We start from the raw sequence: 67,716 nt of genomic DNA on the forward strand, positions 1-67,716 counted from the left end.
GATTACCTGAAAATACGAGTTACAACATCCTTGATTCGTTTAACTTCTAATATTGGTTAATCACCCTTATACACTCTTGTATCACTTAAGACCAATAGGATTGACTTCTTATCATCTCAAAGATAATTCCTTCTTGGATTTATGTTAACTAATATATGGCATGAACTAACACATGTGGATATGGGTTGTAACACCCTCCCCCCTTAGGAACATTCGTCCTCGAATGTAAGGGTTTATGGGGAGTTTAAATCACCGTGGATTCCAATGGAAATTTCCGATCAATTTTCCCCTATAAAATGGTCACTAGCAAAACTTGCATGTAATTAAGCCCAACATATGGCTTCACAAGGCTACACAAAGCATTATGCGTATTTACATTATCTACATATCACCATTTTGTATTAAGGAGGAGTATTCTCAAATTATTGCTTACCTCATAAAGCCGTTTCTTCTTCCAATGTATCCTGTCTTCCACCAGCATCCTTGTTATCTTCATTCTGGAATAAGTAAGGGTATTTAGACTTCATCTCCTCTTCTACTTCCCATGTCATTTCTTCCATATTTTTGTTCCTCCACAATACTTTGACGGAAGCTACATCTTTTGTTCTCAGCTTGCGGACTTGCCGATCTAATATCGCCACTGGCACTTCTTCATATGATAGGTCCTCTGTAACTTGTACATCTTTGATAGGGACGACTCGAGAAGGGTCTCCAATACATTTTCTCAACATAGATACATGGAATACCGGGTGGACAAATTCCAATTCGGATGGCAATTCTAACTCATAAGCAACCTGTCCAATCCGTCGAAGAATTTTATACGGCCCGATATACCTTGGACTCAGCTTACCTTTCTTCCCAAAACGCATAATACCCTTCATTGGTGAGATCCTCAGGAAAACCCAATCACCAACCTCAAACTCTAGATCACGACGTCGGACATCAGAATAAGATTTTTGCCTGCTTTGTGCCGTCCTCAATCGCTCCTGTATCACTTTCACCTTCTCAATAGCTTGGTGAATCAAATCTGGCCCATATAATTCTGTTTCACCGACTTCGAACCATCCAACTGGTGATCTACATCTCCTCCCGTATAGTGCCTCGTATGGGGCCATTTTAATACTGGAATGGTAGCTATTGTTATAGGCGAATTCTATGAGTGGAAGATGATCATCCCAATTCCCCTTAAAATCTAGAACACATGCTCGTAGCATATCTTCCAGTGTCTGAATGGTACGTTCAGCCTGTCCGTCAGTCTGCGGATGAAATGCAGTGCTGAGATTTACCTGTGTGCCTAAACCCTTCTGGAAAGACCTCCAAAAGTTAGCCGTAAATTGAGCTCCTCGGTCTGATATAATAGATATGGGCACACCATGAAGCCTAACAATCTCCTTGATATACAACTTTGCATAATCTTCAGCCGTGTAAGTTGTCTTCACTGGCAGAAAATGGGCACATTTTGTAAGTCGATCAATTATCACCCAGATGGAGTCAAACTTATGATAAGAGCGAGGTAATCCAATAATGAAGTCCATATTAATCACCTCCCACTTCCAGGTCGGAATCTCTATATTTTGAAGCAATCCACCGGGTTTCTGATGTTCTATCTTTACTTGTTGACAATTGGGACACTGGGCTACAAATTCAGCAATAGACTTCTTCATATTATCCCACCAATACTGCTCCTTGACATCATGATACATCTTTGTCGAGCCGGGATGGATGGAATATCGGGATTGATGAATCTCATTCATAATCTTCTCTCGCAACCCTGCCACATTAGGCACACACAATCGGCTCTGGTATCTCAGTGCCCCATCTTTTCCGATCCTAAAAGCCATACTTTTACACTGTTGAATGCTTTCTCTTAATCGTACTAAGATAGGATCTTCATATTGTCGTGCTTTTACCTCGGCTACCAAAGATGATTCTGATGTATTCTGTACAGTAACACCTCCGTCATCAGAGTCTAACAATCTGATTCTCATATTGGCTAGCTGATGAAGCTCTTTAATCAACCCCCATCTACCTGCCTCAATATGTACTAAGCTTCCCATTGATTTACGGCTGAGAGCATCTGCCACAACATTGGCTTTACCGGGATGATACAATATCTCAACGTCGTAGTCTTTCAATAATTCAAGCCACCTACGCTGCCTCAAATTCAACTCTTTCTGCTTGAAGATGTATTGTAAACTCTTGTGATCTGTGTAGATGTCAACATGGACGCCTTATAAGTAGTGCCGCCATATCTTCAAAGCATATATTACTGCAGCCAATTCCAAATCATGGGTTGGATAATTCTTTTCATGCTTCTTCAATTGTCTTGATGCATAAGCAATCACATTCCCACGCTGCATCAATACGCACCCTAAACCTATACCTGAGGCATCACAATATACCACATAACCTTCTGTTCCTTCAGGAAGAGTGAGCACTGGTGCAGATGTCAATCGATTCTTCAGCTCCTGAAAACTACGTTCACAAGTGTCAGACCACTGGAATTTGGTAGCTTTTTGTGTTAACTTAGTCAATGGTGATGATATAGAGGAAAATCCTTCTACAAACCGCCTATAATATCCTGCTAGCCCTAGGAAGCTGCGGACTTCTGATGGTGTTGTAGGTCTCGGCCAATTCTTTACTGCATCGATCTTCTGAGTGTCGACACTAATACCCTCATCAGATATCACATGGCCAAGGAATGCTACTGAGTTCAGCCAGAATTCACATTTGGAGAGCTTAGCATATAACTTACGATCCTGAAGCGTCTGTAATACTATCCGCAAGTGGCCCGCATGTTCCACCTCCGAACGAGAATACACTAGAATGTCATCAATGAATACAATCACGAACACATCAAGATAGGGCCTGAATATAGTATTCATGAGATCCATAAAAGTTGCTGGGGCATTTGTTAGCCCGAACGACATCACCAAGAACTCAAAGTGCCCATATCTTGTCCGGAAGGCCGTCTTTGGAATATCCTTCTCCCTAACCCTCACTTGATGATACCCTGAACGTAAATCAATCTTAGAGAAATACTTGGCACCCTGGAGTTGGTCAAACAGGTCATCAATTCTTGGAAGTGGATACTTGTTCTTTATAGTAGACTTATTCAACTGTCGATAGTCGATACACATCCGTAACGACCCGTCTTTCTTCCGCACGAATAGGACTGGTGCACCCCAAGGTGAAGTGCTAGGCCTAATAAAGCCCTTATCCAGCAAGTCCTTCAACTGCACCTTCAACTCTCGCAACTCTGCCGGGGCCATTCTGTATGGAGGAATAGAGATCGGTTGAGTGTCAGGCAACACATCAATGCTAAACTCAATCTCCCTTTCAGGAGGAAGGCCTGGGAGTTCATCTGGGAAAACATCTGGGAATTCGTTGACCACAGGGATTGATTGTAAAGTAGGCGGTTTCGCCTCCGCATCCCTAACGCGAACGAGATGATAAATGTAACCTTTTGAGATCATTTTCCTTGCCTTAAGATAGGAAATAAACCTACCTTTCGGTGTAGCAATGTTCCCTTTCCATTCAATGACGGGTTCACCCGGAAATTGGAACCTAACCATCTTCGTACGACAGTCAACATTTGCATAGCATGAGGCCAACCAGTCCATTCCCATTATCACATCAAAATCAACCATTTCTAACTCAAATAAATTTGCCGAGGTTTGACGACTACAAATCATCACAGTGCAACCTCTATATACCCTTCTAGCAATCACAGAATCTCCTATCGGAGTAGATACCGCGAGGGGTTTACTTATCAATTCAGGTTCAATGCCAAACTTATTAGCCACAAAGGGTGTAACATATGATAATGTAGATCCCGGATCAATCAACGCATATACATCATAAGAAAACACAGATATAATACCTGTAACAACATCTGGAGACGACTCGAGATCCTGTCGACCTACTAGAGCATAGGTTCGATTTTGAGCACCACTCGAACTCGGCACTGCACCTCTACCCCTACCACGACCTGTCGACTGCTGAAAACCCCGTGCTGGAGGTCGAACTGATGAGGAAGAACCAGACACAGATCCAGTCGGCTGAGCCATACCATCACCTCCTCTATTAGGACAATCCCGCATCATATGGCCAGGCTGCCCGCACGAATAGCATGCATCAGAACCTCGACGACACAGTCCAAAGTGGGCCTTGCCGCACTGATCACAATGTGGTGTTGGGGGTCTCATCTGACTAGTATCCCTGTGATGTTGCGAGCCAGATGCCCGCGAACTCTGACCTGGACCAGAATAGGATCGATCATATCGAGGCCTCTGAAACTGTGGAGGAGCACTAGCTACAGGTGGCGCCGAACTCCTCGAAAACTGTGGCCTGATGCGGCCTCTGAAGTCATCAGAATACCCTGCAAATCTCGCCCTCTTATGCTGGCCCCTATCCTGCTCCCTAACTGCCCTCTGCTGGCGCTTACGATCCTCTAGGGTCTGGGCATAAGCTTGAATACGGGAAATATCCATGCCCTCCACCAAGGAGGCTGTCGTACACTCATTTATCAGATGTGGTCCCAACCCATTCACGAACATATGCACCCTATCACTCATCTCGGCCACCATATGGGGAGCATACCTTGCCAAAGAATCAAACTGCATACTGTACTCTCGCACACTCATATTACCTTGTCTAAGGTTCAAGAACTTATCAGCTCTAGCTCGTCGTATCTCAACTGGCAAGTAGTGACGAAGAAAGGCCTCAGAAAATTCCTTCCACATAGCTGGAGGAGGGTTCGGACCCCTGGATCTCTCCCAACTATCATACCAGAGAACCGCTAAATCCCGTAGCCGATAAGAAGCCAACTCTACTGCCTCTGTATCACTAACATGCATAACCCGAAGTGTACGATGAACCTGGTCAATAAAAGTCTGTGGGTCCTCCTTGGGGTCTGATCCGGTAAACACTGGAGGGTCTAAATTAATAAAATCACGAACTCTTGTACTAACTGGTTTCTCAGCAGCACCTGTATTCTGCCTCTGATCCTGAGCAGCTACCAAGCTAGTCAATAACTGCAAAGCACTCCGCATATCCTGGTCTGGAGTGCCAGACGGAGGAACTGGAGGCGCTGGGTGCCTTCTAATATCCTCTGGAGGAGATGGAGTAGATGAGGTATGAGAGGGCATCTCACTTTGAGCCTCACTTTGTCCTGCTCTGACTTGGGGCACCTGACTGGTACCCTCTCCCGCTGCTGTATCAAGCCGTCTACTAATCGTTTGCTTCCTAGTCGAAGGCATCACTGAAAAAAACAAGGTGAATATTAGAGACAAACACTTACGACTCAACTCTACGCACGATCTAGATTCAGGAAGAAGGTAACAACCCTAGATGTCATGTAGCCTCCTGATTATAAATGTGGCGCGCTACACATCCATAATCAAGACTCTACTAGACACGGCTCATAGACAACCCCTAGGACAGACTTGCTCTGATACCAAGTTTGTCACGACCCAAACTGAAGGGCCATGACTAGCACCCGACCACACTTGCCGAGCACCAACGTACATTTCATCTAACCTTCATTATTATCTTTTAAGGCTAAAGAGATCAATATAAATGGTAGACCTAGATCATGGACAACCAGCAATAAAATATGATGGCATGAATATACATAGCAGGGGATGACCAGACAATCAAGAAACTACATATAAGGTATGAGCTACCACGCTACTATGAAAGACTATACAACAAAAACTAGCCTACAAGGCATACCAAACTATACATGAGCCGACACCTGTCTATGAGCCTCTAAAAGAACATAAGTGTTGCAACATAGCCGGAACAGGGCCCCGACATACCCATAATGTCTATAACAAAAATTGCATACCAAGACCAAGGCAAGTCCGGAGAAGGGATCTCGCCAATCACCGCTGAACTGGACAGTCTACTGTGGTGGGGGAGCTGCACCTGCCTGTCTATCAGGACCTGCAGCACGACATGCAGCGTCCACAAATAAAAGGACGTCAGTACGAATAAAGTACTGAGTATGTAAGGCAAGGAACCATAAATACGATCAGTAATGTAAGCAAGGATAGAGAATATACAACCTGTAACATCTTAGTACCTCTGAGGGCTACTTACATGAAATGCATGATACATATGTATAAATACATAAACCTTTAAAGCATTTGCCTCTGTGGGCATCATCATCATCATATCGTACCCGGCCATAATAGGCTCGGTAGAATCGTACCCGGCCACGTGGAGCTCGGTAAAACCCAACTGATCAGTGGTTGCACAATAGGTGCCGTACCCGGCCAACTATAGCGTGGCTCGGTAGAGTAAAATAGATACATATATATAATGCATGCTCGACTCATGGAATCACATTCTAAACCTTTCGGAGTGACGTAAGGTCGGTATCCTCTGTACACGTTATTAGGACTAAGTCTTCACTATGAACCTTATAAGATTCAGGAAGTATGAACAACATTGATAACATAAGAATAAGAGAAGCAACATTAACATCAATCGTTCCATAAGAGGGAAAACAATGTAAGTACTGCTAGCTTCTAAGAGTAGAGTATCTTTGGAAGCTCGTTCATTACATTATGTACAATCGGAGTCGTGCAAAAGAAGGAAAGGGATAGCCTCACATACCTTGTATATACTGCCCCAATCTCAAGCTATGCAATTGTCAAAACTCCTTAGTCTACAATAAGAGAAACGATACTATCGTTATCATTTAAGCGTCATAACTATTATGTATCGACCACAACCTATTTTACGATGAAACGGACAGCACCTCCCCTATATATATGACCTCACACCATTCAAAACAGTCACCAAACAGCCCAAACAACATCAATAATAAACGTATTGAGCCTCCCAAAATAGTCCACACACAGCCTAATCACTCCATACATACGACGACCACCGTAGTCGTGTCAAACAACCTGGAAATGTTACGAATAACTATCAGCCCATAACCCTACATATATATGGTGTTTCTCCACACCCTTCCTCCTCCAAAACTCCACAAGATAGTAGTAAAATACGCAGCCCAACAACAACGCAAAACAGTCCACAAAACAATAACATTACTACCAAACCTTTCGATATATATCTCACAAGTTCTAGCTTCAATGGCTTAGCCGCAACTTGGATAATCTTAAATACATATAGAGTAAGAGGTTCCTTACCTTTATACAGAAAGAACAACTCCAATTTGACCTTAAATTTCCATGAAATATCCCTCCAATGCTGCCACAACAACAAAAGAGCGAAACTAGCGATCAATTAGTGTTTTTCGGCACTAGAATCACTTTAGAAGGCTTGAAATCACCTAGGATTGATATTAAGAACATGAGGGAGTATTTACAGAACATAAACCCTTTAAAACAACCTCCCACACGAGCTGGAACGACACAAAAATGAGCAACAACAAGAAGAACAAGAGACTTACTAGCACCACGGAATTCCCGACACTTGATTTGTGTTGTTTGCCCTTTTTTTGGGTCTTGAATCTTGAGAGAACCTTGAGAGGATGTTCCTAGGGTTCTAAGGTCTGAAAATAGTGAGAATAAATGACTTAAAATGGGTTGGAGGCATCCTATATAGGTCCAAATATCTTAAACCGCCTTAGTGGGCCCCATAGAGAGGTGCTTGGCGCAGTCTCGCGAAAACACGAATATCTCTCTACTCCGAGATCGTATCGATGAACGGTTTAATGCGTTGGAAACTAGACTCCTATATCTTTAATTTTGTTGGTAAATAACCCCGTAATTCCTTGTAAATTATGAGAAAAGATTAGAAACATTTGACCCAATGTTTAAGTAAAATTATGAACCTAAGTTGCGACAACTTTTGTCGACTTTTGTTTCATAACTCGTTTGACTTCAAGACTTATGATACGGATATTATATGATTAAAATACCTTAATAAATGACCTCTTGAGTGTATTAAGCACCGCTAGATTACCTGAAAATACGAGTTACAACATCCTTGATTCGTTTAACTTCTAATATTGGTTAATCACCCTTATACACTCTTGTATCACTTAAGACCAATAGGATTGACTTCTTATCATCTCAAAGATAATTCCTTCTTGGATTTATGTTAACTAATATATGGCATGAACTAACACATGTGGATATGGGTTGTAACAATGATATAGCCATTGCACATAACTACTCACTTTATACCGCTCGGTAGTTTGAGTGACTTTGCCCTAATTGGCTTTCTCAAGCCCAATTGGGTGTTCAAACAATGCAAGCAAAATTGGCTCAAGTCGAGTATTACTTTCTCTAGGTTTAACCCTTTAATTTGGGCTATCAATCTCTTGAATGTACCCTAATTCCTTGTTGGCCTGAATTTCCTGGACTTAATCTCTCTTTCTCAAGAATAACCTAAGCGAAAAAGGCATAAATAAGTGTTTGCAACCACCAATACAACATTTAAAGCATAAATCAAGCCAAATATTATTCATCCATAAACATTTAGGACCTAAAATTGAAGACTCATTAAATACCCACACTAGGGTTGAGCCACAACCCTAGCTAATGGGTTTAGCTACTCATAATCAAAGAAGAAATCCAAGATTTAGATGAAATATAACCCATAAAAAGTAATTACAAGAGAAAAATCTAAGATTAATGGTTAACCAAGCTCTAAAATCAAAAAAGCTAAAAACGATTATTCACGTGCTCTTCTAAACAACAGATAACCTAAAAAATCTAAAAATGAACTATTTATACACAGCTAAATTTTTCGGACAAAAATGCCCCTATGGAGGTTCCGCTGATAGCGGAAAATGGACTGATGCAGCGCTATAACTACCGCGGACGTGCAAAAGCGAGAGCGGGCCGCGGTCTTCAGTTTTAGCTCCACTTTTGTTTCTCTGAATCTGGTTTCCGCTAAGGGCGGTAACTTCACGCGGCCGTGCAAAAGCTACTGATGTCGTGCAATTTCACCGTGGGCAACGGTAACTTGTTAGGCCCAAAATACGGCTCTCTGAACTTTGCCACCGTTGAGAGCGTAAACAAGACTGCCTCAGCGGTGGACCCTCCGCGTTCGCGCCTATTTTTCTGATGTCAGCGCCCCTTGTGACTCAGCTTTGAACTTGTGCAGGTTTCACTTCTTTATGAGCTGGTTTTGACTTTCTTATCTCTTTTTGACCGAACACTACAAACAAGCACAATAAGTTAGCTTTCGAAAATACTTGTACACACTTTTAATCCAAAACATAAGCGAAAAGGAGCATAAAATAGACTAGCATCCCTAGTTATCACGCTTCCAAACTTGGTTATGAGGGTTCGAAACCCTGAACTATGTGTTATATGATTAAATATTAAGGTGACGTAAATGCCAAGTGATGGGCGTGTTGGTATGCACCGTGAGAAATTGTGACATAGTTTATTCTATGGCACCGGTTAATGACTATTTCTTGCTGATATCTATATTGTGATTATATGATTAAGTTAATGAGCTATAAATCATGCTAATTACCATGTTAGGGCTTCACGCTGATACTGTTGAGACCCGGGTAGTCGTTTCTTACTGTCATCTCATTAGTTTCATTGTTATTCTATACTCAGTTTTGTTCATGCATATTATATCATATCTCAGTCGATTGTTGTTATCTGACACATCATATTATTGTTTCGGGCTAGTTTCATGGCATTGTGAGCCCGTGTGTGTGAGACTAGAGAGTGATGATTGAGTGAGGCCAAGAGCCTGATTATGAGTGACAGTTATGGGATTGGGCTGTATGCTGCAGCAAATTATTGATTATGCCTTCGTTGGCTTGTTATAGCGTTTGGGCTGAAAGGAGCCCCTCCGGAGTCTACACACCCTCAGTGAGCGCAGATGATATTATTGAGGGACGGATTTTCCTAGACATGGATTTGTCTGAAGTATTGACATATGGAGATGGATTTCTCTACAAGGATGGATTTCCCTTTTTCCTCGGTACCAAGTGACGTCTAGTCATTGTTGAGTATGTTCTAGGATGGATTTTCCTGGGCCGGATGGCCATATGAGGTACCAAGTGGTTGAGTGTGTATACATATATACATGGAGATGGATTTCTCCTCAGGGTTGGATTACTATTATTCCCCCGGTACTGGATGACTTGCAACCACCGTTATATATGTTCCGGGATAGATTTCTCTGGGCCGGATGGCCATATGCAGTACTGAGTGGTTGAGAACTTGAGAGTGGGAGCACACAGTGCATTTTCATATATTTTTGGCATTGATATGTAGAAATTTGCTGAGCTTTATACTTCACATTGTTCGGATTGGTATTTTGCTTTACTGTTGAGTTGAATAACTGAATTGCCAACATGCCTACTTTACTGTACAATTTAAATGTTTTATAATTGCTAGGGTTTAGTCCGTCACTACCTATCAGTCCATAGTTTGGACTTGTTACTTACTGAGTTAGTGTACTCACGTTACCCCCTGCACCTTGTGTGCAGATCCAGGATCTCAGGTCATGGTAACAGTTGTTGACTATTCCAGTCACGGATTATCATTGGAGATAGCGAGGTAGCTACCTTGCGATTGCAGTCCCGCCTTTCTCCTTCTTTATCTTCCTTCTAGTATATTTTGACTACTTTCAGACTATGTTGGTCTTGTTATGTTTCGGAACAACTGTAGCATTGCTCATGACTTAGTGACACCCGAGGTCGGGCTTTTATTTTCCGCATTTGGTTTATGACTTTATATCTTTTATGAAAATTTCAGTTAAAAAGGTCGTTATTTAAGTTTTAATAAAATGCTGAACTACTATGGGAATGTGTCCGTTGGCCTAATTTCATGATAGACACGAGTTAGTTTGGGGTCGTGACATAACTTAAATAAATAAATAAAAGTTTTGAAAAGAAGAAAAATTAAAAGAATAACAAGAACCCCAACCTCCCTTTCGTCATCTTCCACGTGACTCCCCTCCCTTCCGTCTTCTTATGCCAAAAAGGAGAAGAACAAAAGCAGCTCGTATTGCCTTCTTCACAAACTCAGTCCTGCCATCATTTTTCTTCCTCCTAATCTCCACCCCCAACCCTCTACAATACTAAGAACAAGCATAAAACATAAAAATTAACTAGTAATAATTTTTCTATCATGAAATATTAACCCCAAATTGCTGAAAAATAAATCTACCAACAACGAACATTAGTGGTTTTATTTGTTTCCAGTGGTCAAATCCGGATCTTCCACATATACCCATGTAACTCGGATTGGATCTTCAATGAAGATTTTAGTGATGCCCCAAAGTAAAAGCACTAATCCAGCAAGCTCGCCGGTGCCGGAACCTACGTGTTTCAGATCCGAAGAACTGTTCAAAAAAATTTATGGTATCTGAAAGGAGAGGGTCAAAATTGTGTGAAAAACACGAATGACCTGCAAATGAATTTGAGTTGAGAAAAGAGGAGAGAAACGAAGAAGAACAAATATGTGAAATTTTTCGGGCAAACTTCTTCCGGCAATGAAAAATAAACCATATCATGGTGTGTTAAACAAAAGGAGCAAAAAGAAAGAGAAAAATATTTTAAAAAGAAAATAGATCTCTCACGCTCTTAAAAATGGTGTAATGCACGCATTATGCCACATCAACAAATTGTGTTTAAATAACACAGTTAATATTCAGTTGAAGTGTTCAAATTAAATGAATTTAAGATAAAGTATGTAAGTGCAAAGTGAGTACAACTTTAAAAAGCTGCAGGTATATTTGGCCTTTAAAATATTCGTGCATGACATACATCCATGTAGAAATTATAAATTTTACGTATTCTTACCAGCAGGATTTTTCATTATTTACTCTTAAAATTGACCACATCTCCTTTCTAGGATGCATAATCGACATTTAAGCAAAGTTGAAAATGACATGTCCAAATTTCTTGAAATAATAATGATAATAATAAATCATAGTAGGAGTAGCTAGTAGTAATAATTACGGTGCAATACTTGTTTATGATGCCTTTCAATACTTGTTTATGGTGCTTTTGGACACAAATTTTACTCCCTCCAATCCACAATAAGTGATCAATTTGTCTTGGGCACACCTATTAAGAATATACTAAATTCTAGATAAAAATTGTTAGAGTGACTAAACTATACTTAATTAAATATTGCAGTATAATTTAATGTGTGGAGTAAAAGATTTTTTAGGAATACGTACATAAGGATAATTTTAAAAAAATATATTAAATTTTTTCTTGATTACATAAATGAACACTTACTTTGGACCAAAATAAAAAAGAAAATTTATCACTTATTGTGGACCGGATGGAGTAATGAATTAAGTAGCACTTGAATTTACTCTCACTCCAAAGTTATATCCACCCGACTTGCAGCTTGCCATTTGTAGGTGGTGTTCTGTCGTTATTCGACTTCTTTTACTCCTATAAGTCCGAACACTACAAGTCAACATGGTCTGGTCCCATGAAAAGATCATTAACCTATAATTGCTGTTTTTATTAAATTCTTTTCCCTTCAAATCATAAACCACAAATTTTGTGATGTATCCTGTAGGTTGTAAACATAATACTTGGAAATTCAAAAATAATAAAATTTACAACTGGTCGTTCAAAAATAGCCTAGTTTCAAAAGTAATCGAAATTTAGTCATTTTTCATGTAAAGATAAATTTGAGCAAAAACACTGTTCAAAACTCGAAAAATACGCCAGTATATTATGCTGGAGTTCCAGCATATTATACTGGAGTTCCAGAATAAGTATGTTGGAACTCCAGCATAATATGATGGAGTTCCAGCATAAGTACACTAGAACTCCAGCATAATATACTGGAGTTCCAGCAAGTATACCGATCCAGCATAATATACCGGAGCCAAAAAGTATACCGATCCAGCATAATATGCTGAAGTTCATACACAGGTGCATCGAACTCTAGTATATTATGCTGGACCGGTCTCTGTTGCAGCAAAATAGTGGCTATTTTTCATTGACTTGGTAAACACTGGCTATTTTTGAATAACATGTTCGTAAACTGACTATACCGTGCTATTTTTACAGATTTAGGAGGTAGGTTCTCAATAATAAGCGAAGAACAATAAAAATAGTCCACAATAATCGAATAAAAGATGAGCACAATAGGCGAGTGCAGAAAAAGGATTTTAATTGTCACGATCCAATCTCGTACTAGGTCGAGATTGCACCTAACACCACTGTTAGACAAGCCCACAAGTGAAATTACTATTTATTTATCCTTTTTCAACATATTTTTAATTATACTAAATTTCATGCAACTATGATAAGTCTTTTTAAACAAAATATCAGCATCATTGGTACATAACATGCGGTAATAGAAATGACAATTACAATAGTACATAAGTGCTACAAATACCCAAAACTCGGCGTCACAAGTACATGAGCAATCTAGAGAATATACAAAACTTCTAAAACTACTGTTCGAAAGTAATAGACATGAATAGTAAATAAGATGGAAGGAGACTCCGATGCTGCGGATCGTAGCAAGGCAAGAAGCTTACCCCTAAGTCTCCCGAGATGATCGGCTACGCGCCCTAGTGACCACTAGTGGAACCTGTCTTATACCTGCACATCAGTGAAGAAGTGTAGCTTGAGTATAAAGAACAACGCTTACCCAGTAAGTATCTAGTCTAACCTCGAAGAAGTAGTGATGAGGGGATGACTTGACACTTACTAGAGGTCAATAATAATAATAAAAGTGCATAAAGTAGACATGGTGAACATACAACAGGTATCAATTTGACAAATAAAAGCAACTACATAAATACAACAGGAGTCCGTAACACGTCACCAACATTTCATAACTGGCCATGAAGATCATAACTGGAACCCATTTCAAATATTAAGTACGAAGTTGCTGAGGCGAACGACCCGATCCCATAAGAATAGTAATACTTAGAACTGCCGAGGTGAACGGCCCGATCGCATAAGAATTATGTTTCCATCATACTGCCGAGGCGAACGACTCGATCCCATTAAAAATAGTCTTACCGTACTGTCGAGGCGAACATCCCGATCCCATAAGAGTAGTGAAGTTTACCTCGCTCGCAGAAGTACTTGAAATGCGAGAGGACATGGATTTCTCATAGTTATTAAGTATTCCTCAATTTTCCAAAATAAAAAGACTAAGTCGATAATCGCAACTTTAAAATCCCTAGTCTCAACTCTATTCAAGACAGTTAATACGCATAGTAAACATAGCAGTACAATTAAGAGTATGATGTGGACCTAAGTCTACCCGGACATATCATGAAATATAGCTACATACGGACTCTCGTCACTTCGTGCGTACGTAGCTCCCCACACAAGTAATACACAAAAAACATACACCTAGGGATGAGTTCCCTCTTACAAGGTTAAGCAAGAGACTTACCTCGTTTTCAAACTCACTTCCGGTCCATTAATCCGCTCTAAAAGCCCCAAGTCATTGCCAAATAATCTGAAACTAGTCAAATTTTATATAATTTAATCAAGGCAAAACACATAAGTTACCCCTTGAACTAAGGACCAAATCCCTAGTACACACTTTTTGCGGACAAAAATCACCTTACACACTTAATCTTTCTAAAATGTGTCTAATACACACATCTTTAGCTACGTGCCATGCGCGTGTTAGTTACACAAGAGAAGCGAGTGAGTGCTAAAGATTGTGTCTGAATCTTTATACGGATGCCACGTGTCCATTTTTAAATATTTTTTGAGTTATTTTCATTTTCCTATTCCCCGATCTGCCTTCGCCGATGACATTTTTGCACTCCACAATTCACCTACATACAGAATATCCACTAAGTTTTAATTCACTGTCATGTTCACAGATTCACCATCCACAATTCACAATAATCAAGAAGCTCGTACACACATATTTTTCATATATTTCTTCACCTGAACAATGCAAATTTCCCATGGAAACAGTCCCGTCCACTTCTCTTTACCCATGTGACATTGCAGTAGTCTCTTTTCCATTTTCACATCACCCATTTGACATAAATAACTCCAGTGTGTTTCCTTTTTTTTTCCTTTTTTTTTTTGTTGGAATCTAATTAGTGATGGATTTTGTGGGTGAAAATGAAAGAATAATTTTGCAATGGTGGTTTCTCGGGGGATTAGAGGTGTATGTGAGAATTAAAAAAAATGGGGAGAAGAGGGGTTTGTGGCTGCTGGTTTGTGTCCTATGTTTTGAAAAATGGGGCTCTTAATATAGGGAAGGGGAAACATTATGGTGGGGGCTGAAGATTATTATAAGATGTAATTAGGAGAAATTTATGATTTTTGTTGAGGGAGGTGATTGAGGGAGAAGATGGCAATGTTGCCGATGAGGGTTCCGGCGAGTTGTTTTCTTTTTCTTTTTCTTTCTGTTTTGAAAAAGGACGGTTTTTCATTTTCTTTTTCTTTGTTTAAGTTAATTACACGTGTCATGTCATTACTGGTGCGTGGTATACACTTGTTAAAAAAAGTGGTCAAACACAGAAGAGGTGTGTATTAGACACATTTTAGAAAGGTTAAGTGTGCAAGGTAATTTTTGTCCGCAAAAAGTGTGTACTAGGGATTTGGTCCTTAGTTCAAGGGGTAACTTATGTGTTTTGCCTTTAATCAATATATACTTAAAAGTTCATAATTTAGCTATTAGAGTAATTACCCAACCCAAATTTGAAGATTCCTAAAACTCACCCCCGGGACCACGTACCTGGATTTCGGAAATTTTTGAAGATAAATATTACTCATAACCTCACGAACTCAAATATATAATTTTTACTTAATTCCATAACCAAATTTCGTGGTCAAATCCCATTTTTACCAAACCCTAGGTTCTTCTCAAATCCCATTAATTTCACCACATGTTAAATCTACTTATGATTCGCGTATTTAGCTAAAGAATTGATTGGGATCACTTACCTCTTGATGTTGATGAGATCCCTCAACAAAATTCTCTAAAAAATGCCTAAGACCAAGTGGAAAATGAGGGAAATAAAGCTAAGTTTCGTAATAAAAAGCCCTCACTGCCCTAACTGTAAGCACATAATTTTTGACCCGCGTAAATTTTAAAGTTAGTTTTAGTATTTTAATATTTTTAAAATATTTACTTGAATTTATTTTAATTTTTTTACTTTTATTCCTAAGATATATAAAAAAAAACATAAATAGTTTTATTTATCGTGTTTTATCGCTTTTCTATAATTTTTATCTTTAGTTTAAGATCAATTAGTATATTTTTATTCATGGTATCTTAATTTTATCATGACTTTAGCCTATTTTCTTTGTTTTTTACTTTATTGTTATAACATTTTTTTTTAAAAAGAGGTAGTTTCATTTTAAAATTTTGTTTAAATACTTAACTAAGTTTAATTAATATTTTGGTAAGATTTTTGAGTTTGTCTTTGTCCAACAAGAAAATTTATAGGCCCAAAGGTATGAGTCCATTTTCTTTTAACTTAAACCCAATTATTCTTAGCCTATTCTTCCCAACCCATTAGCCCATTTATGTGCAAGATTTAATCCTAGCCATCTATTTCCTTCTAATCCAATGGCTATCATCCCTTCCCACCTTCATATAAAATACCCAATTATTTCGGTTTCAATTCCTAGTCTTGGAAAAAAAAGGGAACCAGCCGCAAGTCTACCCTCCATCGTCGGATCTCTCACGTCGGAAAATGCAGCAGCAACAACCGCTGACCCCTCACCCATGGCTGCCTTCTTCCTCATCAGAACACACCCATAACACCATAAAAGCTGTCACCTTCACCCAAAAGCAGACCCCATCTTCTTAACCTCACACACAAAACGCCAACAAGCTCCTAGCAGCCTCACGCCTCCCTCACTGCACACACACGCAGCTGACTCACCCCAGCCCATTTCGACCACAACCTAAACGAAACACACATGCAAAGATAGATATAAGAATGGATGAAAGCAGTTTGGACTGAAAACAAGCAAACATCGATCGACAACAATGAGAGAACGGGGTGAGAGGAATTTCAATCCAAAACAATCGAGCAAGCAGGGATAGAATAACAAGGGAATCCAGCGTCTATTTTTGTATTTTCCTTCTCGCACGTCACACAATTTCGAGTTGGGTTCATTTGACTCGAGCTTTCCGACGAGTTTTGAGGCCGTCGAAGGTCGTAAGTTGAGGTTTCCGGCGAGACATTCCAATAGAGATTGTGTACGCAATTCCGACATTTCAGATTCATTGAGGTCTATTTCTTCTTTCCTCACGTTGTTTGTGCTTAGTCTCTTTATTAATTTGTTACCTTTCCGTTTGTTTGGATGTTTGATCTATGCTTCATTGCTCTATCTGAACGACGCTCTGTTGATTGTTCACTTCATTTGTTCTTGTTATTTGGCTTACTTCCTGTTCGGATGGTTTTTAATTACATGTCACCATTATTCATTTAGAGTTTTGATTCCTTACCTGTTCGGATGTTTAAGGAGTTTTGATTAATGTTTTGGGTTGCTTCAAAGTTAAGTAAATTTATTATATGAAATGGGTGATGGCTTAGATGGTAGAACAAGTATTCGGCCGTTAAACCGGTTTGAAAGTTAAAAGTGAATTGAAGTATTTTTATTGCTCTGTTAATTAACTGGATCGCTAGGAGCATGCTAGGCCGACTACACTTGGGTAAGCAAACTTTAGGGATTTTGTTAATTTTGAGGCAGGAGGGCGTTCCCCTTAGTTAAATTTATCCGGAGAATGCCCCGAAGGATTTGTATATATCTTTATCCGGGGAATGCCCCAAAGTATTCTGTAAATGGAGGCCAAAAGTAGAAACTTGTAGTATTTTAACTTTATTTTCATTTTTCCTTTTCTTTTATTTAGGTAGGGACGACCTCGAACCTCTTGTGTGTTTATTTTCCTTTTCTATGTTATTACCTCAATTGAATAATTTAAAAGCCAACTTGATCATGCACACAACCGTACTAGTTACGGGACTTGGGGAGTGCCTAACACCTTCTCCCCGAGTCAAATGAACCCTCTTACCCGAATCTCTGGTACAGACTTAGTTTTGGAGTCCCAAATGTTTAAAAAGGAAAATTACTTTTATAAAAACGATGACCTGACACACCGAAACCAATGTCAGGTGGCGACTTTGAGTTATTTCCTTTTGAACACAATTTTGTCATTTTTTTAATTAAAAATCCTTTGAGCTTTACTAAATCTTTTTATTATTTTAAGAGGGTTAGTGAAGTTTGGTTAAAAAGGGGTGCGACATCTCTGGCGACTCTGCTGGGGAATTGCAAGTTCGAGCTGGTATTTGATCTTGTTGGCTTTTAGGATGTTCGGTTGAGGTGTTTCTTTTCTTTATTTGCTTTGTTTATTTGCTTTGTTTGTCTTATTTCCTTGTTTTGTTGGTTATTTGTTTATCGCTTTTCTTAATGTGTTACTGTTTATAAACTGTCATCATGTGCATAACCATGAGTCTTCTTTCTGCAACAAGTCTCGGAGTACGCGTCGCGTGCACGAACTCTTTGTTGAGTCACTCTTAATTTAGGAGGGGGGCCGTCGGACGTATGGAGTGGGTTGAAAGCTTGAGCAGCCACCATCGACCATACGCTCCCCCGAATTGCCTTGTTAGTGAACCACAAACTTAGGTCAGCCTTTAGGTCATTTTTATTTGCATCATGTCATTTAGACCTAACAAGGCTCGGTCCCATGTCCCTTTGTAGGAAGCCTATTCAAATTTTGTCAAAATGGGCCCGTGGCCCAAAAAGACATTCAATCACCCCTATGTGATACATGTTGCATCTTTGAGGGTAAAAAGGTCATTTGGCGGATCGATGCTTGTTAAAGAAGGGTGAAAGACGAAGCAAGTAGGGCCCAGTTATATTTTTCTTTCACTAGTTTTTAAAAAAAATGAAAATGAAAAATCCAAAAAAGATTTTACATTTTCCCATTATTTTCCAAAAATTCAAAAAAAAAGGAGAAAAAAAAAGATAATCCAAGAAGATTTTACATTTTCCCATTATTTTCCAAAAATTCAAAAAAAAAAAAAAGATAATCCAAAAAGATTTTACACTTTCCCATTATTTTCCAAATATTCAAAAAAAAAAGAGAGAAAAAGAAAATCCAGAAGATTTTACATTTTCCATCATTTTTCAAAAATTCAAAAAAAAGAGAGAAAAGAAAATCCAAAAGGAGTTTACGTTTTCCATCATTTCTCAAAAAGACAAAAAATATGATTTTTCCAAATTAGTTGCATTTTTTAAAAAGGCTTTCTCCCATGACCAATCTTCCTGAACTACGCGAACCTGATTCTCGTCTTCTGGGGTGGGATATGTAGGCAACCCACATAGGGTCCGGTCTTCCTATTAGATCCTAGGTTCTTGGTTTCCGGGGTCGTAGCCAAATCTTGCATGAATAGCCATATTTGGCCACATTGGCCGTTTTTTGCAAAAATAGAAGTGTTTTCTCAAAGTAGTTTGTTATATCTTGTCTTAGGATCTTGAGTCTACAATAAAGTGTCCTCTTAATTCTAAGGTTCATTCCTGTCAAATTTGCATGTCTAGCCACTTTTGACCACATCGGCCATTCTTGCAAAATAGGGTTATTTTCGCGAGAGTGGCTCAATTACCCATGTCTTAGGATCTTGAGTTTATAACTCGGTGTCATATCACTTTAAGGTCCATCCATGTCATGTTTGCGTCCCTAGCCACATTTGGCCACATCGGCCATTTTTGCAAAAAAGGGTCCATTTCTGCAAAGTAATTTTTAAGACCATGTTGTCGGGATATTAGAGTCATGTAAGCTTTAAATGGAGTATTTCTCATGCATTAGGGGTCAACTTTGTCAAGTTTGCGCTAATAGCCACTTTCAGCCGCTTAGGCCATTTTGCAAATATAGCCAAGTTGTATCCTGCATTTGTCGACTAGGAAATGTGGTGGGGTCACATAGAGTCCCGAGTCTCTACCCATGTTTGCTTCATTCAGGTGTGGACCCGCTGATTCGATCCAAAGTGCTAATGGTAGTAAAGATTCCTAGGAAGTTGATCAAGTGGTGGAAAATGTTTTCATCGTTAGAGCAGCATGCGTTAATGCAGAAATTGGGAACCCTAACTTCCCTTCTTGATATCACACCCCACCCAGACTTAGTGGAGGCGATGCTAACTTATTGGGATCCGCAAAATTTGATTTTCAGATTTGGAGAGTGTGAGATGACTCCTACCTTGGCGGAAATGTTTGGTCTCACTCGTTTAAGCTATATAGGCAAGGACATGATACTTCCTTGAGACCACTCAAGGACAAGATTCCTCAGCGACCTGGGCCTGAAAGATAATAAGCATTTAAAATGTCTCGAGCAGTCCTGGATATCCTTGGATTATTTGTTTGCTAGATTTGGACCACATGATAGTTTTGATATCTTTTGGGATGAGTTCTGCACAACCAAGGCAAAGTGGCAAAGACGTCGCCTCAAAGCTTTCAGCCTTGCTTTGTTGGAATTATTGGTTTTTCCATTAGATGAGAGGCATATTAGTACCCGTCTACAGTCAGTGGTAATGACACTATTTCATGAGAAGCAACGCAAAACCGTTACCGTTGTGCCGATGATCTTAGTAGAGTTGTATCGAGCCCTGAGTGAGGTTAGGGGAGGTGTCAGATATTTTGAGGGAAGTAACCTTTTGCTACAGCTGTGGATGATAGAGCATTTGCACACCGCTTCCTTACTTTGTCCCATCGACCGTGCCTTGAGGGATCGGGTGGTATGCATCGAACGCAGGATGAAATCTCCTAAGTTTACGTACCCAGTAGGCGTCACGGCTTGGATTGAGTTCCTTGGTTTGAGGACAAATGGGAATGTTTTGTGGGCTTACCTTTGGCTACCTTTGGATGATATCTTGGTAGGGTGCCTCATGCAGCCTTTCCTGATGCTGATAGGACTCAAGTGTGTCAGGCCGTACACTCCCGTTAGGGTAATGCGGCAATTGGGCAGAAGACAAGAGGAGCCTCCAACTTTGAACCTTCGAAGGCACATCATAAATTTTAGCAAAAAGGGGGCTGATGAAATCAAGTATGTGCAATACTAGAACAATGCAAAGAGGATGAAGAAAAATACATTAGTAGAGGACGTTGGCAGGCCTGAGTGTACTCAGGAGTACTTGATTTGGTTACAGTTCGTCCCGCCAGGGGTCAACATCTCATTGCCAGCCCAACTCAGGGGTCGGGCGGTTCAGACAGATGATTTTGGGGAGGCATCGGACCAAGATCCCTGCGATAAGCTTGAGTTGATAAAGTCTCAGTTAGCGGGATTGGCAGCAAACGTGGAGCAGCATAACCAGTATTTGTTTAGGGTCGGCCTTCAGGATGTGGGGGCACACGCCAGGGCCTTTATTCCCAGCATCGGTGTTTATTTACGAGGCATGTTACGGAGTTTGAGCATGACGGACAGCCCAGGACCATCCCGGTCAGGACAGTCGCATTCAGAAGCAGCTTGAGGAGTCATTCTATTTAGGTGTTTTGAGATTGTCTTATGTTGTCTTTTACTTTCGTGTCTTGTCTAGAAGTACCGAGTCCTTTAGGTAATGTCAGAGTCTGTCGTAGTGTAGTTGAGTCTGTCATGTCTTTCATTATCGTATTTCCCTTTGTATTTTAATATCGAAAAGTTTTAAATGAAAATTCCCAAAAAGATTTTATTTTTAATTTATTTTCCACCACTTCTCCAGAACTACGCTTGGTCTGATTCATGAGGGACATGATACGTAGGCAACCTACATTGGGTTCGATCAAATCATTTTTGGTTCAAAATAAAAAGAGAAAGAAAAAGAAAAAAGTGATAAGAAGTGTTGGAAAAGAAAGAGAATAAAGGATTGAAATGAGCAAATTGGGATGATGCCACATGACCCTGCGACCCTCAAAGCCATTTTAGAACCATTGATTGTTTCTAGGTGCATTTCACGTAATGTGATATTATTATTTGATAAATCCTCTAACGCTAACATGGTGGTTTTGTGTTGTTGTCCTCTGTTATCTCTATTAAGTTTCAGGAAGGTGGTTAGTTTGTTGGCATCCTGGCAAGCCATCCATACAACACCCGATCAAAGCGTCAAACAGTCATGGTTAGCAAGGAAATAGACACTGGAGTTGTAGACCCACCAAGGAAGATTGTTGAGTCGGAATCGAAACTGCAAGAGGAGGTCCGGAGGTTGAAGCATTAGATGGCAGAAATGTATCAAGCCTGGATTAAGGGACTTCCTCCCCCCTCGTTCCCTACCAACTACACAGAAAACCCTGCTTCCATTCCACTACTCTCTCAATCCCAGATGCCCAATACCATTGATCTTTCCCCACAACACGCACCTAGCTTTACCCCTTACCACAACTACCCCGGCACTTCAGTTCAAACTGTTCATGCCCCGCCATCCAAAACAAACTCATACCCTGCTCCGACATCTGCTCCTATTTTTGTACCCCCTCCACAAGCTACCCTCCACCGATCCTCTAGTGAGCCTGCATTCCCCGCTACAGATGCCCACTACTATGCATCGGAGCCCACCTTCAAAGTCCCAGATCCTTACTCTTACAATCCCCAATTTGAGCCTCATGTGGAAACTGACAAACTACCCAAGAACGCAGAGCAAGAAGAGATGTTTAGGAAGGTACATAGTCTGGAGCAATCATTGAGAAATATGCAAGGGTTGGGAAAACAAGTGAGTGTAGCCTATAAGGATTTGTGTTTGTTCCCCGATGTCCAATTGCTTGCTGGGTTCAAGATGCCCAAGTTTGACTTGTATGACGGACATGAGGATCCTGTAGCTCATCTGAGAGGTTATTGTAGTAAAATGAGAGGCGCCGGGGGAAAAGATGAATTACTGATGGCATACTTCAGCCAAAGTCTGAGTGGGGCAGCTTTAGAATGGTACACCTGCTAGGACGCCAACAGGTGGTACACCTGGGATAATATGGCTCAGGCCTTTGCCCGGCACTTTCAGTACAATATAGACATTGTTCCAGACCGCCTATCTCTGACCAATGTGGAAAAGAAACCTAGTGAAAGCTTTAGAGAATATGGGTTCCGATGGAGGGAGCAAGCTGCACGAGTCAATCCTCCGATGGAAGAGGACGAGATGGTTAAATACTTTCTTCAAGCCCTAGAGCCCACTTACTATGGCCACTTGATCTCAGCCATTGGTAAGTCTTTCAATGATGTGGTGAAGATAGGAGAAATGGTGGAAGAGGGGCTCAAGTCGAGTAAGATCATGAGCTATTATGCTATAAAAGCAACCACCCAGGCAATCCAGAGTGGTACCGGAAGTTTGCTAGGCAAGAAGAAGGAGGAAGATATTGCTATGTTTGTCTCCGGATCATGGCATGGCCAGAGGGGTTCACCTCATCAGTACATCCATCCTCGACCCCGACCCCAAGCCTATCCCCAAGCTCCATATATTCCACCTCAACATTACTTTTCCCCACAAAACCCCTAATACTCAGCCAGGCCATCCCAATACCTTGTTCACCACGCACAGTCATATGCTCAACCCCCTCCTTGCCCGCAATGGCGTGCTCCAGCTCCGCAGAATATCTACCCAGCTCCACAAAATACCTATCCACCCCCACAACCCTATCAAAACCCCACTGGTTCAAATTTTCGATCAAGGCCAGAGTATAGGAGAGAGAGGCAGCAGCGGAAACAAACTTTTACCCTGCTTGGAGAGTCCTATGCTAGTCTGTTTCAAAGGTTAAGGCAGTTGGACGTCTTGAGGCCGATTGAGTCAAAGATACCAAATTCCCCTCCAAAAAACCTCGATTATTCTCTAAGATGCGCCTATTGTTCTGATGCTCCAGGGCATGACATAGAGAAGTGTTGGCATTTGAAACGGGCAATCCAGGAGCTCATTGATACAAACCAAATTGTAGTCCAAAGCCCAGATGCGCCAAACATCAACCAAAACCCTTTGTCAGCCCATGCAGAGACGCACATGATTGAAATAGTTCACAAGGACGGGGAGCCCAAAAAGTCTTCTAAGTCCGTCATGATAATTCGGGCCAGTGAAAGCAATTTGGTTAAAGCTACAGACTCTACCAAAGCAATGCCCTTGACAGTTGAAGGGATGACAGAAAAGCCGAGCTCACTCAATTCGAAACCACCAGTGTTGGTCGTGAAAGGGCTGTCAAAAGATATCGGGGCAAGTCCAGAAAGTTCAAAAGTGGTAGTACCAGGGATTTCAAGTAAGCTTGTCATAGTTGTGAAGGAGTCTCCTACTACCCCTATCATCATTAAACCAGTAACCCAGCTTCCAGTGGCGGATGCCAAGGCTGTTCCGTGGAATTATAAACAAGTGATAGTGACATACAAAGGAAAAGAAATAGAGGAAGAAGTCAATGAAACTGGAGGATTGACTCGTTCTGGGAGATGTTTCACCCCAGAAGAATTAAGGAAAGCCAAGCCATTCAAGGATAGCCCAATGCCAGTAAAGAAATTGGTCACTGAGGAAGAGGCTGAGGAGTTCCTGAAAAGGATGAAAGTGCAGGATTATTCCATTGTGGAGTAGTTAAGGAAAACACCAGCTCAGATTTCTCTTTTGTCTTTGTTGATACATTCAGATGAACATCGCAGGATCTTGATGAAGATTTTGAATGAGGCATATGTTCCTGATAAGATCACAGTGAACCACCTGGAAAAAATAGCTGGTAGGATCTTCGAAGCAAATAGGATCACTTTCTCGGACGATGAACTTCCTATGGAGGGTACAGAACACAACCGAGCTCTTTATCTCACGGTGAAGTGTGAAGATTCTGTTGTCTCAAGGGTTTTGGTTGATAATGGCTCTAGAGCGAATATTTGTCCCCTGTCTACTCTGCAAAAATTGAAGATTGGCACCAAAAGGATCCACTTGAACAGTGTGTGTGTCCGAGGCTTTGATGGGGGAGGTAAAGATTCTGTTAGAGATATAATGCTTGAATTGTCAATAGGGAATATTGAGTTTACCATGGAATTCCAAGTGTTAGATGTGGCTGTCTCCTACAATCTATTGTTGGGCAGGCCCTGGATACATGCTGCTAAGGCAGTCCCGTCTTCTCTATACCAAATGGTGAAGTTTGAATGGGACACGCAGGAAATAGTTGTGCATGGTGATGAGGACTTGTCAGCCTGTAATGATACAATTGTTCCGTTCATCGAAACTGAAGATGATAAGGGACCTTGGGTCTATCAGACTTTCGAAACAATGTCTGTTGAGAAAATTCCTGAAGGAAAATGCATTCCGGGTCCTAAGCTATCCTCCGCGTCCGTCATGGTTGCGAATGACATGTTGAAGAATGGTTTTGTGCCGGGCAAGGGCCTGGGCTCATCTCTGCAGGGTATTGTGCATCCAGTGCGCCCTAGTGGGAATCCTTGTACATTTGGTTTGGGATTCATGCCCACAGAGAAGGACGTGAAAAGGGTTAAAAATCTGAAACAGAAGGTATGGTCGCTCCCCAAGCCCGTCCCACACATCTCTAAGTCTTTTGTCAAGCCAGGGGCCGAAAAGCCTCCAACCTCCTCAATCCCAAAACCCGTGGTCGATGTTGATGAAAAGCTGATCAAGAGGTTCCAAAGTCTGTTCGAAGAAGTCAATATGGTAGAAGTTGGTGAAGGCTCTAGTAAAGCAAATGTGCAGCTCGTTGGCCCAAACGTGAAGCTTAGCAATTGGGAAGCTACTCCTCTCCCCAACAGGAAGGAGTTTTGATAGTTTGCTTTGTTTTCCTTTCTGTTATTTGGGTTATTCCAGGGTTGTAATCTAGATTTTTAGTTTTGCTTGTTTTGATGTTCAAACCCTTCTATCCTTTTATTTTCAATGAAATGCTATTTTCCATTTTCCGTTATTCTTAATAGTGTTTTATTTTGTTCTTTTTTCTTTTGTACAGTTCTTTTTATGCTGGTTGCAGTGACATGACATGCATGAAGAGTTTTCAGCCGAGTCTTAAAAGCCAATCTAATTCTGAAATAACAATCCAAGAAGTAGAATATGATGATGAAATAGAATATGATGAAGAAGCAGCATTTGAGGAAATTAGTAAAGAGCTAAAACAATTTGAAGAAACACCAAAGCCTAATTTGAGTGAGACCGAAGCAATCAATTTAGGGGACCAAGATGATGTTAGGAAAACCAAGATAAGTGTGCATTTAGAGCTGCAAGTTAAGGAGGCAATAATCAAAACATTGTTTGAGTACAAAGATGTCTTTGCATGGTCATACGACGATATGTCGGGCCTGAGCATTGATCTGGTAGTTCATAAATTGCCAATTGATCCAGCATTCCCTCCTGTCAAGCAAAAGTTGCGAAAGTTCAAGACTGATATGAGTGTGAAGATCAAAGAAGAAATTACAAAGCAACTTACTGCAAAGGTCATTCGGGTCACTCGATATCCCACTTGGTTAGCCAATGTTGTGCCAGTACCAAAGAAGGATAGTAAGACCAGGGTCTGTGTTGATTACCGTGATCTTAACAAAGCAAGCCCAAAGGATGATTTTCCATTACCGAACATTCACATTCTGATCGATAATTGTGCCAAGCATGAGATTGGGTCTTTTGTGGACTATTATGCGGGATATCACCAGATTTTGATGGATGAGGAAGATGCATAAAAAACAGCGTTCATTACGCCATGGGGAACATATTGTTATCGGGTAATGCCTTTTAGTTTGAAGAATGCTGGGGCAACTTACATGAGGGCGATGACCACCATATTTCATGACATGATACACAGGGAGATTGAGGTTTATGTAGATGATGTGATCATAAAGTCAAAGAAGCAGTCTGACCATGTTAAGGATTTGAGGAAGTTTTTCCAAAGACTCCGCAGGTATAACCTCAAGCTCAATCCAGCAAAATGTGCATTTGGTGTCCCGTCGGGGAAGCTGCTGGGATTCATGGTTAGCAGACGCGACATTGAGTTAGATCCATCGAAGATCAAAGCCATTCAAGAGTTACCACCGCCAAAGAACAAAACAGAGGTGATGAGTTTGCTTGGAAGGTTAAATTACATCAATAGGTTCATTGCTCAGCTCACGACAACCTGTGAGCCCATCTTTAAGCTGCTGAAGAAGAATGCTGCGGTCAAGTGGACTGACGAATGTTAAGAAGCATTTGATAAGATTAAGAGGTACCTGTCGAATCCACCTGTGCTGGTCCCACCAGAGCCTGGAAGACCTTTAATTCTCTATTTGACAGTTTTGGATAATTCCTTTGGCTGTGTATTGGGTCAACATAACATCACGGGAAAGAAGGAGTAAGCAATCTATTATCTCAGTAAGAAGTTCACTCCCTATGAGGTTAAGTACACTCTGCTTGAGAGGACATGTTGCGCCCTGACTTGGGTGGCACAAAAGTTGAAGCATTATTTGTCGTCCTACACTACTTACCTCATTTCCCACATGGATCCTCTAAAGTATATCTTTCAGAAGCCTATGCCCACAGGAAGACTGGCGAAGTGGAAGATTTTACTTACTGAGTTTGACATCATCTATGTGACTCAAACCACGATGAAGGCCCAAGCCTTGGCCAACCACTTGGCCGAGAATCCAGTGGATGATAAATATGAGCCACTGAAGACTTATTTTCCTGATGAAGAGGTCATGTGTGTTGACGAGGTTGACCGAGATGAAAAGCCAGGTTGGAAACGCTTCTTTGATGGAGCTGCTAACATGAAGGGTATTGGAGTAGGGGCTGTACTTATATCTGAAACAGGGAAACACTACCCTGTAACAGCCCAGCTTCGATTTCATTGCACCAACAATATTGCCGAGTACGAAACATGCATTCTAGGTTTGAGGTTAGCTATAGACATGGGAGTCCAGGAAATACTGGTTCTGGGAGATTCAGATTTGTTGGTTCATCAGATTCAAGGAGAATGGGAGACTCGAGATTTGAAGCTCATACTGTACCGACAGTGTCTGCATGATCTTTGTCAATGGTTTAGGTCGGTTGAATTTAGACATATTCCCAGGATTCATAATGAGATTGCTGATGCCTTGGCCACTCTGGCGTAATGTTACATCATCCGGATAAGGCTTATGTCGATCCCGTGCACATCCAAGTTCATGATCAACATACTTATTGTAATGTGGTGGAAGAGGAAATCGATGGCGAACCTTGGTTCCACGATGTCAAAGAATACATCAGGTCGGGGGTATATCCAGTACATGCTATAGGTGACCAAAAGAGAACCATTCGACGTCTGACTAATGGATTTTTCTTGAGTGGAGGAATCTTGTACAAGAGGACTCCGGATTTGGGACTGCTGAGGTGCATACTAAAGAAGCTGCAACTATCATGGCCGAAGTGCATTCTGGAGTTTGCGGGCCACACATGAACGGGTATGTATTGGCAAAGAAGATACTTCGAGCAGGTTATTATTGGCTCACCATGGAACGGGACTATATCAGTTTTGTTCGCAAGTGTCATCAATGCCAGGTACATGGTGATTTGATTCATTCGCCCCCATATGAGTTACACACAATGTCTGCACCTTGGCCCTTTGTTGCTTGGGGCATGGATGTCATTGGACCAATTGAGCCGGCAGCGTCAAACGGACATAGGTTTATTCTGGTGGCCATTGATTACTTTACCAAGTGGGTCGAAGCTGTAACTTTCAAGTCCGTGACCAAGAAGGCGGTGGTGGATTTTGTTCATTCAAATATCATTTGTCGGTTCGGAATTCCCAAGGTGATCATCACAGACAATGCTGCTAATCTCAACAGTCATTTGGCTAAAGAGGTATCCCAATAATTCAAGATCATGCATCGGAACTCCACTCCGTATCGCCCCAAGGCAAATGGAGCTGTTGAGGCTGCTAACAAGAACATAAAGAAGATACTTCGTAAGATGGTTCAAGGTTCTAGACAGTGGCATGAAAGGTTGCCTTTTGCCTTACGGGGTTATCGCACCACTGTTCGCACTTCAGTAGGTGCAACTCTTTATCTGCTGGTATATGGAACTGAGGCAGTTATACCTGCGGAAGTTGAGAATTCATCCCTTCGAATCGTTGCAGAAGCTGAAATTGATGATGATGAGTGGGTCAAAACCCGGCTAGAGCAGTTGAGTTTGATTGATGAGAAAAGGTTAGCTGCAGTATGTCATGGTCAATTGTATCAGAAGAGAATGTCAAGAGCATACAACAAAAAGGTGCGTCCTCGGAAATTCGAAGTGGGCCAGATGGTATTGAAACGCATCCTTCCTTATCAGGCTGAAGCTAAAGGCAAGTTCGCCCCAAACTGGCAGGGGCCGTTCATAGTGACAAGAGTGTTGTCCAATGACGCTTTGTATTTAACAGACATAGAAGGTAAATGTGTATATACGACTATCAATTCTGATGCAGTTAAGAGGTACTATGTATGATTTCTTTGCTTACCTTCAGTTGTATTTTGTAGTTGGCATGTTCAAAATTGAAATGACGAGGGCATTTTGTTCCTCTACCCAAACACTTTCATCCTTTGTTACCCCTTTTGAGCTTTATTTATTTTCTTTCATACCCCTCTTTTTGATCAGTAACAGAATTATTGAACGAAAAAAAATGAATGAATGAATGAAAATAAGAAGAATGAAAAAGAAAGAAAAGAAAATAAGAAAAAAGAAAGAAAGAAAAAGACAGAAAGAAAGAAAAGAAAAAGAGAAAAGAAAAAAAGAAAAAGAAAGAAAGAAGAAAAAAAAGAAAGAAAAAAGAAAAGAAAAGAAAAGCAACAAAAACAAACAACGTCCTTTTGAACTACGTTCGACCTGATTCCTTTAAAGGATACGTAGGCAGCCTTACGGTTTGGTCCTATCAAAATAAAAACTAAAATTCTCCAGACCCAAAGAAACTGGGGCAGAAGTTTTGGTTTTTGAAAAAATCTGATTCCAAAAGTTGTAATTTTAACCCCTTTTCATCTTAAATTAGTTTGAGCCTTCATGTCACCCTTTCTTTCTAACCCAGTCCAAAAGACCTTCTGATCAATCTTTGAGGATGCCAGGTCAAGCGAGACAGAGGTATGATTTACATCATGGGTAACACTTTGATCATGGGCACAAAGGAAAATTGAAGAAATGAGAGAGTTTTATTGGTGAAAACCCTCACGGGCACCGTAAGGCGATGTTGAGCTGAGAGAAAATTTAAAATGAGAGAGTCTTATTGGTAAAAACCCTTGCGGGCACCATAAGGCGATGGTGAGTCGAGAGATGAACACATGAGAGAGGCTTGTTGGTGAAAACCCTTTGGGGCACTACAAGTCGAATGAGGCTCATGACTTTACAGAGAATTTGGATCAGTGAAAGCCCGGTTTTGAAATATGAAGACAAGACATGAACTGAAAATATGATTGGTTGGACCGATTAGGCTGATCAATTCGAAATGCATGTCATGATCATTGGAGCTGGCTGCTTCCCTCAGATAAGTCTTCTTTTCTCATTCTTCTTCATATAGTCATCTGTGCTCAAAATTTTCCTTTGTTCCTTTTTATCAAAAATCATTTCACTTTGCTCTTTGAGTCTATCTTTATAGGTCTCTTTGGAGTCAGCCCTAGTTGAACAAGCAGGAAAGGATTTCAAAGCCTACTACCAGCTTCTAAATTGCACAAAGCAGAGTCCAGCCAGGCACATCACAATTGACTTGATTTAGAATAAGCAGTATGGTGATAACTGAGGTTCAGGCAATCAAGTGAATCTTGAATTTTGAGTAAATACAAGGATTCAACAACTTTCAAAATGAAAACACAATGCAACAAGTGAGTGTGAAAGATTCAGGTCATGCAGAGGTTTTGTGGTCCAGTTCTAATCAAAAGGTCAAACAACTTCTTGCTAGCCCGAAGCAGCTAATCAGAATGAAGCATGACAGTGGCGGAAGCATACACTCAGCAAGGATGCCACAAACTAACCAGCACATTTTCAAACTAACAAGATTTTATTTGTCTGAAACAGGGGCAAGAAATTTTTTAAATCCACAGGGACCTCCCATGGAAAAGCATGGTTCAGGGAGCAAGAAATTCTATTCAGAATCCTCAAAGATAAGAGCATGACTCAGGTAAGTTCGTTTTAAATTTTCAGGACCCTCCTGGATAATGGGATTTAGTTGTTAAATTTTCAGGACCCTCCTGGATAATGAGATTTAGTTTTAAATTCTCAGGACCCTCCTGGATAATGAGATTTAGTTTTTAAATTTTCAGGACCCTTCTGGATAATGAGATTTAATTTAAAATTTTTAGGACCCTCCTGGATAATGGGATTTAGCTTTTAAATTTTCAGGACCCTCCTGGATAATGTGATTTAGTTTTTAAATTTTCAGGACCCTCTTGGATAATGGGATTTAGTTTTAAATTCTCAGGACCCTCCTGGATAATGAGATTTAGTTTTTAAATTCTCAGGACCCTCCTGGACAATGAGATTTAGTTTTTAAATTCTCAGGACCCACCTGGATAATGGGATTTAGTTTTAAGTTTTAGATGAGATTTAATTCGAAGTTTTCAGGGTCCTCCTGGATAATGGGATTTAGCTTTTGAATTCTTAGAGCTCTATAGGTAACATGATCCGATTAACACTCACAAATATGCCTAGATCCCAAACTGGGGAAGAAAAATTTCTTTTGTTTTGTCTGTTTTGTTGCAATATCAGGCGCCCACCTGGATAACGAGGGAATACAATTCAAGTTGTTGGTAATCAGGCGCCCACCTGGATAATGAGGGAATATAGTTCAAGTTGTTGGTAATCAGGCGCCCACCTGGAGAACAAGGGAATTCATTTCAGACTTACTTCAATTCGCAAATTTAAGAAGCATCAGGAGCCCGCCCGAAGAACAAATTTTTCTTTCACTTTGATGCAATTTTTTCTTTTATTTTTGATGTAATAGCAGAAACCGCGGACCAGAACCTCGACGGCACTTCACTCGACTCTTCACCTCGGTACTCCATCATCCTTCTCACTTCTGAACTACACGTGACCAGATACCTTTATAGCCAAGGATATGTAGGCAGCTCAGATACCAGGGCTCGGTCATAATCTTTTTAGCCACCTTTATTTCCTTTTGAATAAGCGTCGGGTCATAAATCAATTACGTTGCTTATTGTTCTTTGCTCCGAAAACTCTTCGTGTTTCCAAGCAAAGAGGGGCAACTGTAAGCACATAATTATTGACCTGCACAAATTTTAAAGTTAGTTTTAGTATTTTAATATTTTTAAAATATTTACTTGACTTTATTTTAATCTTTTTACTTTTATTCCTAAGATATATAAAAAAACATAAATAGTTTTATTTATCGTGTTTTATCGCTTTTCTATATTTTTATCTTTAGTTTAAGATCAATTAGTATATTTTTATTCATGGTATCTTAATTTTATCATGACTTTAGCCTATTTTCTTTGTTTTTTACTTTATTGTTATAACATTTTAAAAAAAAAGAGGTAGTTTCATTTTAAAATTTTGTTTATATACTTAACTAAGTTTAATTAATATTTTGGTAAGATTTTTGAGTTTGTCTTTGTCCAACAAGAAAATTTATAGGCCCAAAGGTGTGAGTCCATTTTATTTTAACTTAAACCCAATTATTCTTAGCCCATTCTTCCCAACCCATTAGCCCATTTATGTGCAAGATTTAATCCTAGCCATCTATTTCCTTCTAATCCAATGACTATCATCTCTTCCCACCTTCATATAAAATATCCAATTATAGAAACCCTTAACCGAAGTTTTCAATTCCTAGTGTTGAAAAAAAAGGGAATCGGCCGCAAGTCTACCCTCCATCGTCGGATCTCTCACGTCGGAAAACGCAGCAGCAACAACCGCTGACCCCTCACCCATGGTTGCCTTCTTCCTCATCAGAACACACCCATAACACCATAAAAGCTGTCACCTTCACCCAAAAGCAGACCCCATCTTCTTAACCTCACACACAAAAACGCCAACAAGCTCCTAGCAACCTCACGCCTCCCTCACTGCACACACACGCAGTTGAATCACCCCAGCCCATTTCGACCACAACCTAAACGAAACACACATGCAAAGATAGATATAAGAATGGACGAAAGTAGTTTGGAATGAAAACAAGCAAACATCGATCGGCAACAATGAGAGAATGGGATGAGAGGAATTTCAATACAAAACAATCGAGCAAGCAGGGATAGAATAACAAGGGAATCCAGCGTCCATTTTCGTATTTTCCTTCTCGCACGTCACACAATTCCAAGGTGGAGATTTGTTGAAGTTTGGCAAAATGCCAAAGTCCCACATTGGTTGGGAGTTAAGTTTGGGGGGATTTTTCCCCTATAAAAGAAGGCCTAATGTTTAGGATTGAAACACACCTCTCATTTGCCTTCTCATCTGTTTAAGGCATTTGTATCTTCTCTCTTTAGTATTATTTCACTTGTATTTTTGGAGTGGAATAAAATATTTGGTTGTGTCCGAGGAGTAGGCAAAATTAGCCGAACCTCGTAAATTCTGGTGTTCCCTTTATTATTGCTTTATTGTCTTATTTATTATTTGGTGGTTGTCATAATTTTTGGTATAGTAGTTGTGACTTATTCACACTCTATACATTTGGCTTCCGCAACAATTGGTATCAGAGCCAAGGTACTGTCTAAGTATGCTCTGTGGTTGCAGCATAGTCTGATCTTCCACATCAGAAAAGATTTATCTTGGTAACTGAGTCAAGGTTCTGTCTGAGTATGCTCTGTGGTTGCAGCTTAGTCTGATCTTCCACACCAGAAAGGAAATAATCTTGATTTGTGTCGTCAGCTATTAAATAATATTTGTGTCAAAGATGGGAGACAATAAACAAGAAGAATCTACATCAAGTGTCAACAATACGTCATCATTGGCATCTTCGCTTATGACAAGAATTGTGTCAAATGCGAAATTTGCGGTCGAAATATTTGACGGGTCCGGACATTTTGGGATGTGGCAAGGCGAGGTTCTAGATGTCCTTTTTCAACAAGGGCTAGATCTGGCCATTGAAGAAAAGAAACCAGATGTTATTGGAGAAGAAGATTGGAGAATTATCAACCGTGTTGCTTGCGGTACTATTCGATCCTACCTTGCTAGAGAGCAGAAATATCCATACACAAAGGAAACTTCTGCAAGTAAATTATGGAAAGCACTGGAGGATAAATTTTTGAAGAAAAACAGTCAAAATAAATTGTACATGAAGAAGAGACTGTTTCACTTCACCTATGTTCCTGGTACCACGATGAATGAACATATCACCAGTTTCAATAAGTTGGTTACAGATTTGCAAAATATGGATACAACTTATGATGATGGTGACTTGGCCTTGATGTTGTTGGCGTCACTTCCTGATGAGTACGAGCACCTTGAAACTACTCTACTCCATGGAAATGACGAAGTTTCTCTCAGAGAAGTTTGTTCGGCTTTGTACAGCTATGAACAAAGAAAGCGAGAAAAACAGAAGGGCGGAGAAGGAGAAGCACTATTTGTGAGGGGTCGTCCTCAAAATCAAACGAGGACAAAGAAGGGAAGATCCAAGTCAAGATCCAGACCCAGCAAAGATGAATGTGCCTTTTGTCGAGAAAAAGGGCACTGGAAGAAAGACTGTCCGAAGTTGAAGAATAAGGCCAAACATAACAATGGAAAGGCCATTATGGATTCAAATGTAGCTGATTGTGATGATTCAGACTTCTCATTAGTTACAACAGAGTCATCAACATCATCAGACATATGGTTGATGGACTCGGCTTGTAGCTATCATATGTGTCCCAACAGGGACTGGTTCATGGAATTTCAAGAAGGAGAATATGGAGTCATCCACACAGCGGATAACAGCCCTCTTACCTCATATGGCATTGGTTCAATACGATTAAGGAACCATGATGGAATGATCAGAACATTGATAGATGTTCGATATGTACCGGATTTGAAGAAGAATCTCATCTCTGTGGGAGCCCTAGAATCAAAAGGGTTCAAAATCATTGCAGAAAATGGAGTGATGAGAGTATGCTCTGGTGCACTAGTGGTAATGAAGGCTAATCGGAAGAATAATAATATGTACCGCTATCGTGGCAGTACAGTTATTGGGACAGCGACAGTAACATCCAGTGACGACAAAGAGGCAGAAGCAACCAAGCTATGGCACATGCGCTTGGGACATGCTGGAGGAAAATCCTTGAAAACTCTATCAGATCAAGGATTGTTAAAAGGAGTAAAGGCTTGCAACTTGGAGTTTTGTGAGCATTGTGTCAAAGGGAAACAGACAAGGGTTAAATTTGGTACAGCGATCCATAATACTAAAGGCATTTTGGATTATGTACACTCTGATGTTTGGGGTCCTTCCAAAACACCTTCATTGGGTGGGAAGCACTATTTTGTAACCTTTGTTGATGATTTTTCTCGAAGAGTGTGGGTGTATACAATGAAAAACAAAGATGAAGTGCTGGGAATTTTTCTCAAATGGAAGACGATGGTGGAGAATCAAACAGGCAGGAGGATCAAGTGTATTCGCACAGACAATGGAGGTGAATACAAAAATGATCATTTCAATAAGGTCTGTGAAAATGATGGCATCGTCCGACACTTCACTGTTAGACATACACCACAACAGAATGGAGTGGCAGAACGTATGAACCGGACCTTGCTGGAGAAGGTACGGTGTATGTTGTCCAATGCTGGCTTGGGCAAAGAATTTTGGGCTGAGGCAATTACATATGCATGTCACCTCATTAATCGTCTACCATCTGCTGCTATTGATGGCAAAACACCATTTGAAAAATGGTACGGAAAACCTGCTGTAGATTATAACTCTTTGCACGTGTTTGGCTCAACTGCATATTATCATGTGACGGAGTCAAAATTGGATCCAAGGGCAAAGAAGGCTATTTTTATGGGAATTACTTCTGGAGTCAAAGGATATCGCTTATGGTGCCCTATGACAAAGAAAGTAATATTCAGCAGAGATGTTACCTTTGATGAATTTGCTATGGTAAATAAGGTAACAGAAGATACCAAACAAAATGAAGGTGCTTCTAAGCAGGTGGAGTTTGAGGGAAAATTTATTTTTCCTACACAAGAAGCAGAGGAGGAAACAAATGAAGATTACCCTCTGGAAGGAGAGCCAGTAGAGGAGATTCCAACTCAGGAATCTCAACAACAACTTGAATCAATAGCAACCAGCAGGCCAAAAAGAACAATAACGAAACCTGTTCGTCTCATAGAGACGGTTGCTTGTGCAACCTCAATTGTAGCTGATGATGTTCCTACTACTTATAAAGACGCTGTCCAAAGTTCAGAAGAAGATAAGTGGAGGATTGCCATGAATGATGAAATACAGTCCCTTCATCAGAATCATACATGGAGATTGGCCAATCTCCCGAAGGGAAAGAAAGCAATTGGGTGCAAATGGGTATTTGCAAAGAAGGAAGGATTTCCTAACCAAGTAGATGTTCGCTACAAAGCAAGATTGGTGGCCAAAGGATATGCTCAAAAGGAGGGAATTGATTACAATGAAGTGTTTTCTCCAGTTGTAAAACATTCCTCCATTAGAATTATGTTGGCTTTGGTAGCACAATTGGATTTGGAACTAGTTCAGATGGATGTAAAAACTGCGTTTTTACATGGAAACTTGGAGGAGGAAATCTACATGACTCAGCCAGAAGGATTCAAAGTTGCTGGAAAAGAAAATATGGTGTGCAAACTTGAAAAATCGTTGTACGGATTGAAACAATCTTCTAGACAATGGTACAAGCGATTTGACGAGTTTATGTTGCGGCAAGGGTACAAGAGAAGCAAATACGATCATTGTGTGTATTTGCACAAGCTTAAAGATGGTTCCTTTGTATATCTTCTCCTATATGTTGATGATATGTTGATAGCTTCCAAGAATTCGGAAGAAATTGATAAGTTGAAGATTCAACTGAAGAAGGAGTTCGAGATGAAGGATTTGGGTGAGGCAAAGAAAATTCTTGGCATGGAGATAATTAGAGATAGACGTTCAAAGAAACTCTGTTTATCTCAAAAGGAATATTTGAAGAGAGTACTTCAACGTTTTGGCATAGATGACAAGACTAAGCCAGTTAGTACTCCACTTGCTTCCCATTTTAAGCTAAGTACTACTATGTCGCCAATGGATGAAGCTGAACGAGAGTATATGTCAAAGGTACCATACGCAAATGCTGTTGGTAGCTTGATGTATGCAATGGTTTGCACAAGGCCTGACATTTCACAAGCTGTTGGAGTTATTAGCAGATATATGCACAATCCAGGGAAGGAGCATTGGCAAGCTGTGAAGTGGATTCTACGGTATATTCATAATACTGTAGATGTCGGGTTAGTTTTTGAGCAGGAAGACAATCAGTTTGTAGTTGGATATTGTGACTCAGATTTTGCGGGTGATATGGACAAACGAAGATCAACTACTGGTTATGTGTTTACTTTTGCAAAGGCACCAGTTAGTTGGAAGTCTACTTTGCAGTCAACAGTTGCTTTGTCTACAACAGAGGCAGAGTACATGGCTATTACAGATGCTGTGAAAGAGGCAATTTGGCTTCAAGGATTGCTAAAGGAGCTTGGTGTTGAACAAAAAGGTATCACAATTTTTTGTGATAGTCAAAGTGCTATTCAATTAGCGAAGAACCAAGTTTATCATGCAAGGACGAAGCACATTGATGTTCGGTATCATTTCGTACGAGAAATCATAGAAGAAGGTGGAGTCACGGTGAAGAAAATTCATACTACAGAGAATCCTGCTGATATGCTGACAAAGGTGGTGACTGCGGTCAAGTTTCAACATTGTTTGGATTTGATCAACATTGTTGAACACTGAAGATTGAAGATGAAGACACAACCAAAATTTGTTATTGAGAGAGAATTGAAAATGTGGAATTTTGCCAAGGTGGAGATTTGTTGAAGTTTGGCAAAATGCCAAAGTCCCACATTGGTTGGGAGTTAAGTTTGGGGGGATTTTTCCCCTATAAAAGAAGGCCTAATGTTTAGGATTGAAACACACCTCTCATTTGCCTTCTCATCTGTTTAAGGCATTTGTATCTTCTCTCTTTAGTATTATTTCACTTGTATTTTTGGAGTGGAATAAAATATTTGGTTGTGTCCGAGGAGTAGGCAAAATTAGCCGAACCTCGTAAATTCTGGTGTTCCCTTTATTATTGTTTTATTGTCTTATTTATTATTTGGTGGTTGTCATAATTTTTGGTATAGTAGTTGTGACTTATTCACACTCTATACATTTGGCTTCCGCAACACATTTGACTCGAGCTTTCCGACGAGTTTCGAGGCCGTCGAAGGTCATAAGTTGAGGTTTCCGGCGAGACATTCCAATAGAGATCGTGTACGCAATTCCGACATTTCAGATTCATTGAGGTCTATTTCTTCTTTCCTCACGTTGTTTGTGCTTAATCTCTTTATTAATTTGTTGCCTTTCCGTTTGTTTGGATGTTTGATCTATGCTTCATTGCTCTATCTGAATGACGCTCTGTTGATTATTCACTTCATTTGTTCTTATTATTTGGCTTACTTCCTGTTCGGATGGTTTTTAATTACATGTCACCATTATTCATTTAGAGTTTTGATTCCTTACCTGTTCGGATGTTTAAGGAGTTTTGATTAATGTTTTGGGTTGCTTCAAAGTTAAGTAAATTTATTATATGAAATGGGTGATGACTTAGATGGTAGAACAAGTATTCAGCCGTTAAACCGGTTTGAAAGTTAAAAGTGAATTGAAGTATTTTTATTGCTCTGTTAATTAACTGGATCGCTAGGAGCATGCTAGGCCGACTACACTTGGGTAAGCAAACTTTAGGGATTTTGTTAATTTTGAGGCAGGAGGGCGTTCCCCTTAGTTAAATTTATCCGGGGAATGCCCCGAAGGATTTGTATATATCTTTATCCGGGGAATGCCCCGAAGTATTCTGTAAATGGAGGCCAAAAGTAGAAACTTGTAGTATTTTAACTTTATTTTCATTTTTCTTTTTCTTTTATTTAGGTGGGGACGACCTCGAACCTCTTGTGTGTTTAATTTCCTTTTTCTGTGTTATTACCTCAATTGAATAATTTAAAAGCCAACTTGATCATGCATGCAACCGTAGTAGTTACGGGACTTGGGGAGTGCCTAACATCTTCTCCCCGAGTCAAATGAACCCCCTTACCCGAATCTCTGGTACAGACTTAGTTTTGGAGTCCCAAATATTTAAAAAGGAAAATTATTTTTATAAAAACGGTGACCTGACACACAGAAACCAATGTCAAGTGGCGACTCTGAGTTATTTCCTTTTGAACACAATTTTGTCATTTTTTTAATTAAAAACCCTTTGAGCTTTACTAAATCTTTTTATTATTTTAAGAGGGTTAGTGAAGTTTGGTTAAAAAGGGGTGTGACACTAGCGACTTTTGCACCTGCGACCAAAACAATTGCACCTGCGGCTCCACTTCTGCAGAAAAATCCTCGCAGGTGCGATCCCTGCCCATGCCGCCTCTCTTCGCTTCTGCGGAAGTGCCGTCGCACATACGACCCAAGCCTCGCTGGCCTTCCTTCGCATTTGCGGCCCATTTATCGCAGAAGCATGTTCGCTTATGCGGACCACTGGCCACCCACTCCCAAGCCGCTCTGCAATCACATGCTTGATTTTGCGAGCTCGCACCTGCGTCCAAATCCATCCAAGTTCGAACGCACCAGATCAGAAGCATCAATAATTTCCCCCTAGTCAAATTCCGAGTTCAATTCCAATTCGTCTTGCATCCGGGGGACCCGGGACCCTATCCAATTTCACCCCACATCCAGCAACATAATACGGACACTCTCGCGTGATCGAAACTCCAAAATAATATCTAGAATCACGAATCGGATGCCAAAACGTATGAATCAAATCATGAAACTCAAAAACTTCTAAAACACTTCCGCATGTCCGATTCCTATCAAATCAACTTGGAATGAAGCATAAATTTGCGTGCAAGTCTTAAATCACCATACAGAACTATTTCCAGGCTCGGAATCCCAAACGACCTCGATAACCCCAAAGTCTACTCCAAACCAAACTTAAAGAACTTGGAAACCCCCGAAACGCTCCCGGGTCATCCAAAACCCAATCCGACCACACGCCCAACTACAAAATCATCATAAGAACCTATAGGGACCGTCAAATCTCGGTTTCGAGGTCGTTTACTCAAAACGTTGATTCAAGTCAAACTTAACCATTATAGACTACTACTAAGGAACTAAGTGTTCTGATTTCAACCCAAACCCTTCCAAACCCAAACTAACCATCTCCGCGAGTCACAAAACAGTAGAAGCACATACAGAGAGTCTTAATTAGGGTAACAAGGATCTAAAAAAGCAAAACGACCAATCGGATCGTTACATTAATAATTCGTATTCTGACTTTTGTGCACATAAACAAAGGACTTTTATTTATGAGTTTATTAATTGATGTTGCAACTATAGATAAGAGTGAAACGAAAAAACTACTAGTTTGCAGTTGTTGTCTACTCTTGTTTTTGTTTTTTATTTTTCCTTCAAGTCACAAACTATATTTTTTGTGATGTAGGTTGTAAACGCTAATATTTGAAATTTAGGAGATAGTGATAATAGGCTATATAGTTGTTATTTACACCATAATTGCCCATGCTTTTTTGTTGTTTTATAATGTAAGTTGCCAATAAAATGCTTTAATTAATGCTATTTGGTTTCGTCGGGAATGTAAGATGTGAGGAAGCAACATGAAGTGTTTAGAGGCAATAACGTGAAGAAAACACCCACTCAAGAAATACCCAAACACAAAAGAGCAAAAAGAGAAGGAACACGGAGACAAAAAGGCCCAGCATACTCACCGCGGTCCACGCTGCGGTTGGAGTCAGTGTTCTCCGCGGTCAGCGCCGCGGCCGCGGCGGCATGTTCACAGTCCAAAAATTTAAGGGGCCAAAGTGTCAATTCGGGAAAGCTTTTGTAAAACCCTTATAAAATGTAGGAAACTTGCCCAAGAAAAAGGGGGGCTTATTTTGGAGATTACTTTTGCAAGAAGAACAAGTGTGAGAGATCACCCAAAACATCATAGTTCTTATTCTCTTCTATTTTTCTTGCAATTTTCCATTATGAATATTTTCGTAGTTTATTCTTACGTTGTCATGAGTAGTTAAATACTTTAATCTAAGGTTTTGGTGAAACCCGTTGGGGATGACTTGGTTGTGATAGTAATATAGTTTGAATTGGTTGTTAATCTCTATTTGTTCATCTACGTTTTGTTTGTGGTTAGTTGAAAGGGCCCTCAATTATCCGTTCCTATTTATTATGTATCTTCTTGAGAGAGAGTGTATATTTAGGTAGTTGGTTGAACAACATCACTCCCGGAGTATAGACGAGAGTCATAACCGAGGGTTTAGAGGTTGGATTAGAGATAACGATACCTCGGGTGCAATCTAAAAGAACAATAATGTGAATCTAGCTAGCGTAGCTTGAGAGAGTGCATCTAGTAAATTATCATAATTGCTTGAGAGAGATTTATGATAACTGGAGAGTTCTTGATTGATAGAGACAACTAAGGCATCGCTATAAGAAACATACAACCAAGGAAATCACCAACGGGGGAAACCATTACCTTAGACCTTATTCCAACTGTTTACACATCAAGCATAGTTAATTTTCAGCTATTAATTATTTTCAATTTTTTAGTTGTTAGAAACATCATCAATTGTGAATTACAAAGTTTAGGGAAATTGATTTTGTGAATTTAATAAATCCGACAAAAGTAATTGATAGGTTAATTCTCTGTGGTTCGACTCTGGGCAGAATTACTCAGATTATATTTGCTACGTCCGTGTGTGTCCTTGTATAAGGCATAGTTTGGCGTTATCAAATTTTGGCGCCGTTGCCGGGGAATTAACGGTTATCAATTACAATTGAGAGAAGTACAAAAATTCTAAGTGTAGTCAGTTTTCTCTATACCCAATCTTTTTATTGAAATTCTAATGTTTGAACTCTTGTGGAAAGCAGGTGTATGCCTAAAAGTTCTTCGAGGATTGGAGAACTGCTAGAAGGACTCTCAGACCCCGAGAAAACATTCAGGGCATTGAACCGTGCCAACAAAAGACTTCAACAATCTCAACAATCACACCAACTCGAATTTGACATGGGTGACGTAGATAATGTCAACGGAAACGTCAGGAATGAGCCAGTTGACTTAAATGTCAAAGGGGTGGCACCTCTTGTGCCCGAAGCTGCACTTTATGACTGGGCATAACCCACAACTGATAATCTGGACACTGCCATAGCTGTGCCCGCAATTCAAGTGGAGACATTCCAGATGACCAACAACATGCTGCATCTGCTGCAGAATAAAGGACTGTTCTCCGGGTCACACATTGAAGACCCGCAACAACACTTGAAAAATTTTCTGTCAATTTGTATGACCCAAAGGCAGCCAATTGCGACTCCGGAAGCTATCAAGCTGCTACTGTTTCCATTCTCGGTAACCAGGGAAGCTCAGACTTGGCTAAATTCGCACCGTATCAACTCTATTACCACCTGGGAGGAATTGGACAAGCAGTTCCTGAACAAGTTCTACCCGCCTAACAAGACTGCAAAATAGATTGATGATATATTGCAGTAAAGGCAGTAGCCCACTGAGTCCTTGCAAGAAACTTGGGAAAGATTTAAAGGGATATTAGTGAAGTGTCCTCACCATGGCATTCCAGACCAGATGCTCGACCAGAGATTCTACATGGGGCTAGCTGACAATTTGAAAGCAAATGTGGATGTCGACGCCCCCTTTTTCTATGGGTCGAAATCGGGTATACGATATTGGGAGGACAACTCTATTCCCTTTCGAGAATTCGGTTTAGAAGTTGAAGAGTCGCCACCTAATTATTATAGTGCATTAGGACAGTTTTTAGAAGAGTTTGAGTTGGAAAACGAGAGATTAGAGTAAGGGCTAGAAATTATCCCAAGGGAAAGGTGTTAGGCACCCCTTAGGATCCACAAGTGTGGTTCCTGGCCATGCTACAATTGTGACTTTACAAGTAAACAATCAAGGCTCAAATAAGGACTCGTATATAACATTGCAATTAGGTTGAAAACCTTTGAAGGCAAGTAGAGAGGACAGAAATTTATGAAAAAGGATTTGAAGAGTTTTACAAGAAGAGATGAAAGAAAATAAAGGGAAGGGGGTCCTAGGTTTATGATTAATATGGATAACTTCAATGCAATATCCAGCAATCACTCCTCAAAAGAGGGGTCGCACGTGATATTAGCGCACCGGTCATCATATCCATATTCTACCCTTCCCATCCCGTTAAGGTATTAAAGCGCAGAATGGTATCGTTACTTATTGCATGCTATTACCCGCCCCAATCCTATCAGTCTCGGAGGCATTGAGACTACTAATCCTACAGGGTAAGGAGTAGGATGAACCCTCAGGTTTAAAGGATAAAATGCTACGCGACATACATAAAAAATAGGACCGCACATAAAGGGAACACAAAGGCAAATAAAAAGCTCACAGATCCCTCCACAAGTAAACATATAATTAGCACGTCTCAAACACATTTAGGGTCTCAAAGATAGGATTTTTCAGAAAACAAGAATAAATAACAGCAGTTGAGTTTAGCGGCAGATAAAAAAAATCGTTAAAGCATGGTTTTTGAAAATCAAGTAGTGACAGTAGCTTAACGAGGTACTGGACAAGTATTTAAAATAGCACGATTCTGGGCAGAGAATGGTAACCTAGTAGTTTGAAAACATAATAGAACAAGAACCAGAAAATCAGAGAGAGTAAATAGATGCACAATTTCAAGATTTTGTTTCCAGATAGAGCGGGAGTTTTTTTAATAAAAAAAATAGAGTAAACTTCAGCAAGAATGGGAGCAGCAGAGTTCAAAATTATGAGAAGTTGATTGGTCTTAACCGGTAAAACATGATTAATCGATTCTTATTAGGCCTAAAGTTTGTCTAGGCATCGTATGCGTTGCCTAATTACCTTAAAGGGGGTGAACATGCATATCGATTTTTTAGTTGTAAGAGGGATAAACAAACAGTTAACCATACTTGTATTATTAGATTAAACATACTAGTGAGGCGTTTAACAATTGCAACTCAGACAAGCATAAAACCCTAAACAACAAGATGTCTAATGCACATAGGAGTTCCTAAACATGATTTCTAAATGCTAATGATTATGAGAATGCAACAGTAGCCATTATAACAGTTATTTGCCTATTATTAACTGATCATAGTTACGAAATGAATATAACAACAGGCTGAAAGTAAAGAACCTAGAACAGGATTTCTAATATGTGAGATGCATGTCCTATACATGATATCTATTGCGCAAGTAGGTAAATAAAGTCCTATAGGCATGTTTTCTACCCATTACTTGAACTAAGTAGGCATAACCCCTCCCATATTCACTATTTGACCCCAATCATTCGTTTACAAATTATTACAAACCAAGGATAGCCGAATTCCAGTAATAAAGAATAAAAAATAAGAAGTTATTCTATAGGGAGCCTTCAGCCAGGCCCAATCTTCCAACCTCACTCCTTTCGAGTTTCACAGCCTTTGCCATGGTCTGGGTGCGACAAAGCTCCCTAAGGCCCCATTGGGTCCCTGGCCAATACCAACACCCAAACATTTACCAAAAAATATTGAACAAGTGTAGTGTGGAATTACCAGCCTTGTGCATCAAAGTTCAGTGAGTACTCAGAGGTACTCAAAGCAATGCTTACACGAAGGGGGTAGAACCTAATCTCCAAGAGTAGTGAGAGTGCGTGATATAGTTGTAAGGAAATTGAGTTGAGAAAAAAAAACAGTTTAAAAATTATCCATATAGAATCAGTTCTTGAAAGAAAAACAATAGAAGAGTATGACAGTTTTGTAAGAAGGTGAGTACGACAATCTCAGAACTAGAATATCACACATAGTTCAGGGAAGCAAACACAAACAGGGGAAAGGGGAAATGGGGACAAGTAGTTCACATGTAAGAGTATAGTTGCACATACGTAGACATCAGAGAAAACATTTCGGAACTTAAACAGTCACAACACATTTCATCCCAAAGTGCTCATGGAAGAGGTTCAGGATTATTTAGTAGCTAGGAAGGGTCGTGAATACATGCTAATAATGTACTGGGGTTAGGGGGTAAGGAAGAACTGTATTAAACAAGTAAGGGAAGCAGTAGACATGCTGAATTAAGGGAAGGGTAATCACATCAATGAACTAGCAAAGAGGCACGCTAATTGCAATGAAAACAGCAAAACCATAGGTAGAAGCATAAAAGAAATAAGAGAAAGTGCAATATGCATAAAAACATGTTGTTTTGGAAGCTGTAAATCAAATAGCTGACATACCAGTCAAGAGTGGGATAATAGAGCAGTAGTGTGCAAGGAAGTAGAGTAGTAGTGTGCAGACCAAGAGAGAAGCAATGTATAGAGCAATAAAACAGTAGAGTAACAAGTTACTCAGTCTTGGCTTTTAGCCAACTAGGTAACCAATAGTCAATAAGAGAAGCGAGCGAGAATGTTTAGGAAAGTAAGAGAGAACAGTGAGTATGTTTGTGTGTGTATGAGAGTGTTCAGAACAGTGTGGTTGTTCGTCTGTTATGCTAAACAGAGGGTAGAGTATTTATAGTTTTGAAAACAAGTAAAGAATAGGGTAACAAGTACACAATTATAGAAGCAATACCAATTGGAATAAATCACAGGACCAAACTCCTTTTAATTAGGGAGTCATGATTCGAATGGGTACAAGTTATATCAGATATGGAAAGAATCACTTAGACTACTGAATCTACCATAATAGGAGTAGTAAAGCATGTAACATGTAATAAGGGCCAAATACGTAATATTTCAAGTAAGGAAAATATATACTGGATATTTGAAAGTATGTTCATGCGCATAAATATGGTAAAAATATAAATTAACTCTGAAAATTAGTCAAAGAATCACGGATGAGACTAAAATCACAAGGAATTAGTTCTAAGTAAGGAAAACATCTCCCAAATAAGGAAGTGATTCACAATCAGTGAAAAACTCCTAAGGAAAACATATACAAAATCAGGGATTTGAAGAGATGCACAGAATCAGCAGAATATTTGGTAAACAATGAATAATTAGACCTATTAAACACAATAGGCACGAAAATCAGAGAACCCTAAGCAAGAAATCATAGCAACAGTAAAAGGTTGGAATCCTAACAACAAAATTAACGCATAGAACTCGGAGAATAACCCAGAAGATCACACAATCAAGCAAATAATATAAACACAAACATATAGTACTCAAAATCAGAAGATAAAGTGATTTCGAAAAGGGGTTCAGAAACCCTAGTTTGAAAAAAAGGGAACAAAACGTTTAAAACTTGAGCAATCGTAAAGATCGAGTAGATAGTAGTGTAAAACATAAAGGTATGAGTTAAAATCGTTTTAAAAATACAGAGATTTAAGAGGTCTGGGTAGAGATTAGGGTTTCATAAGAAACCAGTGAGAAGTAGGAGAAATCTGACTGTGAAACTCAGCAATAATGGTGTTCATAGCAACATCGAACCAAAACCCATTGGAGAAAGGCCGAAGACAAACCAAGCAAATCTTTCAGTGACCATCTCGTATGGTGGAGGCTCCTGGGTTCTCCAGGATAGAGGGAATCAGCGAGATAAGGTTTCACGGCGGCTAGTGGTCGAAAGAGGTGAGGCTGGAGGTGGTCGGATAGATGGTGAAGGCCATCGGAGATGAACCAGAAGGTTCTAGAGAGTAGGAGGAGAGGAAGAGACCAAGTAGAGAGAGAAACTGGTCTCGATGAAATGAGGGGTCAGGGGGGGGGGGTAGTTAGAATTTAATTAAGGAAACGAAATCTGGGCCGTTGATCTCATTTGATCAACGACTCAGATTAAATCGAAGCTGGGCTGAGTTATTCGGAGATTGGGCTGGGCGGATTTGGATTGGGTATTGGGTTAATTAAAAATCTGATGGGGTGGGTTACAATTGGGGCTAAAATTACAATAATAATAGGTTAGGTATTAAATAGCCAATTTCTCCCTCATAATTTTATAAAAATAATGGAAATGATTTTAAAAGAAAATTAAAAGTACTAAACCATTAGTAATACAAAAATACTGGAACTGATTTTGCAATTATAAAAATACCATTAATCGAAACATGGGCTATAATTGCAATTATATGCAAATTAGCTTTAAAAATACCAAATAAATTTGTAAAAATATGCAAAAATCACCTTAATTATATTTTGGTGTAAATATGAGAAATAAATAAATTATTCACCAAAAGGATAATTTTGGGAATAATTATTGGATTTTGCACTGCTAAAATAGACAATAAATTGGTTTTGAAAATCTTTAAAAATTTGGGAAAAATACCAAAATACTTGGGAATGCTTATGTATGCACATATATGTTATTTTGAAAGTATTTTGAGTGTAAAAAATACTTAGAGAAAAATTGGGTATCAACAGCTGCCCCTCTTTACCCGGGAAGGATGAAAGAGTTGTCGGGTAAAGATAAGATGGCCAATTTTGACCGAAAATGGCGATTTGAAAGGAGTTCTGACTGAGCTCTGGTTTCTGAGCCGCCTACATATCCCTGGTCTTATAGGAATCAGTTCATATGTAGTTCAGGAACCATTGACGGAATATGTTGATGGAGATTTGAAACGGACGAACGCGATGTTTAGATTGAGAGAGGTTTCTGAAAATCGATAGGCTGCGAGAACCGAGCGGGATTGCTCCTGCTAAGACGGCCGTTGCTAGCCCGTGTACTTGCAAGTAAGTAATACGAGCATATATTGTGCATAAATTTAAACGTGATGCAAATTCCCATTGGACCATGAATGTTGTCTTTGGACGGTTAGGATGACGTCCTTGGACCATGACGTCCCGGGCTATGAAGAGCGTAAATAAAAATTTGCAGGCCATGAAATGATGTTCTCGAGGGTCCTCCTCAAAATTCTGCCCCAGTTTACTGGGCTGGCGCTTCTGGCGATGGATGGACTAAAATCAACTTCGGAATTTTGAGGGTCCTCCTCAAAATTCTGCCCCATTTCCAATAGCGGGGAAAATGGAATTTTTTTAAATTGTGACCGAACCCATAGGGCTGTCTACGTATCCCCTCTTAAACGGGAATTAGGTCAGGCGTAGTTCAAATTACATCATAGAGGGAATCATAAGTGGTTGCACATAGTATCGTTTCACTGCATCTGAATTGATTGGCTTCGGCCAGACTTCTCCATCCATTTCTGCAAGAATAAGGGCTCCTCCAGTTAGAACCCGGTGAACCATGTACGGACCCTGCCAATTGGGAGAGAACTTCCCCTTGGCTTCATCTTGATGTGGGAATATTTTCTTCAACACCAGCTGCCCCGGTGTAAACTTCCTTGGCTTAACTCTTTTGTTGAAGGCTCTGGACATTCTGTTCTGATACAACTGACCGTGGCAAACTGCATTCATCCTTTTCCCATCTATAAGGGCTAACTGCTCGTAGCGACCTTTTACCCATTCTGCATCATCCAACTCTACTTCTTGTATGATCCTTAAGGAGGGAATTTCTACCTCGACGGGGATGACCGCCTCTGTACCATAAACCAGCATGTAGGGAGTTGCTCCGGTCGATGTGCAGACTGTGGTGCAGTATCCCAATAAGGGGAATGATAATTTCTCATGCCATTGTTTGTGCCTTGCGACCATCTTCCTTAGTATCTTCTTGATATTCTTGTTGGCTGCCTCCACAGCTCCATTCATCTGAGGCCTGTAGGCTGTAGAGTTCTTGTGTTTGATCTTGACTGTTTCACACATTGCTTTCATCAAGTCGCCGTTGAGATTGGAACCATTATCGGTGATGATTGATTCCAGAATTCCAAACCGACAAACAATACGGTCGCGGACAAAATCCGCCACAACCTTCTTAGTGACCGCCTTGTATGATGCTGCTTCGATCCATTTGGTAAAATAATCGATTGCCACTAAGATGAACTTGTGCCCATTTGATGCGGTAGGCTCGATAGGTCCGATAACATCCATTCCCCAAGCGGCGAATGGCCATGGGGAGCTTGTTGTAATAAGCTCATTTGGAGGCACCTTTATCATATCTGTATGTATCTGACAGCGATGGCATTTGCGAACATACTGGATACAATCTGTTTTCATAGTCATCCAAAAATACCCTGCTCGGAGTATCTTCTTTGCTAAGGCAAAACCATTCATGTGCGGCCCGCAGGTCCCTGCATGTACTTCGTCTAATAGCCTGGATGCTTCTTTTGCTTCGACACACCTTAGTAAACCCAAATCGGGAGTCCTCCTGTATAGGATTCCTCCACTGTGAAAGAAGTTGCTGGATAACCTACGAACTGTGCTCTTCTGAGTAGCTTTGGCAAGTTCTGGATATTCCCCTGTTGTCAAGTACTCCTTGATATCATGGAAACATGGCTTTCCATCCGCTTCTTCCTCAATGTGGGCGTAATAAGCTGACTGATCATGAATCTTTACTGGGATGGGATCAATGAAATTTGTATCTGGATGCTGGATCATGGATAATAAAGTAGCTACTGCATCATCAAACTCGTTCTGGACTCTGGGGATGTGCTGAAATTCTGTCTTTGTGAACCTTTTCCTCTACTCCTGTATGTGATGCAAGTAGGGAAGTATCTTAGAGTTCTTGGTTGCCCACTCTTCTCGAACCTGTTGTATGAGCAAGTCTGAGTCCCCAATCATTAGCAACTCCTGAACATTCATGTCAATGGCCATTTTGAGCCCCAAGATGCAGGCTTCATATTCGGCCATATTATTGGTGCAAGGGAACCTGAGCTTGGCGGATACCGGGTAGTGCTGGCCAGTTTCTGATACTAGGACTGCTCCTATGCCAACTCCTTTGAAATTCGCAGCTCCATCGAAAAACAACCTCTAACCATCATAGGATTCTGCAATATCTTCTCCTATGAAAGATACCTCTTCATCGAGAAAATACATTTTTAGGGGCTCGTATTCTCCGTCCACGGGATTCTCGATGAGATGATCTTCCAAGGCTTGCCCTTTGATTGCTTTCTGGGTCACGTAAACAATGTCGAATTCACTTAGCAGGATTTTCCACTTGGCGAGCTTGCTAGTAGGCATGGGTTTCTGGAAGATATACTTCAGAGGGTCCATTATGGATATGAGATAAGTAGTGTAAGCACAAAAGTAATGCCTCAACTTCTGCGCGACCCAAGTCAGAGCACAACAAGTGCGTTCTAAAAGAGAATACTGGGCCTCGTACGACGTACAATGTGAACTTCTTACTGAGATAGTAGATGGCCTGCTCCTTTCTCCCTGTTTCATCATGTTGTCCCAGAACACAACCGAATGCTCCATCCAATACTGCAAGGTAAAGCAATAGGGGTCTTCCTGGCTCAGGCGGAACCAAGACTGGTGGCGTTGACAGGTATTCCTTGATTCTGTCGAAGGCTTTCTGACAATCATAAGTCCACTTGGTAGCAACATCCTTTTTCAACATTTTGAAGATAGGTTCACAAATGACCGTGGACTAAGCTATGAACTGGCTGATATAGTTGAGTCTCCCCAGGAAACTCATCACGTCCTTCTTGTTCTTTGGCGGAGGCAATTCTTGGATAGCTTTGACCTTTGACGGATCCAATTCTATTCCTCGATGACTCATGATGAAACCCAATAATTTTCCAGTAGGAACCCCAAATGCACACTTGGCGGGATTTAGTTTCAGATTGTACCTCCTCAGTCTGTTGAAGAACTTTCTTAGGTCTTCCATGTGATCCTTGGCTTTCTTGGATTTGATGATGACGTTATCCACATATACCTCGATCTCCTTGTGTATCATGTCATGAAAGATGGTAGTCATGGCTCTCATGTAGGTGGCACCAGCATTCTTCAAACCGAATGACATCATTTTGTAACAGTACATTCCCCATGGCATGATGAAAGCCATTTTCTCTGCATCTTCCTCATCCATCCATATCTGATAATACCCAGCGAAACAATCAACAAAATACTGCAACTCATGCTTGGCGCAGTTGTCGATAAGAATGTGTATGTTAGGCAAGGGAAAGTCGTCTTTAGGACTGACCCGGTTAAGATCCCGGTAGTCAACACAAACTCTAACTTTCCCATCCTTTTTTGGCACAGGCACAATGTTGGCTAACCATGTCAGATACTCTACTACCCCGAGAACCTTAGCTTTGACTTGCTTGGTAACCTCTTCTTTGATTTTCAAACTTATGTCGAGTTTGAATTTCCTGAGCTTCTACTTTACCGGCGGACATGTTGGATCTGTTGGCAGTTTGTGAGCTACAATGGATGTACTGAAACCAGTCATATCATCATACGACCAGGCGAATATGTCTTCATATTCCTTTAGGAATTCCGTGTACTCTTTCTTTTCTGATGGTGATATGTGAACACTGATGCGCGTTTCTTTGACATTCTCTGTATCTCCCAGATTAACGACCTCAGTTTCGTCCAAGTTAGACATAGGCCTATTCTCAAACTTCTCAACCTCTCTGACGACCTTTTCTGGTATATCATCCTCTTCTGAATCCATATCCGTTTGTTGCGTTGTCTCGTTGCAAATCACAATCGTTGGTTCATCGTCAAGGCAAGTAATAGTAATGATGTGTAAAATAAAGTGAATGATAGAAAAAATAATAAGAGAGAAATATATAATAAACTGAAATGCTTCGATTGAATTCATAATTGTTTTGAATATCAGAGCTCTTTTCAAAATTAAAAGACAATGCGGAAATAAAATCAGCTAGTAAAAGGTAAAAGCATGATGCATGGTGCTTTTGTTTAGCCTTGCTACCCCGAAGCTTTCCGGGCCCTGGTGGTTCTGATTGACCAATTGCTGAGGCGTTCTCCTCGGTTCACAACTTGTATAGAAGGACCTTCCTCCCCTTTCTCCTTGAAAATAACACAACAGTCCATATCATCATCCTCCAGGAACAGATTCTTCACAGTTGCCAATGTTTCATCTTCCTCCGACCCATATATAGTATCTGCCGGCTAGAAAGTCTGCTCCAGGTGAGGTATCGGATGCTCCAGTGGGTAGTAGGGATCGCTCCACGGTGGCAACCAGTGATTGAACTCCTTCCAAGTGTACTCATACCCCAAACCAAATATAGTACCATGTTTTTTCAGCTTGATGGGTTTGGCGATTCCCTGGAGGTTTTTGCCTAGTCCCTTTCCAGGTTCGTATCCACACCAATTCAGGATACTTTCAATCTTGTTATCCCACCATTTACCTTTGTCTACAGCATTGACTCTTTCAATGTGGTGGTATGTTCCTCCGCCTATTCTCCTTCTGCCTCCAATGATCGTGATGGTCTGGCGACTATATATGGGGTTGCTACCATCGCCATGAATAATCACCTCTTGGTGATTCCACTCGAACTTCACTGCCTGATGTAGGGTCGATGCTACAGCTCCAGCGGCGTGGATCCATAGTCTTCCCAACAGCAAATTGTAGGATGTTGGGACATCTATCACCTGAAAGTCAACGTCGAACCAGGTTGGCCCTATTTGCAAGCATAGGCTGATCTCTCCGATAGTGGACCTTTGGGACCCATCGAATGCTTTGACATTGATGGCTCCATCTTTGATCTCGTGCAGGTTCTTTCCCAATGTTCTGAGAGTGATCAGCGGACATATGTTGAGGCTGGATCCTTCGTCGATCAGGACTCTAGTGATGAAGTAATCCTCACATTGCACGGTGATGTGCAGGGCCTTGTTGTGACTCAGTCCTTCCGGTAGCAGCTCATTTTCGTGGAAGGTGATTTTGTGGCTTTCCAGTATTTGTCCTACCATATTTGCCATTTCGCCTCCATTTATGTTGCTGGGCACATAATCTTTGCTCAATATCTTTATCAAGGCATTTTTGTGTGCGTCAGAGCTCTGTAGAAGAGCTAGGATGGAGATCTGCGTTGGTGTTTTGTTCAACTACTCAACGACCGAATACTCCTTAGCTTGTATTTTCCTCCAAAGATCATCGGGCCCAGTTTCAATAGTCCATCCAGAGGCTTGCTTACTGGACTCGTCTAGGTGCTCTGGAGTGTAAACCCTGCCTATTCTGGTCATACCCTGCGCAACAATTGCTTCTCCCGTCTTGGTCTTCCCTTTCCTCCTAGCTTCAGCTATGTAATCCCATGGTATGGCATTTGAGTGGAACAGTGTTATGTCTGACATTGCTACAGGAATAGGTACCCTTGGTGGTAACACGACAACTTCAAAGGGTACAGGTGCTTTTGGAACCCCAAACTCAACCTCAATTGGCCCGGACACCTTCGCAGAAGAAGGTACTTCAAATTCGAGAGGTATAGACATGTTTACTTCATCACCCCTGGAGGGCTGATTCTGCACAACAATCGGGTTAAATGTGACTGCCGGTTTCTTTGGCTCATCATCCTCAGCAATCAATCCTATCGACCCCTTGGGGTCCCAATCATCTTCGATATCGATCATGTGAATGTCTCCACCGTTGTGGTCAGGCAGAGGGTTGTTGCGGACATTAGGAGCAGGCTCCTTTGCTACGATAACCTTATTGTCGATCAGAATTTCAATCTTGTCCTTCAACGAGTGGCACTCATCAATGGTATATCCCTTCATGCCAGAGTGGTACGCACAGGTCTTATTAGGGTTGACCCACTAGGAAGGATTTTCTAAAGTTATGTCAGGGATAGGGGAGACGTAACCAGCAACTTTAAGTTTCTCATACAGCTGGTCAATTGGCTCAGCAATGGCTGTATATTGTCTGGGAGGTCTGCGGTCAAAATTTGGTCTGGGTCTAGGGAAATTTTGGCGAGTGGGAGGTGATTGGTAGTGAGAGGGTTGGGCATTATAAGCTTGGTAAACAGGTGCAGGTTGAGAGTATCTGGGTGAAGTGGGTTGATATGCGGGAAGTGGAGATGATTGGTAAACGGGTGGTGGATTTTGGTAAGAGGGTGCGGGTGTTTGGTAATTTGGGATGGGCTGATATGTAAGTGGAGGTGATGGGTAAGTGTGGTATTTTAGTGGTGATTTGGCTCCCTGTGCGACCATCACGGCACTCACATCCTTCTTCTTGGACGTGCCACAAGACTGTAAAGCCTTGTTGGTGGCCTACAATGCTTCAAGATTAGTAACCATACCATTCTTGATGCCTTCCTCAATTCTTTCTCCCAGCTTGATGATATCGGAGAATTTCTGGCCCTCGATCAGCATCAACCTCTCATAATATTGTGGATCCTGAGCCCAGACGAAGAATTTGTTCATTTGTTCCTCTTCTAAGGCCGGTCTGACCTTAGCAGCCTCTGATCTCCAACGAGTAGCATACTCGCAGAATGTCTCGATAGGCTTCTTCTTCAAATTCTGGATGTAGAATACATCCGGTGCATTCTCTGTATTGAATCAGAACCTATCCATGAAATCTGATGTCATACCTACCTAGCTTGTCCATTTCTTGGGGTCCTGACTGATGTACCAGGATAAAGCATCCCCCTTCAGACTTCTCATGAAGAGTTTCACACGGATTTTCTCATTCCTTCCGACTCCGACCAGCTTATCACAATACATCCTCAAATGAACTCTGGGATCTCCCGTGCCATTGAACATTTCGAACTTGGGAGGTTTGTACCCCTCTGGAAGTTCAACATCTGGCTGAATGCAGAGGTCCTCATAATTCAGCCCCTCTATACCTTTGTTTCCTTCCATGCCCTAGACTCGGCTGGTCAACATCTTGAGTTCTGCTGCCAAGTTTCTGATAAGAGAGTCCTTGTCATCAGACTCAGGTGCACTTGAGATTGGTTTAGTGTAGTGGGGTACGGTATCTACGTAGATGAGAGTGTTGTGGAGGTGGTCGTGTGTGGTGTTCAGTGGTTCAGGAATGAGTAGTGAAGTGTTGTTTGGAGTATGGCATGTGTTGCAGTGTTGAGCATGAGTGGGTTGCATCTGTGGTTGTGGGGTGTTCTGTGGAGGTGCGGGATTTTGAGCATTTGGAAAGTTGACATCAGGAGCGGTGAGAGAGAATGATAAACTTGCCAAGTTCCGAACTTGATCCAGTTCTTCTCGGAACTTCAATAATTTCTGCTCAAGTTGGGCAGCAATTTCCTTAGTAACCGGGATATCCTGAGGAATCTCAATTCTTTCAATTTCCTTTCTGGTGCTTGAATCTCCCATCCTGCCTTTGTTCTTGTTCTGGATAGGACCCAGAGGAGGAGGAGGTGGAGGGCCCTTGGATCTTGTACTATGTGATGATGGTGCCAGAATGCACGAACTAACCTTTGGGGAGGGGAAAAAAATAAAAGAAAAACAAAAAACAAGGTAACAAGTTAGTGCGGGTTATGAGAAGAAAATGTTGCAATATTTAAACACATTGTGCAAGAATATAAATCGCGTCCTAATTTGGGTGCCTCGTTGTGCCCGAGGTAGGTCTAGCGACAAATTAATTTGGAGAACTTATAATGCTAAATGCCTCATTTTATTGATAAAAATAAGACGAATCCAAACTACACTAAAATAGCGGAAAGTAAAAATATCACTAATGGCCATTAGCCTTATTACATTAAAAGCGAAAAGAAAGACTCCTAACTACTTGGTCCCAGAAGGGCCTTCTTCAGGTTGAATGTTCTCGCTGATCAAGTCCTCCAGCTCGCGCAGATTTTCCAGTAAAAATGCTATCGCCAGACGTTCTCCTTTGCTTTCCTCAGCATTTTGACAGTCGATGACTCTTTTCCTCACTTTCCCTTTCAATTCCAGCAAGCTGTACTCCAGGTATTCTAGTTTCTCACTAGCCTTGGTGACTCTCTCTTTCCATTCGTTGATTTGGTTGCTCGATGGGAGGTTTCTCCACCAAGTCTGCAAGAGTGAAGGTATGTTTACCATACCGAAATCAGGAACTTTGTCATTCATTTTCTGCAAAACAAAAGGGTTAAGACCTCACCCCCATCGGACTCGACTATTTAATACCAATAATCAGCATAAAAAGCATTTAGTTATCCAAATAAATGTACAAAATATGGTAGCGTCTGTTTGGGTTTCAAGGAAACCCAGTGGACTTCGGACAGGGCTATCTTAATGAGTCATTATGTGGACAACATAATTGACTCGGCTAGGTTTGACCATGATGCATGCACAGTTAAACAGAGTGAGGTTTCTATCGGGGTATTAGACAGGTACCCTTGAGAGGACAACTCAAGAGGGAAAGGCACGGAAATGTCGACTGCACCATTGATCGACTGGTTTTACCGCAAATACGCCTTTGCCAAATTTAAAAGGTGATAATATTGGAAGAGCGCAACCACTCATTATAAGCGTTGCTATGGTATTTGTTTGGCACGAGTGGAATATGATGTTGAAGATGCAGTTTACAAGAATGAAACAAATTGATATGTATTTCCACGTTCATAAGATAAATGATTACAATAATTGCAGTAATTACAATAGTATTGAAATAAAGCAGTAAAGGAAAGCAGTTAAAGGAAAAAAAAGACATGAAGAGCCAAGTCAGTTTCGTAGTGAAAGAATAAAAGACGGTAAATAAAGCAATTAATGAGATGGTAAAGTCACAAGCAACATGCAATGGTAAAAGCCTAAAGAAGTTCCCTAGCAGAGTCGCCATGCTGTCGACGCCCCCTTTTTCTACGGGTCGAAATCGGGTATACGACATTGGGAGGACAACTCTATTCCCTTTCGAGAATTGGTTTAGAAGTTGAAGAGTCGCCACCTAATGATTATAGTGCATTAGGACACTTTTTAGAAGAGTTTGAGTTGGAAAACCAGAGATTAGGGTAAGGGCTAGAAATTATCCCGAGGGGAAGGTGTTAGTCACCCCTCAGGATCCACAAGTGTGGTTCCCGGCCATGCTACAATTGTAACTTTACAAGTAAACAATCAAGGCTCAAATAATGACTCGCATATAAAATTGCAATTAGGTTGAAAACCTTTGAAGGCAAGTAGAGAGGACATAATTTATGAAAAAGGATTTGAAGAGTTTTACAAGAAGAGATGAAAGTAAATAAAGGGAAGGGGGTCCTAGGTTTATGATTAATATGGATCACTTCAATGCAATATCCAGCAATCACTCCTCAAAAGAGGGGTCGTACGTGATATTAGCGCACTGGTCATCATATCTATATTCTACCCTTCCCACCCTGTTAAGGTATTAAAGCGCAGAATGATATCGTTCCTTATTGCATGCTATTACCCGCCCCAATCCTATCAGTGTCAGAGGCATTGAGACTACTAATCCTACAGGGTAGGGAGTAGGCTAACCCTCAGGTTTAAAGGATAAAATGCTAAGCGACATACATAACAAATAGGACCGCACATAAGGGGAACACAAAGGCAAATAAAAAGCTCACAGATCCCTCCACAAGTAAACATGTAATCAACACGTCTCAAACACATTTTGGGTCTAAAAGATAGGATTTTTCAGAAAATAGGCATAGATAACAGCAGTTGAGTTTAGCGATAGATAAAAAAAAATTTGTTAAAGCATGGTTTTTGAAAATCAAGTAGTGACAGTAGCTTAACGAGGTGCTGGACAAGTATTCAAAATAGCACGATTCTGGGCAGAGAATGGTAACCTAGTAGTTTGAAAACATAATAGAACAAGAACCAGAAAATCAGTGAGAGTAAATAGATGCACAATTTCAAGATTTTGTTTCCAGATAGAGCGAGAGTTTTTAAAAAAAAACAGAGTGAACTTCAGCAAGAATGGGAGCAGTAGAGTTCAAAATTATAAGAGGCTGATTGGTCTTAAACCGGTAAAACATGATTAATCGATTCTTATTAAGCCTAAAGTTTGTCTAGGCGTCGTATATGTTGCCTAATTACCTTAAAGGGGGTGAACATGCATATCGATTTTTTAGTTGTAAGAGGGATAAATAAACAATTAACCATACTTGTATTATTAAATTAAACATACTGGTGAGGCGTTTAACAATTGCAACTCAGACAAGCATAAAACCCTATACAACAGGATGTCTAATGCACATAAGAGTTCCTAAACATGATTTCTAAATGCTAATGATTATGAGAATGCAGCAGTAGCCATTATAACAGTTATTTGCCTATTATTAACTGATCATAGTTACAAAATGAATATAACAACAGGCTGAAAGTAAAGAACATAGAATAAGATTTCTAATATGTTAGATGCATGTCCTATACATGATATCTATTGCGTAAGTAGGTAAATAAAGTCCTATAAGCATGTTTTCTACCCATTACTTTAACTAAGCATGCATAACCCCTCCCATATTCACTATTCGACCCCAATCATTCGTTTACAAATTATTACAAACCAAGGATAGCCGAATTACAGTAATAAAGAATAAAAAATAAGAAGTTATTCTATAGGGAGCCATCAGCCAGGCCCAATCTTCCAACCTCACTCCTTTCGAGTTTCACAGCCTTTGCTATGGTCTGGGTGCGACAAAGCTCCCTAAGGCCCCATTGGGTCCCTGGCCAATACCAACACCCAAACATTTACCAAAAAATGTTAAACAAGTGCAGTGTGGAATTACCAGCCTTGTGCATCAAAGTCAGTGAGTACTCAGAGGTACTCAAAGCAATGCTTACACGAAGGGGGTAGAACCTAATCTCTAAGAGTAGTGAGAGTGCGTGATATAGTTGTAAGGAAATTGAGTTGAGAAAAAAACAGTTTAAAAATGATCCATATAGAATCAGTTCTTGAAAGAAAAACAATAGAAGAGTGTGACAGTTTTGTAAGAAGGTGAGTAGGACAATCTCAGAACTATAATATCACACATAGTTCAGGGAAGCAAACACAAACAGGGGAAAGGGGAAATGGGGACAAGTAGTTCACATGTAAGAGCATAGTTGCACATACGTAGACATTAGAGAAAACATTTCGGAACTTAAACAGTCACAACACATTTCATCCCAAAGTACTCATGGAAGAGGTTCAGGATTATTTAGTATCTAGGAAGGGTCGTGAATACATGCTAATAATGTACCCTGGTTAGGGGGTAAGGAAGAACTAAATTAAACAAGTAAGGGAAGCAGTAGACATGCTGAATTAAGGAAAAGGTAATCACATCAATGAACTAGCAAAGAGGCACGCTAATTGCAATGAAAATAGCAGAACCATAGGTAGAAGCATAAAAGAAATAAGAGAAAGTGCAATATGCATAAAAACATGGTTGTTTTGGAAGCTGTAAATCAAATAGCAGACATACCAGTCAAGAGTGGGATAATAGAGCAGTAGTGTGCAGACCAAGAGAGAAGCAATGTATAGAGCAATAAAACAGTAGAGTAACAAGTTACTCAGTCTTGGCTTTTAGCCGACTAGGTAACCAGTAGTCAATAAGAGAAGCGAGCGAGAATGTGTAGGAAAGTAAGAGAGAATAGTGAGTATGCTTGTGTGTGTATGAGAGAGTTCAGAACAGTGTGGTTGTTCGTCTGTTATGCTAAACAGAGGGTAGAGTATTTATAGTTTTGAAAACAAGTAAAGAATATGGTAACAAGTACACAATTATAGAAGCAATACCAATTGGAATAAATCACAGGACCAAACTCCTTTTAATTAGGGAGTCATTATTCGAATGGGTACAAGTTATATCAGATAAGGAAAGAATCACTTAGACTACTGAATCTACCATAATAGGAGTAGTAAAGCATGTAACATGTAATAAGGGCCAAATACGTAATATTTCAAGTAAGGAAAATATATACTGAATATTTGAAAGTATGTTTATGCGCATAAATATGGTAAAAATATAAATTAACTCTGAAAATTAGTCAAAGAATCACGGATGAGACTAAAATCATAAGGAATTAGTTCTAAGTAAGGAAAGCATTTCACAAAAAAGGAAGTGATTCAAAATCAGTGAAAAACTTCTAAGGAAAACATATACAAAATCAGGGATTCGAAGAGATGCACAGAATCAGCAGAATATTTGGTAAACAATGAATAATTAGACATATTAAACATAATAGGCACGAAAATCAGAGAACCCTAAGCAAGAAATCACAGAAACAGTAGAAGGTTGGAATCCTAACAACAAAATTAAAGCATAGAACTCGGAGAATAACCCATAAGATCACACAATCAAGCAAATAATATAAACACAAATATATAGTACTCAAAATCAGAAGATAAAGTGATTTCGAAAAGGGGTTTAGAAACCCTAGTTTGAAAAAAAAGGAACAAAATGTTTAAAACTTGAGCAATCATAAAGATCGAGTAGAGAGTAGTGTAAAACATAAAGGTGTGAGTTAAAATCGTTTAAAAAATACAGAGATTTAAGAGGTCTGGGTAGAGATTAGGGTTTCATAAGAAACCAGTAAGAAGTAGGAGAAATCTCGCTGCGAAACTCAGCAATAATGGTGTTCATAGCACCATCGGACCAAAACCCATCGGAGAAAGGCCGAAGACAAATCAGACAAAGCTTTCAGTGACCATCTCGTATGGTGGAGGCTCATGGGGTCTCCAGGATAGAGGGAATCAGCGAGATAAGGTTTCACGGCGGCTGGTGGTCGAAAGAGGTGAGGCTGGAGGTGGCCGGATAGATGGTGAAGGCCATCGGAGAAGAACCAGAAGGTTCTAGAGATAAGGAGGAGAGGAAGAGACCAAGTAGAGATAGAGACCGGTCTCGATGAAATGAGGGGTCAGGGGGGTAGTTAGAATTTAATTAAGGAAACGAAATCTGGGTCGTTGATCTCATTTGATCAACGGCTCAGATTAAATCGAAGCTGGTCCGAGTTATTCGGAGATTGGGCTGGGCGGATTTGGATTGGGTATTGGGTTAATTAAAAATCTGATGGGTTGGGTTACAATTGGGGCAAAAATTGCAATAATAATAGGTTAGGTATTAAATAGCCAATTTCTCTCTCTTAATTTTATAAAAATAATGGAAATGATTTTAAAAGAAAATTAAAAGTACTAAAACCATTAGCAATACAAAAATACTGGAACTAATTTTGCAATTATAAAAATAGCATTAATCGAAACATGGGCTATAATTACAATTATATGCAAATTAGCTTTAAAAAATACCAAATAAATTTGTAAAAATATGCAAAAATCACCTTAATTATATTTTGGTGTAAATATGAGAAATAAATAAATTATTCACCAAAATGATAATTTTGGGAATAATTGTTGGATTTTGCACTGCTAAAATAGACAATAAATTGGTTTTGAAAATCTTTAAAAATTTGGGAAAAATACCAAAATACTTGGGCATGCTTATGTATGCACATATATGTTATTTTGAAAGTATTTTGAGTGTAAAAAATACTTAGGGAAAAATTGAGTATCAACAGTGGATGCTTCAGTTGGAGGTGCATTTTTAAGTAAAACATTCACTAAGTGCAAAATCCTTCTTGATAAGATGTCACAAAATTCGGGGTGGATGACTAGAGGTACAACACTAATACCCATAGTGCATTCAGTTCCTCTTGACCCAAATAATTCACATGCAGAGAACATGGCCACACTCATGACCCAGATGAGCATATTGACAAAGAAGATTGATGAGATGGGTACAAAACAGGTGCACATTGTTGATACAACAAATGAGGGACTGTGTACACCTTGTATTAATCAGTCTTATGTGTGTTCATGGAGCGGGGAAGGTGAAAATCAAGGGGCAAGGGAAGATATGAATTATGTCAACAACTATGAGGGTCAGAGGCAAGGAGCACAACAGTGGAGACCGCAACAAAATTAGCAGTACATGCCTAATATGCAGCAGCCTGGGGGTATGCACCCTCAAAACCAATTGGTGCCAGTACCATATCAGAAACCATAGGGCTATCCAAGCAAAATCGGCAACAATTGACATACCAACCACCCCCTCAGCAGCAAGATAACAACATGGTGGAAATCATGGGTATGCTTCAGCAACTCATTGGGACAAATAATAAAGAGCAGGAAAAATTGGCAGTGTATGATTTAGCCATAAAGAATATTGAAACGTAGTTGGGTCAGCTGTCCATGGCTTTGAACAACCGTCCTTAGGGAACTTTGCCTGTATACACAAACATAAACCCCAAGGACTAAAACCCGAATCAGCTGATGGCAGTAAGTCTCCGAAATGAGAGAGATTTAGATAGAGAGCAGGAAATTGCACAAGCCAACAAAGATACTACACCATCCACTCCAGTTCAATTAGAGGTAGAGGAACCAACAGAACTTACTGAAGTGGTGGTTGAGCAGAGTTAGGAGAAAAAAGGCAAAGAAAATATGAATGAGCAAGTTGCAGAACAGGTGGCACCTCTTGTGCCAGGAAATTCTAACAGAGAGAAGCTAGCAAGCAATGCACAAAGGGTGATACCTGTACCCTTTCCTCAGAGACTGGTCAAACAAAAGAAGGTAGACCAATACAAGAAGTTCATGGAGATGCTGCGTCAAATTCAGTTGAATATTCCTTTGATGGATGCCTTGAGGGAGATGCCCGGTTATGCCAAGATGATGAAAGATCTAATGTCACGGAAGTTTGATTTTCAGGATCTATCCACTGTAACTCTAACACATACCTGCAGCACAGTGGTGGAAAAACCGATGGCTCAAAAGATGTCGGACCCAGGTAGCTTCACTATTCCATACACAATTGGAAGTTATGCCTTTGCAAAGGCGTTGTGTGATTTGGGAGCCAGCATAAATCTGATGCCGCTAGCTGTGTACACCAAACTGGGCATTGGCATAGCTAGGCCAACTTTGATGCTGCTACAGCTAGCTGACCGCACAGTGAAGAGGCCCATTGGTATTCTTGATGATGTGTTGGTGCAAGTGGAGAAGTTCGTGTTCCCTACAGACTTTGTTATCCTGGATTGTCAGGTGGATGAGGAGATACCCCTTATTTTAGGGAGACCATTTTTAGCCACTGGGAGAGCACTGATCGACTGTGAGACTGAGGAATTAAAAATGAGATTGAATGATGAAGAAGTCATATTCAATGTTCAGCAATCTATGAGGTGACCCGATGAATATGCTAATTGCTCTTTAGAGGAGACAGTGGATGTAATTCTGCAAGAAGATGATATGACCCTAACTATAAAAGATCCATTGGAGGCATATCTGACGAATTTAGAAGAAATGGACGGTGAAGGGTTAGCTGAATGGGTCATGGCACTAGAAGGCCGAGGATTTTGGTCAAGGGAACCTCAGTTCGAGTCCCTTGAGCTAGAAAAAAGGGCCACTCCTCCAGCAAAGCCATCAATAGAGGAACCACCCAAGTTGGAACTGAAGCCACTCCCAGATCACCTCAGGTATGTGTTCTTAGGCCCTGATTCGACCTTGCCTGTTATTATATCATCCAGTTTGTTGGATGTGCAGGTAGAATGGCTCGTACAGGTATTGCAGGAAAACAAGACTGCCATTGGTTGGACCATGGCAGACAAAAAGGGTATCAGCCCAGCCTTCTATATGCATAAGATTCTCTTGGAGAAGGGGCACAGACCTTCTAGGGAACACCAGCGAAGGCTGAACCCAAACATGAAAGAGGTTGTAAAGAAAGAAGTGATCAAATGGTTAGATGCGGGAATCATCTTCCCCATCTCTGATAGTAATTGGGTCAGCCCTGTCCAATGTCTGCCGAAAAAGGGGGGAATGACTGTTGTAAAAAATGAGAACAATGAGTTGATCTCAACTCGTACAGTCACAGGGTGGCGTATTTGCATGGATTACAGGAAATTGAACACAACCACCCGGAAGGACCATTTCCCCTTACCTTTCATTGACCAAACGTTGGACAGGCTGGCTGGGCGATCGCACTTCTGTTTCTTGGATGGATATTCGGGGTACAATCAGATATCAATAGCCCCCGAAGATAGAGAGAAAACATCCTTCACCTGTCCGTATGACATCTTTGCCTTTCGGAGAATGCCTTTTGGGCTTTTCAATGCACCCGCAACTTTTCAACGGTGCATGTTAGCCATCTTCACAGACATGGTGGAGGATATTATGGAGGTCTTTATGGATGATTTCTCCGTGGTGGGAGATTCATTCGAAGACTGTATTCACAACTTAAGGAGAGTGCTTAAAAGATGTGTGGAGACAAACTTAGTGCTAAACTGGGAGAAGTGCCATTTTATGGTACAAGAAGGTATAGTTCTGGGGCATCGAGTGTCCAGTAAAGGAATTGAGATCGACCATGCTAAGGTTGACGTGATTGAAAAGCTACCACCGCCCACGTCAGTCAAGGCGGTGAGAAGCTTTCTTGGACACGCTGGGTTCTACCGGCATTTCATAAAAGATTTTTCCAAAATTGCTAACCCATTATGCAAACTCCTTGAAAAGGATCAGCCCTTTGTGTTTTCTAATGATTGCAGGTTGGAATTTGAGGAACTGAAGAAGAGGTTAATAACTGCACCCATCATTGTTGCACCCAATTGGGAGCAACCATTTGAGCTTATGTGTGATGCCAGCGACTATGCTATATGAGCGGTCTTGGGGCAGCGAAAAGATAAGCTGATGCACCCGATTTACTAGACAAGCAGAACGCTAAGCGGTGCACAGCTCAATTACACAGTGATGGAGAAGGAGATGTTGGCGGTGGTGTTTGCTTTTGACAAGTTCTGATCATATCTGATTGGTTCCAAGGTGATTGTATATACTGACCATGCAGCTCTCAGGTACCTAATTGAGAAAAAGGAGTCTAAGCCACGCCTGATTCGTTGGGTGCTATTGTTGCAAGAATTCGACCTCAAAATTCGTGACCATAAGGGCACAGAAAATCAAGTCGCTGATCACCTATCGCGACTTGAAGGAGTTGAAAAATCAGTCGAGGTCGAAGAGATCCTGGAAACCTTTCCAGACGAGCAGCTGCTTGCAGCCAATCTTGAGGATACGCCATGGTATGCAGATTTTGCAAACTACCTGGCCTGCGGTATTGTTCCTTATGACCTTTCATCTGTCCAAAAGAAAAAAGTTTTATCGTGATTTCCGCATGTATTATTGGGACAAGCCTTATTTATTTAGAATCTGTATTGATAATATGATTTGGAGGTGTGTCCCCGAGATATAACAATCTTCTATTTTGCAGGCTTGTCACGCATCAGCATATGGAGGACATTTTGGAGGAGCCAGGACAACTGCGAAAGTGCTAGAGGCCGAGTTCTTTTGGCCAACAATGTTTAGAGATGCACACCTATAGGTGAAGGGCTGCGATGAATGTCAGTGAACCGGGAACATTTCCTGTCGCCATGAGATGCCCATGAACCCTGTTCAAGAGGTAGAGGTGTTTGATGTTTGGGGGATTGACTTCATGGGCCCCTTCGTTAGCTCATTTGGCAATAAGTACATACTTGTTGTTGTGGATTACGTGTCTAAATGGTTGGAAGCTGCAGCGTTGACCACTAATGATGCAAGAGTGGTGATAGGTTTTGTGAAAAAGAACATATTCACCCGATTTAGGATACCAAGAGCGATCATCAGTGATGGAGGTACTCACTTCTGTAACAGAGCCTTCGAGAAATTGCTTACAAAGTATGATGTACACCACAAGGTGGCTACCCCTTACCATCCGCAAACCAGTGGGCAGGTTGAAGTGTCCAATAGGGAGATAAAAAGTCTACTAACCAAGACAGTGAATGCCACACGAATTGATTGGGCAAAGAAGCTTGATGACGCACTCTGGGCCTATAGAACTGCGTTCAAAACACCAATAGGTATGTCACCATACAAGTTGGTATTTGGGAAGGCCTGTCACCTGCCTGTGAGCTAGAACATCGAGCTTGGTGGGCACTGAAATAATTGAACATGGATCCCGAAGCAGCTGGACAAAATCGACTGACAGAGTTGCATGAGCTGGAAGAATTTAGATATCAAGCCTTTGAAAGCATGAGGCTCTACAAGGAAAGAATGAAGAAGATGCATGACAAGCACATTGTGGACAGAAATTTCAAACCCGGTGACAATGTATTATTGTATAATTCAAGGCTGAGATTGTTTCCAGGTAAGTTAAAGTCCCGATGGTCCGGGCCATTTAGAGCGGTGCAAATGTTTACAAGTGGAGCTGTTGAGATTGAGTCAGAAGATGGGACAAACAAGTTCTCAGTAAATGGGCAAAGGTTGAAACATTACCTTGGAATAACTGAAGAAAAATGGGATACAATGATGATCAATTTGAAAGAACCCCATTACGCGAATGAGGAGTGAAGGCTCAACTACTTGTGTCATGCCGCGACGTTAAATCAGGCGCTGCATGGGAGGCAACCCACGAATGTATTTTAAGTGTAGTATGTAACTTCGTGTTTAGAAGACAAAAAAAAATTGCCAGCCGCTACCAGGACTGCGGGAGACACTGCTGGTCGACAAAATTTACCGCGGCCGCGGTGCGGTCCGCGGCGAGGACCGCGGAAATCACTGAAGGTTTAATATTTCACCGCGGCCGCGGCTCGAACCACGGTGACGATTGCGGGAGACACTGTCTCAGACCGCGACGTCGATCGCGGAAGGCGTACCATGTTTGCTGGTTTTTTTATTTTATTTTTATTTTTTTTCGTTTTGTTCTTTTTCTCCACTCTTCTTTTAATTTTAAAACACAACATAACCCTTCCCTAAATCAAAATAAATGATCCCCTCCCCCCTAAAATCCCTAATTCCCTCTCTCTCTCTAAACCCTAACCCTCCCCTCCATACTCTCTTCTTCTTCTTCCTCCTTCACAACACCCCTCATCTTCTTCCCCCCAAGGTATGATTCCGACCCCCCCTTCTCTTTTCCTTCTATTTTTTGTTGTATTATGCTAGTTAGTGTTGTTCTAATGTAGTGTTAGTGATAGGATTTTGTTTTGTTTAGTTTTTCTTCTTCTTTTTAGTGTAATTTCGTTTTTAGCATATGTTTGGTGAAGGGGCTGTATTTTGACTGTGTGGAATGGTGTTGTTGGTGGGTGATGGTTTGGCAGACAGCCCAAATGGGAAGCACAACTGACGACTCTACACTCTAAGTCTCTTACTTGGGAGGCCAAATGTTGGCTCACTGTCATCACCACTCGGTTGCTACCATCCAGCAATACCATCGATATAAATGGGCCACGGGCCGCTATGGTCTACTGCTTCATGACTCACCAAGGGTTTTATGTCGCCCAAGTCCTCTCTGAAGAAATGTTCATCCGATCGCCTGAACTAAGCAAAGGCCACTACTTCCCTTCGCTTGTCACCCGTCTATGCCGCCTTGCTAAGGTTCCTGAGAACTCCCGAGTTGATGGGAAATTACCTATAAAAACCCCTTTCCGGGCGAGAAAAATTGGGCAAGAGGGAAGAGAGCCGGTACGACGCAATGATGACTTGTCTGATGAGTCTGAGGATGATTTTGATGCTACTGAAGCTACTGAGATTACAGCCCCTCCTAGAAGGGACGAGGCAGAATCATCACAACCACGCCGGAGCACTCAGATGGCTACTTTGGAGCAGGAAATGACTGGACTGCGGACCTCCATCGCTGACTTGGGGACCCGTATTTATGTTGTGGCTGACGATAGGTGAAGTCGGAAAAGAAGTTCATGGGATGGTTGAGAGCACTGGGTCGCACCTGCAGCGTGAACCCAGACACAGTTTCGGATCAAGAGTGACCCTTCAGGGAAGTTTCTTTACCTCACTGCTTTTTATATTGTCAAGCCATGGGGGCATGTCTTAATTTTAAGTGTGGGGTGGGGGACTTCGTTGTATGTTGTACTTGTGAATATTATCTATTTGTTGTTCTTGGTTTTGTTTTGTGTTAGTGACTTTAGAAATAAAGTAACAGTTTTATTTTTAGGAAGTTAAAATAGAAGCGACTTGTCCCGACGATGGATCTCTTTCGGCGGGGTTCTTGAGGGACCAAGTCGAGCAAAATTTTTTTTTTTTGGAAATATAAAGACTCTTCCTAATGACAGATTCTTTAGACAATTTTCTTGAGGGAAGCTAGTCTATAGAAAACA

The 67,716-nt window shown here is 40.7% G+C and overlaps 4 protein-coding genes across 4 annotated transcripts; 3 read left to right on the forward strand and 1 right to left on the reverse strand.

Annotated features, from left to right (window-relative positions):
- Positions 1–27,314: 27,314 nt before the first annotated feature.
- On the forward strand, positions 27,315–27,929 carry LOC138879500 (uncharacterized). Its single transcript, XM_070159113.1, has one exon. It carries the CDS (start codon positions 27,315–27,317, stop codon positions 27,927–27,929), a length of 615 nt encoding a protein of 204 aa, XP_070015214.1.
- An 18,161-nt stretch (positions 27,930–46,090) lies between these two features.
- LOC138879501 (uncharacterized) lies at positions 46,091–49,629 on the reverse strand. The gene is made up of 3 exons (XM_070159114.1): positions 49,528–49,629; positions 49,121–49,368; positions 46,091–46,169 (listed from the first exon to the last, which is right to left on the reverse strand). The coding sequence occupies exons 1-3, from the start codon at positions 49,627–49,629 to the stop codon at positions 46,091–46,093; spliced, it is 429 nt and encodes a 142-aa protein (XP_070015215.1).
- Positions 49,630–62,041: 12,412 nt separating this feature from the next.
- Positions 62,042–62,776, forward strand: LOC104237374 (uncharacterized). The gene has a single exon (XM_009791518.1). It carries the CDS (start codon positions 62,042–62,044, stop codon positions 62,774–62,776), a length of 735 nt encoding a protein of 244 aa, XP_009789820.1.
- A 2,781-nt stretch (positions 62,777–65,557) lies between these two features.
- LOC138879502 (uncharacterized) lies at positions 65,558–65,956 on the forward strand. Its single transcript, XM_070159115.1, has one exon. It carries the CDS (start codon positions 65,558–65,560, stop codon positions 65,954–65,956), a length of 399 nt encoding a protein of 132 aa, XP_070015216.1.
- Positions 65,957–67,716: the final 1,760 nt, after the last annotated feature.

The sequence above is a fragment of the Nicotiana sylvestris genome, chromosome 10 (assembly GCF_000393655.2).
Source record: "Nicotiana sylvestris chromosome 10, ASM39365v2, whole genome shotgun sequence".
Classification (NCBI taxonomy): domain Eukaryota; kingdom Viridiplantae; phylum Streptophyta; class Magnoliopsida; order Solanales; family Solanaceae; genus Nicotiana; species Nicotiana sylvestris.

Excerpts from the sequence above, each read along its gene's own strand:
- LOC138879500 (XM_070159113.1), top strand. The coding sequence starts at position 27,315 with ATGGATCCTCTAAAGTATATCTTTCAGAAGCCTATGCCCACAGGAAGA.
- LOC138879501 (XM_070159114.1), bottom strand. The coding sequence starts at position 49,629 with ATGGCCGAATATGAAGCCTGCATCTTGGGGCTCAAAATGGCCATTGAC. Across the intron at positions 49,369-49,527 it reads CAGACTTGCTCATACAACAG|CATCCAGATACAAATTTCAT; the intron begins GTTCGAGAAGAG and ends TCCATGATCCAG. Across the intron at positions 46,170-49,120 it reads CCCGATTTGGGTTTACTAAG|GGTTTCTGAACCCCTTTTCG; the intron begins GTGTGTCGAAGC and ends TTTTCAAACTAG.
- LOC104237374 (XM_009791518.1), top strand. The coding sequence starts at position 62,042 with ATGAATGAGCAAGTTGCAGAACAGGTGGCACCTCTTGTGCCAGGAAAT.
- LOC138879502 (XM_070159115.1), top strand. The coding sequence starts at position 65,558 with ATGGATCCCGAAGCAGCTGGACAAAATCGACTGACAGAGTTGCATGAG.